The 72,089-nt window shown below is 45.4% G+C and overlaps 1 protein-coding gene and 1 long non-coding RNA gene across 2 annotated transcripts; both read left to right on the plus strand.

Annotated features, from left to right (window-relative positions):
- The first annotated feature begins 7,091 nt into the window (after nt 1-7,091).
- Nucleotides 7,092-59,606, plus strand: LOC306937024. Its single transcript, XR_013791581.1, has 3 exons — nt 7,092-7,506; nt 7,647-7,899; nt 59,566-59,606. It is a non-coding gene; the product is annotated as an uncharacterized lncRNA (long non-coding RNA).
- LOC306943014 (alanine--tRNA ligase, cytoplasmic-like) lies at nt 16,538-19,585 on the plus strand (the record flags this gene model as incomplete). The annotated part of the gene is made up of 1 exon (XM_079529219.1): nt 16,538-19,585. One exon carries the CDS (start codon nt 16,538-16,540, stop codon nt 19,583-19,585), a length of 3,048 nt encoding a protein of 1,015 aa, XP_079385345.1.
- Nucleotides 59,607-72,089: the final 12,483 nt, after the last annotated feature.

Consider the following 72,089-nt stretch of genomic DNA (forward strand, 5'->3'; position numbering starts at 1 on the left):
GAATGAACCTTCACCTCCCAATGTATGAATGAATGAACCTTCACCTCCCAATGTATGAATGACTGAACCTTCACCTCCCAATGTATGAATGACTGAACCTTCACCTCCCAATGTATGAATGAATGGACCTTCACCTCCCAATGTATGAATGACTGAACCTTCACCTCCCAATGTATGAATGAATGGACCTTCACCTCCCAATGTATGAATGACTGAACCTTCACCTCCCAATGTATGAATGAATGAACCTTCACCTCCCAATGTATGAATGAATGAACCTTCACCTCCCAATGTATGAATGAATGAACCTTCACCTCCCAATGTATGAATGACTGAACCTTCACCTCCCAATGTATGAATGAATGAACCTTCACCTCCCAATGTATGAATGAATGAACCTTCACCTCCCAATGTATGAATGAATGGACCTTCACCTCCCAATGTATGAATGAATGAACCTTCACCTCCCAATGTATGAATGAATGAACCTTCACCTCCCAATGTATGAATGAATGGACCTTCACCTCCCAATGTATGAATGAATGAACCTTCACCTCCCAATGTATGAATGAATGAACCTTCACCTCCCAATGTATGGATGAATGAACCTTCACCTCCCAATGTATGGATGAATGAACCTTCACCTCCCAATGTATGAATGAATGAACCTTCACCTCCCAATGTATGAATGAATGAACCTTCACCTCCCAATGTATGGATGAATGAACCTTCACCTCCCAATGTATGGATGAATGAACCTTCACCTCCCAATGTATGAATGAATGAACCTTCACCTCCCAATGTATGAATGAATGAACCTTCACCTCCCAATGTATGAATGAATGAACCTTCACCTCCCAATGTATGAATGAATGAACCTTCACCTCCCAATGTATGAATGAATGAACCTTCACCTCCCAATGTATGAATGAATGGACCTTCACCTCCCAATGTATGAATGAATGGACCTTCACCTCCCAATGTATGAATGAATGAACCTTCACCTCCCAATGTATGAATGAATGAACCTTCACCTCCCAATGTATGAATGAATGAACCTTCACCTCCCAATGTATGAATGAATGAACCTTCACCTCCCAATGTATGAATGAATGGACCTTCACCTCCCAATGTATGAATGAATGGACCTTCACCTCCCAATGTATGAATGAATGAACCTTCACCTCCCAATGTATGAATGAATGAACCTTCACCTCCCAATGTATGAATGAATGAACCTTCACCTCCCAATGTATGAATGAATGAACCTTCACCTCCCAATGTATGAATGAATGAACCTTCACCTCCCAATGTATGAATGAATGAACCTTCACCTCCCAATGTATGAATGAATGAACCTTCACCTCCCAATGTATGAATGAATGAACCTTCACCTCCCAATGTATGAATGAATGAACCTTCACCTCCCAATGTATGAATGAATGAACCTTCACCTCCCAATGTATGAATGAATGAACCTTCACCTCCCAATGTATGAATGAATGAACCTTCACCTCCCAATGTATGAATGAATGAACCTTCACCTCCCAATGTATGAATGAATGGACCTTCACCTCCCAATGTATGGATGAATGAACCTTCACCTCCCAATGTATGAATGAATGGACCTTCACCTCCCAATGTATGGATGAATGAACCTTCACCTCCCAATGTATGAATGAATGGACCTTCACCTCCCAATGTATGAATGAATGAACCTTCACCTCCCAATGTATGGATGAATGAACCTTCACCTCCCAATGTATGAATGAATGAACCTTCACCTCCCAATGTATGAATGAATGGACCTTCACCTCCCAATGTATGGATGAATGGACCTTCACCTCCCAATGTATGAATGAATGAACCTTCACCTCCCAATGTATGAATGAATGAACCTTCACCTCCCAATGTATGGATGAATGGACCTTCACCTCCCAATGTATGAATGAATGGACCTTCACCTCCCAATGTATGAATGAATGAACCTTCACCTCCCAATGTATGAATGAATGGACCTTCACCTCCCAATGTATGAATGAATGGACCTTCACCTCCCAATGTATGAATGAATGGACCTTCACCTCCCAATGTATGAATGAATGAACCTTCACCTCCCAATGTATGAATGAATGGACCTTCACCTCCCAATGTATGAATGAATGAACCTTCACCTCCCAATGTATGAATGACTGAACCTTCACCTCCCAATGTATGAATGAATGAACCTTCACCTCCCAATGTATGAATGAATGGACCTTCACCTCCCAATGTATGAATGAATGAACCTTCACCTCCCAATGTATGAATGAATGAACCTTCACCTCCCAATGTATGAATGAATGAACCTTCACCTCCCAATGTATGAATGAATGAACCTTCACCTCCCAATGTATGAATGAATGAACCTTCACCTCCCAATGTATGAATGAATGGACCTTCACCTCCCAATGTATGAATGAATGGACCTTCACCTCCCAATGTATGAATGAATGAACCTTCACCTCCCAATGTATGAATGAATGAACCTTCACCTCCCAATGTATGAATGAATGGACCTTCACCTCCCAATGTATGAATGAATGAACCTTCACCTCCCAATGTATGAATGAATGAACCTTCACCTCCCAATGTATGAATGAATGAACCTTCACCTCCCAATGTATGAATGAATGGACCTTCACCTCCCAATGTATGAATGAATGGACCTTCACCTCCCAATGTATGAATGAATGAACCTTCACCTCCCAATGTATGAATGAATGAACCTTCACCTCCCAATGTATGAATGAATGAACCTTCACCTCCCAATGTATGAATGAATGAACCTTCACCTCCCAATGTATGAATGAATGAACCTTCACCTCCCAATGTATGAATGAATGAACCTTCACCTCCCAATGAATGAATGAACCTTCACCTCCCAACGTATGAATGAATGAACCGTTGTAAAGCGCTTTGAGCACTATAAAAGCGCTATAAAAATGCAATTCATTATTATTATTAACCCATTCAGGCCTGACGTCATAATTTAAAAAAAAAAGTTTTCTAAATCATGACAATTTTCGGAAAGATTTGAGGCACATTTTAACGACTTTTCAAAAATAGCAGACCTACAAGCTCATAGCGCGCCACTCGGTGGCGCGCTATGAGCTTGTAGATCTGCTATTTTTCAATAGCTAAATTATAACATAATGTTTAAAACACCAAAAGGGGTTCCCGCCCAAAATGGGTTAATGGTTAATGTGGTTAAACGCTAACGTGACATGGATGTGTTCCAGGTCTCAATGGATTAAAACTATTTTACTGCCACCATTGAACTCCGACAGGATCCACGGGGCCTTTTATTTTTAAAACCCAGAAATTCACCCCAAATGAACCGGAAGCAAAGTCACCTTTAACTAATCCGTCTCACGAAACCTTAAAAGTCATCAGAAGCGTTAGAGAATAATGTTAGAAATAAGTTCAGGGTTAGGCATAGTTTTACTGGGGTCAAGTTTAGGAATGGCGTTTTGGCACCGTCTCACTGAGGTCATAGCCTGCCCCAGCCTGTGTGATTTGTGGCCTAGAGGGGCGGGTTCAATATGCCGGGCCAAAACAGCCGGTGGATCCTATTGGTGTGCGTCTCCCCCCCTCCTCCTGCCCTCCCCTAAGTTTAGGAATAAGGTTATAGCCTAAGGTTATAACCTACGTATTTATAAATACTAAATAGTGTCATTGCAAGTGAAGTGGGAGGTGTATTATAAATGCTGTGTCATTGCAGGTGAAGTGGGATGCCGAGGGGATGACCTGGGAGGAGTATTATAAATGCTGTGTCTGGGAGGTGTATTATAAATGCTGTGTCTGGGACGTGTATTATAAATGCTGTGTCTGGGAGGTGTATTATAAATGCTGTGTCTGGGAGGTGTATTATAAATGCTGTATCTGGGAGGTGTATTTATAAATGCTGTATCTGGGAGGTGTATTTATAAATGCTGTGTCTGGGAGGTGTATTATAAATGCTGTGTCTGGGAGGTGTATTATAAATGCTGTGTCTGGGAGGTGTATTATAAATGCTGTGTCTGGGAGGTGTATTATAAATGCTGTGTCTGGGAGGTGTATTATAAATGCTGTGTCTGGGAGGTGTATTATAAATGCTGTGTCTGGGAGGTGTATTATAAATGCTGTGTCTGGGAGGTGTATTATAAATGCTGTGTCATTGCAGGTGAAGTGGGAGGTGTATTATAAATGCTGTGTCTGGGAAGGTGTATTATAAATGCTGTGTCTGGGAGGTGTATTATAAATGCTGTGTCTGGGAGGTGTATTATAAATGCTGTGTCTGGGAGGTGTATTATAAATGCTGTGTCTGGGAGGTGTATTATAAATGCTGTGTCTGGGAGGTGTATTATAAATGCTGTGTCTGGGAGGTGTATTATAAATGCTGTGTCTGGGAGGTGTATTATAAATGCTGTGTCATTGCAGGTGAAGTGGGAGGTGTATTATAAATGCTGTGTCTGGGAGGTGTATTATAAATGCTGTGTCTGGGAGGTGTATTATAAATGCTGTGTCTGGGAGGTGTATTATAAATGCAGTGTCATTGCAGGTGAAGTGGGATGCAGAGGGGATGACCTGGGAGGTGTACGGGGCGTCCGTAGACCCTGAGGAGCTGGGCCTGGCCATCCAGAAGCACCTGGAGCTGCAGATCAAAGAGACAGCGGGGCGCGCCGCCAAGCTCTGCCGGCAGGACACCAGCACATCCAGGTTTACTGTGTTTCATTATTCCTGACCCGTTCGGGGATAATGGCTATGTTTGAATATTAAATTATAAAATCTAAAATGATGTACTATAGAGCACCGAAGTCCTGACGTAACTCGTTCATCCCTTCGGTGGTTCGTGGAAGTCATTTCCCCATGGAGAATAACATGGGCTCATCTTAATATCGTCTCATATAAGCGTTGTGGTCCAAAAATAAACAAGCTGTCTCGGCGTTATTGTCGGGGAGGTGTCTCTGTATCGTTTGCGACAGTCAGTCACTCATATATGATACAGTCTGTTTCTAGCGAAAATGTAACTAATTCAGTAGCAGTAACGATAGCGTTTTCTCTCAGTCAGTTGATTCTTCATATCCATATGAGTGAAGCGGCCGGGATGACATGTTTATTTTTCAAACACAGTTCTTATATGAGGCGATCTAAAACCCCCCCTATGGGGATTACAATGCAAATAAAAAGTACATGAACCCGTGGATTTGCGCCCTCTACCGATATTGACGTCAGACTTCGGTGCTCTATGCGTTCACGGTGGGATAATGTCAGTTTAGTTTTGAATTGAAGTGGGCGGCTGTGGCTCAGGAGGTAGAGCAGGTCGTTCAATGATCCCTGGGCTGTGGCTCAGGAGGTAGAGCAGGTCGTCCAATGATCCCTGGGTCGGCGGTTCGAATCCCGGCTCCTCCTCCTGTCCGCATGTCGAGGTGTCCTTGGGGCAAGACACTGAACCCTACATCGCCTCCAATGAGTCGGTCTGTGTGAGCTCGCCACCGTCGGTGAATGTGGGAAGTGTTCGCCGCTTCACCTCCCAATGTATGAATGAATGAACCATTGAAAAGCGCTTTGAGCACTTGGAAAAGCGCTATAAAAATGCAATTCATTATACAAATACAATTCATTAGTTCTCAAAGTGGGCTTGCTAATTTCGTTTCGTTTTCTTTTCTTTTTTAATCGTGATGCCGTGAAAAATCACAAATCAGATCCGAGCCTCGCATGGATGATCAACACCACGGACAGCGACGTAGTTTCCGAGAAGACGGCGAGAGAAGATCGTCATTTAAACAGGACTCTATGGAGTGCATGTTTCGTGGGGGCGGGGTTAGAGCAAAGCGATATAAAACGTATACGTCAGCAGCAGACAATAGATGGCTAATACAAAACGTACTGTATATATTCGTTAGCAGCAGACAATGTGTTAACACCCCGAACTCCCGGGGTTATTTAATCCATTAAATCAGAGCCCAGTGATTTATAGCAGTGAAGCACATTTAGCGACGGACCAGGCGCTATCCCGGATGTAGCTGAAGCAGCTACATCCGGGATGTTCCTACGCGCACGCAGCCCTTCCAACCAGAAGAGGGGCGTGCTGGTAGTGCTTTTTGATTGGTGCCCAGACCTACAACCCGTCCTGCCCCCCACCCAAGATCATTTGTGCCCACACGATACAATGCAACTGTAATGTAATGTGATGTGATGTATTCTCCCTCCCCCCCTCCCTCTCTGTCCACTCCCCCCCCCCCCCCTCCCTCTCTGTCCACTATCCTTCTATTTTTTCTGATGTAAAGAGAAGTCAGTGGCGGCGCGACTCATGTTGCAGCGGCTCAGTACTCTTTGTACACCTTCCATTTCGCTGTCTAAGTATTTGTATACTCTGTACAGTGACAATAAATTGAATCTATCTATCTATCTATCTATGTAGCCAAAACACTCCCAAGGCGATCGACAACAACGGGAGGTATGATTAATTATAACACGACTAGCGACGGGACCGCGGTGGGCCGTCTGACACATAATCTTTGCTTAGAATTGGATGGAATGATTTAGATTATTATTCACGTTTTAAGATTTTCGATCGCATCCGCTAAAATGGTTATGGGGGGAACATTTTCGATGACGTCCCACCGGAAAATCGAATGTTGCGCAACAGACGCTCCCAGTCTGTGGAGCGATGCGATCGGTTTTGATATCAATAATCTCCGTCTCTCTTTTTATCAATCTCCGTCCTGAGCGCTGGGCGTTACTGATTGATTGAACGGAGAACTCCGTCCTTGCCGCTCAGGGTGTTAACTATGATAACGTTTTAACCCCGCCCCCAGGCAGAGCGTCCCGCCGGCAGACAGCCGTCGTAGGAAGAGGAGCAGGATGATGATCGGCTCCATCCGAACCCCCGCCTGCTGCGCCCGCTCCTCCACCACTGTGGACTGAACTACAACTCCCATGATCCTCCACTGATGTGGACTGAACTACAACTCCCATGATCCTCCACTGCTGTGGACTGAACTACAACTCCCATGATCCTCCACCGCTGTGGACTGAACTACAACTCCCATGATCCTCCACTGCTGTGGACTGAACTACAACTCCCATGATCCTCCACCGCTGTGGACTGAACTACAACTCCCATGATCCTCCACCGATGTGGACTGAACTACAACTCTTGTGATCCTCCTCCGCTGTTGAATTGACTACAATTATCATGATCCTCCACCGCTGTGGACTCAACTACAACTCCCATGATCCTCCACCGCTGTGGACTCAAGGAATCTCTGAGAAGGAAGTGAAGTCACGTGACTGGGCTGCGCCATGACACTTTCATGGGAGCCAAACTACCCGGAAGTTTGGCAGAATGCACTGGAGTCAATGAGAGCTCAGTGACCAGCTCATGAACAAACATTATTTATGAACAATTGAGACCTTTTGTAAAGTAATCACTTCTGGAAAACAACAGAAGACATGTAACACATTATTGTCTGCTGTGTTGTTATTCGATGTGTACACTGTGTAATTTTTGGTATGGTATCTAAAGAGCACAAAGTACCTTTCTGAACGTACCAAGTATCGCGAGACTTCCCACACCGTTTCCTGTCTGGCAGACAAATCTTGCGATACTTCGGAGCCAGAAACGATACCTGCTGCTGTTTAGATCCTCAGATAAAATTATATACTGTGCACTCTGTGCACATCGAAAAGTAAGTGATTAGAAAACAACCTGTGATATGTCTTCTGTTATTTTCCAGAAGTGATTACTTTACAAAAGGTCTCAATTGTTCATAAATAATGTTTGTCATGAGCTGGTCCAGCCGGCTCCATTCACTGCCATGTATTCATTGCACTTCCGGTGTGAGTTTGGCTCCCATGAAAGTGTCCATGAAAGTGTCATGGCCGCAGCCCAGTCACGTGACCACTTCCCTTCCTTCTCAGAGCCAAGGACTGTCTAAGAAGGACGAGACGCGAAGACCGTAAGGGCGACGTCATGTTGCTCACATCATAGATATTATAAGAAATAGATGCCTCATTTGCCGCTGCAGTTCATTGGAGCGACGTGTATCCCAATGAAGGCGGAAGTGCAGTGCTGAAGGCTTTTTTTTTTTTTAACAAATCTTTATAACAGTCATGACAATATACATTACAATACAAAACAAGACAAACAAACAAACACAAACAACAAAGTTATTAACAATACAACATCAGAGCCAGGGGGATTAGATTACTAACAGAAAACATTAAAGAGTGAACACAAAGCAACAGTTCTCCGCAGCTTTCTTATTTAGAAGTGCTGAAGGCATTTGCTGAAGGCGACTGCGTCGCTGCCCAAGTGACGTCACTCATGCGACTCCTCCATGTCTCTCGCTGTCACTCAAGTGACTACTGGCCAATCACAGCGCGTCTTTTCCGGGACTTATGTTACGCACGCGGAAGCTTGACAAGCTTCCGCCTTGCTTCCGCTAATGCTTCCGCCTTCAATTGGTGACACGCGCCTCAGAGCCGGAAAGGGCGTCTATGTATATATGTCTATGGCTCACATGGTGCTCCATGGAAGGAAATAAACAGGCGCCGTTGAGACCAGGAAGTTGGATATGACAAATCATAGATATGGCACAAATGGCCCAGCAGATGGCGTGATGCCACTGACAGGAGATATGCTTGTACATATCATGTCACGTCATTGCATTTTACCTTTTATATTAACGTTTTAACAGCAAATGGATAAGTAAGTCCCAGCATGGATCATCACACAGACAGTAATGTTGGTCGGACGTGACATACAAGCATCTCTCCTTTCATTGGCATCACGCCATCTGCTGGGCCATTTGTGCCATATCTATGATTTGTCATATCCAACTTCCTGGTCTCAACTGTGCATGTTTCTTTCCTTCCATGGAGCACCATGTGAGCAACATGGCGTCGCCCTTACGGTCCTCGCGTCTCGTCCTTAGACAGTCCTTGCTCAGAGCTTCCTTGTGTGGACTGAACTACAACTCTTGTGATCCTCCTCCGCTGTTGAATTGACTACAATTACCATGATCCTCCACCACTGTGGACTGAACTACAATTACCATGATCCTTCACCACTGTGGACTGAACTACAGCCCCCATCCACCTCTGCTGTGGACTGAACTACGACTACCGTGATCCACCACCACTGTGGACTCGACTAAAACTCCCATGATCCTTCAATGGTGTTGACTGGACTACAACTCCCACTCACCAAAACTGTGGACTGAACTACAACTCCCATCCACCACTGCTGTGGACTGGACTACAACTCCCATGATCCTCCACCGACGTGGACTGAACTAGCCTACACATTGCCATGATCCACTACTGCTGTGGACTGAACTACAACTCCCATCCACCACTGCCGTAGATTGAACTACAGCCCGACCCATATTTCAGTTTGGCTGAACATTTTTAAGAAAATAAACTGCCATTAATTAACTTTTTAAATGACTTTTTTTTAAATGATATCATTATTGGCAAGTATTACAGCCGATGTGTCCCGATTTGTCTGTTGTGAATAAGTTTTGGGTCATGTAATTTTAGGAGAACATTTTCAAAAGTTTTCAAAGATTAAAACAAAATGATATAGTGTGATCTACGAGGCCCGACACGTGGCAAAGAGATTACGAGCTTGTAGATCGTTTGTTTTTGATCATTTTCCAACAGGGCTAGATTGAATGAAATAAAAAAGTTAAATGTTTAGCATCAACTTTAATCAAAAGTTTGCACTTTTTGAATACGAAAAAATAAATAAATGTCAGAACGTCGGGTAATTAGTGGAGGACTCTCCAAAATCTGAGTCGTCATCGGTCCCAAACATCTGGCTGTGGACTGAATGTCGTTAGACCCCCAGACGGGACCCCCCAGACGGGACGGGACCCCCCAGCTCAACCTGACCCAACACGCACACAATATGTATGCTCCAAGTCAGTATATGTTGATGAATTCACGTGATTTTCTAGTCTTCAGTGTGCGTAAACTAGAGCACAGTGTATACGCAGAGAGGTACATGATTGAACACATGAACTGTGATGGAATGTAAACCCTGTTAAAATGTCACATCACACGTCGAGTCCACTGTGAGATCAGCAGTCATAAATATTAATAAACAGGGAATGAGATGGTAGTTATTATGTGTGTCACACCGTAGATTACAACCTTTACATACTTACTGGTGTCACTGTTTGAGAAGGTGTTATTTTTTTTTTAAAGATATTTTTTTGCGGCTTACGCCTTTTATTGGTTTTTGAAGGGACAGACAGTAGGCTGACAGGAAACGGGAGAGAGATGGGGGAAGACATGCAGTAAAGGCCGTGTCGGGCTCGGGAGTCGAACGCGCGGCACACTGCGACTGGATTACCAGTCGGGTGCCCAGACGGTTACGCCACCGCCTGGGCGAGAAGGTGTTATTGTTCTACATTTGTATTGTCGGTTTTATACCTGATACCTGCTTTTGTAACAAGCAATTCATGTAGTCCTTCCTGTCTGTCTGTCTGTCTGTCTGTCTGTCTGTCTGTCTCATATCACATCAGAGGTCTCTACTAAAGAAAAAAGTTATTCCACCAAAATTGTTGGTACAAAAAATAGATGATTACAGTGTTTAGGTCTAATGCCTGTACATTACTACTAAATGTATACATGCATCTAATGTAGCTTGTATTGCAGCTCTCAAGTATAGGCTATAGAGCGTCGCAGTCCCGCCCCCTTTCGTGACGACGCCAGGAAATGAATCCCAATGCATTTTCCCCATAGACATTTCAACAAGTATTTATTTAAAGACCTTTTAAGCGTCGTACAAAGCCAACTCGAGTCGTGACAAATCATGACAACAAACACAATATTTTGGACCAAACAAATAATTACAAAGAAGAAAAACAACAAGAAAAGTGTTGTAACCTGCCGTTTTTTTCTACTTTCTAATTCTTTGTTTGGCCCAAAACATTGTGTTTATTGTCATGATTTGTCACAACAAGAGTTGGCTTTGTCTGCGGTGTAAACGTCTTTAAATAAATACTTTCTGAAAAGTCTATGAGACATGGCCAAAGCATTTCCGGGGGGTCCCAGTTGAGAACCCCTGGTCTATACTATGTTACTTTACCTGTACGTGGGTATTGTCGTGTGGTGAATTTGGTTGATGCAGAGAACGTACATGCTGTGGATCGTCCAATTATTAAAAAAAATCACAGCCGGTCACAATGTCGTCAATATTATGGTAATATTTCATCCCCTGTAGGTCTCAACCAGTGGCCCGGGGACCACCAGTGGTCCTTGAGGGGGTTCCAGAGGGGGTTCCAGGTGGTCCGGGGACCACCAGTGGTCCTTGAGGGGGTTCCAGGTGGTCCAGGGACCACAAGTGGACGTTGAGGGGGTTCCAGGTGGTCCGGGGACCACCAGTGGTCCGGGGACCACCAGTGGTCCTTGAGGGGGTTCCAGGTGGTCCGGGACCACAAGTGGACCTTGAGGGGGTTCCAGGTGGTCCGGGGACCACCAGTGGTCCGGGGACTGCCGGTGGTCCTTGAGGGGGTTCCAGGTGGTCCAGGGACCACAAGTGGACGTTGAGGGGGTTCCAGGTGGTCCGGGGACCACCAGTGGTCCGGGGACCACCGGTGGTCCTTGAGGGGGTTCCAGGTGGTCCAGGGACCACAAGTGGACCTTGAGGGGGTTCCAGGTGGTCCTTGAGGGGGTTCCAGGTGGTCCGGGGACCGCCCGTGGTCCTTGAGGGGGTTCCAGGTGGTCCAGGGACCACAAGTGGACCTTGATGGGGTTCCAGGTGGTCCGGGGACCACCAGTGGTCCGGGGACCGCCGGTGGTCCTTGAGGGGGTTCCAGGTGGTCCTTGAGGGGGTTCCAGGTGGTCCGGGGACCACCAGCGGTCCTTGAGGGGCCACCAGCGGTCCTTGAGGGGGTTCCAGGTGGTCCGGGGACCACCAGTGGTCCTTGAGGGGGTTCCAGGTGGTCCGGGGACCACCAGTGGTCCTTGAGGGGGTTCCAGGTGGTCCCCAGATAAATGGAGAGTTGGTGACCATCGCTGGGTGACCCTTGTAGATCTTTAAACTCTTGAGTTTGAGAACGACTGATTTAGAAACACAGGATTTTCAGAAAACTGTCATGATTTAGATGACATTTAGTAGAATCGACCTCGGGTCTAAATGGGTTAAATTATCTGAAAATACTTTTTTTGTTTGTCGTTTTTTAAGTTAATAGTAATCATTGGTATAAACGTGTTTGTTCAGTAACCTGAACAAACACGTTTATACCAATGAGTACTATTAGAATATAGTGACGTAGCCCTTTATTTAACCCATCATTTAAAACATCATTTTTGGGAAAAAAAACTAAAAACAAACATGACCTGCCCTGCAGTCACCGTGCTGCCCCTGTGATGTTCCTTCTTACTGACACCAAGTTTAAAATAAGAATTGAACTCACAGAATATCAATATGAAGCAACTGAAAAACACCTTATTTCAATATGGTAGTGGATGGAGAGAGAGAGAGGATTTTTGTCCAACCACGAAACGGCAACCAATGGGTGCGAAGAGGGCCACAACCATGGGCGGGACTTGACAAAGGGTGAATTAGAGCAGGGGTTCTCAACGTTTTTGGCCGGGGACCCCCGGAAATGCTTTGGCAATGTCTCGGGACCCCCGCCCCGCCCGACTCCCGAAATTGACTGCTACAATAACCTTAAACCATTTTGGGCGGGAACCCCTTTTGGTGTTTTAAGCATTGTTATAATTTAGCTATTGAAAAATAGCAGATCTACAAGCTCATAGCTCATAGCTTGTAGGTCTGCTATTTTTTTTTTATTTGGGGACCCCCTAAACTAATTTGGCGACCCCCCGAGGGGTCGCGACCCACGGGTTGAGAACCCCCTGAATTAGAGAATGGAACAGAGCCTTTAATTACCACCTGCGCCCAATTTAATTTGTTGTTGTGAAATGTGCCAATTAACCTCCAAGCTGTTTAGGAAGGAGTCGGTTATCACTGGCAGGTAAACTTATGTTCTGTGTCTGACAAACAATGAAAAGCGTATAGGCTATGTTTTGACTGAAAAATATATATATATATATATATATTTATATATATTTCCTGTCATGATTGTGTACAGGCAACAACAACACAGGCTAGAGTGTTTCGGTTAGATAACACATTAAAAATAGCCGTCGGACACGAGGTGTAGAAGAAACAGGTTTTACAAAATGCTTGTAAACAACATCACCCGAAATAATGACACAATTATACATGATGTGGTTTAGAGGTGCTGTGAGTCATAATGATGGCTTTAAACAAGTGGTAATAGCTCTATAATCTGACACTAATCATAGTTGTTTACATAGTGCTAGTATTTTCCTCCCCAGTAAACAGGAGTCTCTCTATTCCTACAGCTCTTTAACCCTTTTCGGGCAGGAACCCCTCTTGGTGTTTTAAGCATAGCTATTGAAAAATAGCAGATATACAAGCTCATAGCGCGGCACCGAGCCGCGCTACGAGCTTGTAGGTCTGCTATTTTTGAAAAATCGTGAAAATGTGGCACAAATCTTTGAATATATATTCTTTCAGAGCGAACGGGGGGGGGGGGGGGGGGGGGTCCCTGGAACAACATATTTTCAGATGGCGGTCGGCGGCCAAATACATATAATCTTGGGCGTCCTTGACATGAAAATGTTTGAGAACCACTGACATAGAAACATAGGTTTTTCAGAAAACTGTCATGATTTAGAAGACATTTTGTAGAATCGTTCCCAGGTCTAAATGGGCGTTTGTTCAGTAACCTGAACAAACACTCTTATACCAATGATTACTATTAGAATATAGTGATTTAACCCTTTATTTAACCAAAACATATCACTTACCCTATACCGTTAAAGGTAGGCTATAAGGGATATTTTCCTCCATCCTGATTGGATAAAATTGGTATCCTGGCCTGAAAATACATTTTGTGTGTAATAAAAGGCTGGACAGACATGGAGACTCCTGTTTACTGAACAAACATTCAAGTTTTATTTATTCTCTAAATTACACTGAGTAATCAAACTCATTGTCAGTGTCGTCGAGTAATACAATCACATAATAATAATAATAATAATAAACTTTATTTATAGAGCGCTTTTCAGAACAAAATTCACAAAGTGCTTTACATTACATATAAAATACAGTACAATAGAGGTAGTTTATGGGATAAATCAACAACAAAACATCGTTAAATCATTGAACGGACAATAAATAAAATAACAACACCACATAATAAACAATAGACTGTGTAAAAAGAAAGGTTTTTAAAAGTTAGAGATATATATATATCTCTATACATAGAGAAACATCACAATGTATCGGAGGATCAGGACAAGAAAAACAAAAGGTATACTGTATGTGAATTACATACAGTAGGGTTACACATAAAAAGATAAGACAAATTTCAAAACGATCTAAAAACAGTTACACATTGTGGGGGTCTGTATGCTCACCAAGGTTTTAAAACGACTCAAGGTACCAGTGTGGTCAATGTTAATGTCGTTTGTAGGTCGTTGCATGTTGTTTTAGGGGCACAGAAGCTAAAGGAAGATCTACCAAGTTCAAAGTTAACTTTTGGTCCCTTGAATTTGGGGAAATTACTTGACCGGGTGTGGTAGCTAGGGTTCAGAGTCCTTGACCGGGTGTGGTAGCTAGGGTTCAGAGTCCTTGACCGGGTGTGGTAGCTAGGGTTCAGAGTCCTTGACCGGGTGTGGTAGCTAGGGTTCAGAGTCCTTGACCGGGTGTGGTAGCTAGGGTTCAGAGTCCTTGACCGGGTGTGGTAGCTAGGGTTCAGAGTCCTTGACCGGGTGTGGTAGGTAGGGTTCAGAGTCTTTGACCGGGTGTGGTAGCTAGGGTTCAGAGTCCTTGACCGGGTGTGGTAGCTAGGGTTCAGAGTCCTTGACCGGGTGTGGTAGCTAGGGTTCAGAGTCCTTGACCGGGTGTGGTAGCTAGGGTTCAGAGTCCTTGACCGGGTGTGGTAGCTAGGGTTCAGAGTCCTTGACCGGGTGTGGTAGCTAGGGTTCAGAGTCCTTGACCGGGTGTGGTAGCTAGGGTTCAGAGTCCTTGACCGGGTGTGGTAGCTAGGGTTCAGAGTCCTTGACCGGGTGTGGTAGCTAGGGTTCAGAGTCCTTGACCGGGTGTGGTAGCTAAGGTTCAGAGTCCTTGACCGGGTGTGGTAGCTAGGGTTCAGAGTCCTTGACCTGGTGTGGTAGCTAGGGTTCAGAGTCCTTGACCGGGTGTGGTAGCTAGGGTTCAGAGTCCTTGACCGGGTGTGGTAGCTAGGGTTCAGAGTCCTTGACCGGGTGTGGTAGCTAGGGTTCAGAGTCCTTGACCGGGTGTGGTAGCTAGGGTTCAGAGTCCTTGACCGGGTGTGGTAGCTAGGGTTCAGAGTCCTTGACCGGGTGTGGTAGCTAGGGTTCAGAGTCCTTGACCGGGTGTGGTAGCTAGGGTTCAGAGTCCTTGACCGGGTGTGGTAGCTAGGGTTCAGAGTCCTTGACCGGGTGTGGTAGCTAGGGTTCAGAGTCCTTGACCGGGTGTGGTAGCTAGGGTTCAGAGTCCTTGACCGGGTGTGGTAGCTAGGGTTCAGAGTCCTTGACCGGGTGTGGTAGCTAGGGTTCAGAGTCCTTGACCGGGTGTGGTAGCGAGGGTTCAGAGTCCCACTTCAGGAAAGATGGGATGTATTTAGGACAATCTCCAAGCATAGCTTGATACAAGAAGAGGTGCCAATAATGCAGTTCTCGTCTCTCTGTCACTCTATACGCAATGAGTACTATCACGATATAGAGCTTTTGAACACGTATTTTAACCACCTACCTTTACGATTCTTCTTTGTCTGAATAATGTATTCTAGTGTACGTGTTTTGAATCTGACGAGACGACTTCCATAAACACCTTTCTTCACAGAAACAAAAAGAGGTTTACAGGATTCTGCTCTACTGCCACAGTCCTTTCTAAAGGCCAATGTATGTCCACTCCTTTTTTTCACGGACAAAAACTAACCTTGGGCATGCATGCAGCGTGCGCACCAGCGTGACATCACAGTGATGTCACTGTGATGACGTGGTGCCTTTAAAGGTTGCACGCGATGTCGCTGTGATGTCACAGTGACGCCTTTGAAAGGCAGGTCGCAGCCATGCTGCTGCCATTTTGGAAAGGGCGGTGTGCGACTGACAGCGGCGCAACTGACAACTGACACTACGTGACTTCACTCTCACGCAACTGACCACTGACACTACGTGACTTCACTCTCACGCAACTGACAACTGACACTACGTGACTTCACTCTCAACCACATCCACGCTCAGCATTAGCTGGGACGGACAGCCCCCTCATTCCATCACCGCCACTAGTGGTTCGGTAGCAGCCCGGCCTTACGACCCATCGGGGATCTAGAGACACCTGTGAAGTTCTCACCACTGCGGCGGATCCTAAACTCGGACAACCGCTCACCGATCCGAGTAGTGTATTTCACGTGAGACGTATTAGCAGCTACTAACGATGGACGGTGTGCTAAGCGGCGCTGAGGTCCGCCAGAAGTTCATCGACTACTTCCGCGACCGCGACCACGACCACGTCCCCTCGTCCTCGGTGGTCCCGCTGGACGACCCCACGCTGCCGTTCGCCAACGCCGGCATGAACCAGTTCAAGCCCCTCCTCCTGGGCACGGCGGGCCCCTCCCACCCCATGGCGCGGCTGAGCCGCGCCGCCAACTCCCAGAAGTGCATCCGCGCCGGCGGCAAGCACAACGACCTGGACGACGTGGGCAAGGACGTCTACCACCACACCTTCTTCGAGATGCTGGGCTCCTGGTCCTTTGGCGACTACTTCAAGCGCCGCGCCTGCCAGATGGCCCTGGAGCTGCTGACGCGGGAGTTCGGGCTCCCCGCCGAGCGCCTCTACGTCACCTACTTCGGGGGCCACGCCGAGCTGGGCCTGGAGCCCGACCTGGAGTGCCGGCAGATCTGGCTGGTGCTGGGCGTGGACGAAGCCCGCGTCCTGCCCGGAAGCATGAGGGACAACTTCTGGGAGATGGGCGACACGGGCCCGTGCGGCCCCTGCAGCGAGATCCACTACGACCGCGTGGGGAACCGGGACGCCTCCGGCCTGGTCAACGCGGACGACCCCGACGTCCTGGAGATCTGGAACCTGGTGTTCGTCCAGTTTGACAGGGAGTCTGCGACGGAGCTCCGGCCACTTCCCAAGAAGAGCATCGACACGGGCATGGGTCTGGAGCGCCTGGTGTCCATTCTGCAGGGCAAGACGTCCAACTATGACACCGACCTCTTCCGGCCGTACTTCGAGGCCATCCAGGAGTTCTCGGGCGCCAGGCCTTACTCGGGTAAGGTGGGTGCCGAGGATGTGGACGGCGTCGACATGGCGTACCGCGTGCTGGCCGACCACGCTCGGACCCTCACCGTGGCCCTCTCGGACGGAGGGCGGCCGCACAACACGGGACGGGGCTACGTGCTGAGGAGGATCCTGCGCCGTGCCGTGCTGTACTCGGCTAAGCTAAAGAGTGCTAAGGTAACGAGTAAAGCACAGGAGGAGGATGAGGAGGAAGAAACCTTCGCCTCTGTGGTGAAGATGTTGGAAGATCGGAGGGGGTCCTTCGCCTCCCTGGTGGACGTGGTGGTGGAATCCCTGGGCGACGCCTTCCCGGAGCTGAGGAAGGACCCGGCCGCCGTGAAGGACATCATCGACGACGAGGAGAAGCAGTTCCTGGAGACGCTCAACCGAGGCTGCGTCATCCTGGACAGGAAGATGGAGAGCCTGGTGGCGGGCGGCACCGGCAACGGGACCATCCCGGGCGAGGCGGCGTGGCTGCTGTACTCCACCTACGGCCTCCCGCTGGACCTGATCGTCCTCATCGGCGAGAAGCGACGCCTGGCCGTGGACATGGACGCCTTCGAGGAGGAGAGGAGAGCGGCGCAGCTGCGGTCCCACGGCGTTAAGGCCGCCGGCGACCGGGAGGAGCACGCCATGCTGGACGTTCACGCCATCGAGGAGCTGCGGAGCGCCGACGTGCCGGCCACCGACGATGGCCCCAAGCACGCGTACGACGCCGACGCCGACGGCAACTACGACTTCGAGCGGCCGTCGGCCTGCGTCGTCCTGGCGCTGCGGCGCGAGCGGACCTTCTGCGAGCGCGTGGCCACGGGCCAGGAGTGCGGCGTGGTGCTGGACCGCACATGCTTCTATGCCGAGCAGGGAGGGCAGACCTTCGACGAGGGCTACATGTTCAGGGAGGGCGGCGGCGGCGACAACCGGGCCGAGTTCATCGTGAGGAACGTCCAGGCGAGGGGAGGTTACGTGGTCCACGTAGGGACAGTCCACGCCGGCTCGCTGAGCGTCGGGGACCGTGTCGCCCTGCGCCTGGACGAGGCTCGCCGCACACGTGTCATGAGCAACCATACCGCCACGCACGTGCTCAACTTCGCCCTGCGCGACGTCCTGGGCGCCGAGAGCGGGACGGAGCAGCGGGGCTCCCTGGTCGCCCCCGACCTCCTGCGCTTCGACTTCTCCTCCAAGGGGGGCGCGCTGAGCGACGACCAGGTCCGTCGCGTGGAAGAGGTGGCATGCGCCGAGATCCGCGCCGCCCGGCCAGTGTACGCCCTGGACGTGCACCTGGCCGAGGCCAAGGCCGTCCGGGGGCTGCGTGCCGTCTTCGACGAGGCCTACCCTGACCCGGTGCGCGTGGTGTCCTTCGGCGTGCCCGTCCGGGACCTGCTGGCGGACCTTGGCGGCGATGCCGGGTCGCGCGCCTCCGTGGAGCTCTGCGGAGGAACCCACCTGCGCAACTCCAGCCACGCCGGCTCGCTGGTCGTGGTGTCGGAGGAGGCCGTGGCGAAGGGCACGCGGCGCATCGTGGCCGTGACTGGGGCCGAGGCCCGGGAGGCCCGCGGGAGGGCCGACGCCCTGCGCCGCTCCCTGGCGGAGCTGGCCGACAGGGTGAGGGACGTGGTGAGGGATCGGACCGGAGGAGGGGCCGGAGCCGCGCCGCCCGACCTCCGGGACGTCCAGCGAGAGATCGCCAGCATGACGGAGGCCCTCGCCGTTGCGACCATCTCCCGCTGGGAGAAGGACGAGATGAGGGACGCCCTGAGGGCCTCCAAGAGGACGATGGACGACCTGGACCGCGCCAGCAAGGGCCGCGTGCTCTCCCGGGTCCTGGAGCGGACCCGGGAGGCCATCGACCGCAGCCCCAACCAGCCGCTGCTCGTCATGGAGGTGGAGGACGGGGCCTCGGCCAAGGCCCTGAACGAGTCGCTGAAGCTGCTGCGGACGCGCTCGCCGCAGACTGCCGCCTTGCTCCTGGCGGCCGACCGCGAGGCCGGCACGGTGGTCTGCCTGTGCCAGGTGCCGCGGGGCGCGGCCGACCGCGGCCTGAAGGCCAGCGAGTGGGCGCAGGAGGTCTGCCTGCTGCTGGGAGGCAAGTCGGGCGGCATGGACCTGTCGGCCCAGGGCACCGGCAGGAACACGCAGCGCCTGCAGGAGGCGCTGAAGGTGGCCGACGAGTTTGCACGGCTCAAGCTGGGAGAGCGGTAAGGAGAGCCGCTTCTCACCGTTGGGTCCCCGGGGACCGACCACGGGTCCGGTTGGCCTTTTATAGACGATACAGATGGAACCGTTTTCATGGGCTTGTGAGTAAACTATACGGGATATATCTTGCGCCACCCCTTAACCCTTATCCTTAAACGTATTTTGCCATTTTTTACTATTTAAAAAAAACCTTTTTAAAATAGTTCAAATAGCCGATCTACAAGCTCACAACGTGTAGATGTAGATCGGCTAGTTGAACTATTTTAAAACTAGAACTGCACTCTGTCGAGTGCCTACTTGCTTGTTGCACACAAGTAGGCCATAAATGGCCTACTAGTGCGCAAGCAGAGCGCGCAAGTACTGTCGACCGCTACAAACTGTCAAATCTATGTCTATGTATCGTAGCACCATATGACATCATGGTATAACTGGTATAACTAGCTCTCAATGATGACGTAATAAAGATGTGGATTAAAGGACCCAATGCCAGGGTGTAATTGGTTTTCGATGGTGACGTAATGACAATATGTTTTAGTGTCGGGAGGATTAAAGGTAATGCCCCCATGTATACATGTATGTAATCTGACACCACTGCCATATCAAGCACAAGTTTACGTCATACGCTGGCACGGCACGGACACATCAAACGGCGACATACGCATCGAAGCGCTGGACGAAAACTATTACTTGCGCGCTCTGCTTGCGCAAGTAATGATTTTCAAAAAAGTAAAAAATGTCAAATATGTTTAGGGATAAGGGATAAGGGGAGGTTCACGCACTCAAATCCAGCTTAAAAAAATCACACCCCTGTGAAGTGAGGGTGCGCTCTTATCAGCATACACCATAAAAACACCACATCCCGTGCTCAGCCAATCAAAGTGTAACAATCGCCCTCTTCACAGCAAGGCAAATTATTAACTAAGGAATAAATAAGCGGGACCGTAGGGTTAACTCTTAACACTTTATAGGGATACTCATGGTTGTATTATCACAGGTAAACAGTGCACATCACCATGACGTCTTTCCCTGTCTCTGTCCCTACTAAATAAAATAAACAAACAAGAAAACAAACTCAAACCAACAATCAATGATTACATTCAAACCCCCCTCCCACTCCAAACCAGTCCCAAAGTCAGCGGAACGCAACTGCGCTTCGAACTAAACAATTAATAAAGACCGCATCCGTCCTCCTCTTCCAACGAGGCGCGTGCACGCGAGAGCCTGTATAATAGTTCAATCCAACGCAATGAACGACACGCGTGGGGTACCCCTTAGTATTTATAATCCTTCAAGAACACTTTGGAATGATCTCACCGGTCACAGCAGCTCTGTTAGCCTCCAACCGCCGGCAGATATAGATTCCAACGTCGACCCCCGACGGCAGCAACAAGCGCGTCACTTTTCCGGATGGGTCCGACTGTTCTTATAGTATTGGCTGCAGATAAATGCGTTTAAACTTTAATTACGGTTCGAACGTTATCTGGCGCCTGGAGCTCCTCTTCTCCTCCGTGTTGGCCTACACCCTGTTTGTTTGGGAGATTCCTCCCGTGTGTCACTTCCTACCTAAGTAAACTTGGGTGGTGGCATCAATCACTGACACCTGTCAATCACCCTTGTACCAGCCCCGTTACCTTTCATATATGAATAAGAAAGAATAAGACTCTCACAACCCACATGTTACATAGCTCTCGACAATAAATAACATGTACAGAAAATAAAGCAGAACAACGTTAATAATGTGCTTTTGTCACAGTCCCCCCCCCCCCCAGCTGGAAGCTAATTCTCCAAGTCCTCCCAAAGGAGGGTTTGAGGTTGACCACATTAAACAGTTCCGCTTTAACAATCTTTCCGTTCCATTAGGTAAATTCAAGGGCCTATTTGACTCGTCTTATAACTGAACCTGACCACTTCGGGGGCACTAGCTTTGACGAGTATGCAGATGCTTTTGGGAGTGGAGAAGTTCTCGCCCAGTCCAAAGTGTCTGGCTGGAACTGCGCATTGTTCCGCCAGGTTTCATACTTGGCTTTTCTGGCCTGAGATCCCCCCACCCCTCGTTGAACTTCTCTGACCATGGCCCACCTGGTGCTGTAGTCAATGGTGACCTGCAGCATCGTGTTTCTTCTCCCGCATCTCGAGACCGGCCCCGTCGGGTCGATCACAAGGACAGGTGGTGCCTGGTCTCCTTGAGTGGGCTGCAACCTACCGGTTGGCTCGCTGTTCTCTGGCCTGCCCCGCTGACACACGTGACATCTGGCGATGTACTCCCACACGTCTCTGCGGATCGTTGGCCACCAGGACACCTCAAGGATCCGGAGAAGAGTCCTCAGCCGACCAGGATGACCACTAGTCCGACAGTCATGGAACTGTTCCAGGAAAGGATGGGTCAGGTCTTCCGGTACCACCACCTGGTACTTCCGTCTAGAGCCGTTGGTCGACCGCCTACGATACAGGATTCCCTGGATCTCCTCATAGCCCATGCGGCCCGTTCGCTGGTCGGACGGGTCCAGATCTTCCTGTAGACGGATGAGTTTAGGATCCGCACGTTGAACCTCCTTTAGGCCTTCCAGGGTTAACCCTGACGGCCACCTCTGGATCAGGCATTCCACCTCAGGTGGGACACCTCGACCCCGGGACCCTGGAGTGGCACCACCACCACCTCTCGATGGCGGAAACTCACCCTTGACCTGCTGCACCAGTTTGACGTCCGCGTGTGCCAACTGAGCCCCCTTCCTCGTCTCCTTTTTGAGTCCTTTGTTACCGCCTTGTCTATTAGCCTTCTTGGTGCTGGAGGGACGGCCATGGGAGTCCAGATGGTAGGGAGCGCTGGTGGGACAACCGTGAGGGTTAGGCAGAGTGTTGGACCCTAGGTGCGATGCACTGGCTCTTTTTATTTTCAACGCTTCACTGTTCCATTTCTCGTCAATCCTCATAAAACAGTTTTTCTGTACCTGCTCTACTGAGTTCTTGACGAGAATCTCCATTTCTGCCATTCCGCGATCCACGTACCCTCTTAGGACTTCTTCCCTATTAAAAGTACTCTCCATGGACATCTCAAACTCACCCTGCACACACTGCACCTGGTTTTTGAGGATTTGCAGCTCCTTCCTAATTAAGGCCAGCTCCACAGTAATAGTAGTGCCCTCACTTCTCTCCATGTTTTTTTTGTTGTTTTTTGCAGTGTATATTTCTTGTGTGATCTTGGCTTTTTTTTTTACAGTGTACTATTTTACCCTTTTTACAACAATTACCAAATCAAGCTATCCCCCTATTGTTTTAACCCGCAGTTCCCCGTATGGGCCACCACCTGTAACAATCGCCCTCTTCACAGCAAGGCAAATTATTAACTAAGGAATAAATAAGCGGGACCGTAGGGTTAACTCTTAACACTTTATAGGGATACTCATGGTTGTATTATCACAGGTAAACAGTGCACATCACCATGACGTCTTTCCCTGTCTCTGTCCCTACTAAATAAAATAAACAAACAAGAAAACAAACTCAAACCAACAATCAATGATTACATTCAAACCCCCCTCCCACTCCAAACCAGTCCCAAAGTCAGCGGAACGCAACTGCGCTTCGAACTAAACAATTAATAAAGACCGCATCCGTCCTCCTCTTCCAACGAGGCGCGTGCACGCGAGAGCCTGTATAATAGTTCAATCCAACGCAATGAACGACACGCGTGGGGTACCCCTTAGTATTTATAATCCTTCAAGAACACTTTGGAATGATCTCACCGGTCACAGCAGCTCTGTTAGCCTCCAACCGCCGGCAGATATAGATTCCAACGTCGACCCCCGACGGCAGCAACAAGCGCGTCACTTTTCCGGATGGGTCCGACTGTTCTTATAGTATTGGCTGCAGATAAATGCGTTTAAACTTTAATTACGGTTCGAACGTTATCTGGCGCCTGGAGCTCCTCTTCTCCTCCGTGTTGGCCTACACCCTGTTTGTTTGGGAGATTCCTCCCGTGTGTCACTTCCTACCTAAGTAAACTTGGGTGGTGGCATCAATCACTGACACCTGTCAATCACCCTTGTACCAGCCCCGTTACCTTTCATATATGAATAAGAAAGAATAAGACTCTCACAACCCACATGTTACATAGCTCTCGACAATAAATAACATGTACAGAAAATAAAGCAGAACAACGTTAATAATGTGCTTTTGTCACAAAAGCATCACAAATGTAATTCTGGCCAATCACTTTTGGCGTCTTTTCACAGACCCCAGAAGCTGGGCGTACGATAGGAGGGGCTAGCACCCCTCAACTAATAATAAATCACACCAGTGTGAAGTGAGGGGCACTCTTATCACCATACATCACATTCCGACCAATCACTTTTGGCATCTTCACTTGTCTGTCCTCGCTTTTTATCCTCAATACGTACGTTGCTCAGCCAATCAAATCATCACTATGGGGTGCTCAGCCAATCAAATCATCACTATGGGGTGCTCAGCCAATCAAATCATCACTATGGGGTGCTCAGCCAATCAAATCATCACTATGGGGTGCTCAGCCAATCAAATCATCACTATGGGGTGCTCAGCCAATCAAATAATTGCTATGGGGTGCTCAGCCAATCAAATCATTGCTATGGGATACACACGCACACACAAAGCTGGCCATAGGAGGGGCTATAGCGCCCCTAAAAAGAGGAATGAATAAATTAATTCATAAATACTCGGCTTCCCATCATGCACCTGTGACCCAGCATGCCTTGCACTGCGCCGACGCGTGTCACGTGATCGGCCGTATAGCCAATCGGAGTCGACGCACGTGTCACGTGATCGGCCGTAGCCAATCGGAGTCGACGCGCGTGTCACGTGATCGGCCGTAGCCAATCGGAGTCGACGCGTGTGTCACGTGATCGGCCGTAGCCAATCGGAGTCGACGCGTGTGTCACGTGATTGGTTAGATTGGTGTCCGGTTAGAACTTAAACCAGGATGCTTTGACTTCTGCCTTCTCCCTGAAGCCTACCCTTTATATATGCTCCGACGACCAGGCTTGTCATAATGACTAAGCCAGTTAGATCTATCCATATATGGTTCTACCGCATCTATCTGATATCAGCTCTAGGTCGGCTCGGGCGGCCCAAATATAGGGATTGTCATACTAGACATGCTATATATCATATAGCCCTGGCGTCCTAGTCGGATATCCCCATATATGGAGACTGTATATCCAACGAACACTCTCCCAGTTAAGCTAAGATGAATGTAAGTGAGAGTCTTCGTTACAGCCTCCCCAGATTTCCCGTTGAAATCTATACCGTATCCAGAAGACTTGAACAATTTTTATTCATTTTCTATTTTCTTTATCGTTTTAGTATTTTTCTTTCTTTTTAATTTTCAATCTGTTTTTTCACAATCCTTCCGACTCGTCGTCATTGCCCGGTATCTCTTATCTGATGTAGCCCCAGTCGCTATGCTATCCCCAGCAGCTACACCGGTGATGTGGGCCCAAGCCATTCAATTTAGTCAGTTGAAGGCAGCAAGACTGATTACTCGAGCCACTGGTCGCAGGTAGGTCCGATCTCCAACCTTCACTTCTACCGTTCGAATCCTATCGTCCGCACCAGAAATAGTCTGGGAAATCCTTCCAATAGGCCAAAGGGCCCGAGGTAGCTGTGGATCCACGATCATCACCGGAACTCCAATCTGAATATTCGTCGTCTCCTTTTGCCACTTCTGCCGTACCTGAAGGTTAGGTAGGTAATACCTCAAGAAATGTTTCCAGAAGTGATCCGCCAGTATTTGACTATGTCTCCATCTTTTCCTTCCCAACATGTCTGACTCATCATATTGAACTTGCGGTAATGACGCATCTCGCCTCCCCATGAGGAGGATGTTGGGTGTCACAGGGTCGGGATCAGCTACATCCGATGAGGTATAACCTAAAGGTTTGGAGTTCAGAATCCCTTCCACCTCAACCAGAACTGTACGCAGAACCTCTTCTGACACTGTTTGAGCACCCAATGTTACTTGCAAGGCCTGCTTGAGAGATCGGATTTCCCTCTCCCAACAACCTCCGAAATGAGGTGCGCTGGGCGGATTGAATACAAATTTAATTTGCTGCTTGGCCAACTGTGCCTTAATTTCAGGTTGAAGGGTCATAAATGTTTCCTCCAGCTCACGCACCCCTCCTTTAAAGTTCGTTCCTTGATCGGACAATATTTCGAATGGTTTTCCTCGACGCGCAATGAAACGTCTTAATGCCATCAGATAAGAATCCGTGTCCAGACTGCAGAGAAGATCAATGTGGACTGCACGAGTCGTCATGCATTTGAAGATGATCCCCCAGCGTCGTTCCCTCCTGCGTCCTACTTTAACGAAGTATGGCCCGAAACAATCTACTCCTGTAGAGTAAAATGCTGGTTTGTGGATACGTAATCTTGCAGGAGGTAAATCAGCCATCCTGGGGATGTTTGGAGTCCCTCGCCAAGTGCGACACCCAGTACAACCTCGCTGATATCGTTTAACGGCCTCTCTTCCTCTCAGTATCCAATACTTTCGTCTGATTTCAGCAAACACTCGCTCTGGTCCTGCATGACGCAGTTTCTCGTCGTAGTCCTTGATAATCAACTTGGTAATCGCATGCTTGGGGTCAAGTACGATGGGATGTATCGCGTCTGGGTCCAAAAGTTCACTATGGCGAAGTCGTCCCCCTACCCGAATGAGCTGGGTAGTACTGTCGAACTCCGGACAGAGCGTGATTAGTTTGCTATTCTTAGCTAATGCCTTTCCCGAAACCAGTTGGGTAGTCTCACTGGCGAAACAGTCATCCTGGATCTGCTTAACCAGGGCCAACTCAGCTTTCTGATACTCGTCGGCTGTAGGCTCGGGGGAGGGTGACCCAACTTGTTGCGTCACAGTATCCTTAACAAGATCCGCCAAGGTAGTATAGGATGAAGCATCTAACCTTCCCACCCTAAGTGTAGATAGGGTAGTCAATTGGCAGGTGACCTCTTTCTTGAACTCTGCTTCGTCGATATGCGGGATTGGTATGGCTCTTGGCCATTTCTCTGATGTCTGGTAGAGAAACGGAGGCCCACGAAACCATCGGCTTGTTGGTCCCAATTCCGCAAGAGTCTTTCCTCGAGTGATGTCATCTGCTGGATTGTTACCCGTGTCCACATAGTGCCAAGATTTCCCTTCAGTCAGTTCCTGGATTTCAGCTACACGTGTCCCTACAAAGACTTTAAAGCGACAAGATTCTGAAGTGATCCAAGTAAGAACCGTGGTTGAATCAGTCCAAAGAAAGGTCTGACGAATAGGCAGGGTGAGTTCTTTATCCAACACCACCGATATTTGCGCTCCCGTCAAAGCTGCACACAACTCCAGTCTAGGGATTGTCTGTTGTTTCTTAGGAGCTACTCTAGACCTTGCCGTCACGAAGGCCACCTCCACTTTACCATCTGGGGATTCAGTCCTTATATAAGCAACTGAACCATAAGCCTTCTCTGACGCGTCACAGAATATATGAAGATCCCGTTGGCTAGTCAGGGCATCCAACTCTTGACTGCTATAGCATCTGGGTAATATAATATGTTGGAGCTCTGGTAACTCTCTTTCCCATTCCTCCCATGTTTGGATAAGTTCTTCAGGCAGGTTTGGATCATCCCAATCTTTCCTCTTGGCCCACAACTGCTGAACCAGCATCTTAGCCCGGGTGGTGAAGGGCATTATGAACCCAAGCGGATCATACTGACTTGCCAGTGTCTTGTAAATGTTACGCATTGTAACTGGTGAATTGCCGGGTTCTCTGAGTTTGTAGGATAACGTATCGGTCTGACAATGCCACAGGAGTCCAAGTGCAGACTCCTGTCCATCCGACTGCCCATGAGCTATCCAATGCTCAGCACTATCTGATCTAGCAGAAGGCGGAAGATGACTGATAACTTCTGGTTTGTTACTAGCCCATTGACGCAACTCGAATCCTCCCTCAGCCAGGAGAACTCGCAATTTCTCCACCAGTGGTTTAGCTTCATTGACTGAGGGCAAACTCTGCAGGCAGTTGTCCACATAGAATGATCTGAGGACAGATTCACGGACATCCTCCCCCTGTTGGCTGTGGTCCAGGACATGTTTCTGAAGTGCGAAGGTGGCACAACATGGGCTGCTCGTAGTGCCAAAGGGTAATACTCTCCATTCATAAATCCTAACAGGCTCATCTGACTTCAGGTCGCGCCACAGGAATCGTAGGAGGGGCCAATCCTTCGGTAATAGCCGTATCTGATGAAACATTCCTTTAATGTCACTACTAATTGCCACAGAATGCTCTCGGAACCGCAATAACACAGCCAAGAGAGAGCAACTCAGGGTTGGGCCAGGTAGTAGACGTTCGTTGAGATTATTTCCTTGAAACTGGAACGAGCAGTTGAAAACCACCCGATTTTTGCCATTATGATGCACCATATGATGAGGTATATACCAGCTGGTGGGGGTGTCTTCTGCCCCACGCTCCAGCTTAACTACGTATCCCAAGGACTCTAGTCGTTCTATCTCGGACCTGTAGGCTACTGCCTGCTCCGGTGACTTAGCCAGTCTTCTCTCTGTACTTTTCAACTGCGAGAGTGCGGCATCACTGGTCGCACATAGGGAAAGAGCGTCAGTCTTCCGCAGTAGTGGTGTTGCATAGCGATATACTCCATCGATGTTTACTCGTATGGTCTCGGCTTCCAGTAGCTCAACCGCCCTCTGATCCTCTCGTGAACGCGTACTAAGCCTTTCGCTACGCCAGGGTAATACCTCCATCATCCAAAGCTGTTCCACATGCCTGAATTCATTATCTGGTTGAATCGGTGCTGACCCAAAGTAACATTGTAATTCCTGAGAACTTCTCCGCAATTCTTGGATTGGACCCTGTACAGTCCAACCTAGTCGAGTCTTGATGGCCACCGGACCACCAGCTGGGCTCCATCTCACCGGTTCTATGGGTGTTATAAGGTGAGGGTGATCTGAACCTATCAGGAGGACAGGCCGTGCCCGATATAAGTCCGGCAAAGGAAGTCCTCGTAGATGTTGATGTCTCTCCCTCTTGGCAGTGAGTAGCCCACATGCAACGACTCTCCAACTGTGGTCAATATTGCAGAAGCTGACTGCGTTGCAAAAGCTGACTGCGATGTTCCCTCTTGCGGATCCTGTCCCCTCTCGATCTTAGGGGTCCGAGAATCCCGCCAAGGTCCAGCTGTTTGCTGGTTAGATCGGGCCCTTCTCGAATTGGGACCGTGAAGAACCAAGAGGTGCTTTCCGCCACATTGCTCACATTTCGTCGGTAGGGTACACTCTCTTGCCTGATGACGACGTCCACAGAGATAGCACAGCTTCATCTTTCGTATCCACTCTCGTTTCTCCATTGAACTCATTCGTTTGAACCTGCCGCATACCCCAAGATGGTGTGTACCGCTATTACAGTAATGACAATACTGCTTCCTGCCATCTTGCTGGTTACTCGGTGTACTTTCGGCAGGGTTGGGTGCTACTACCGTACCATGCATGATGACCGTTCGTCTCCGGTTATGCTCATGGTCATTTCTGCGAGAGTGACCGTCCAGCCTCCTTGCTGGACTACTTCGATCCTTGTGACCCTGGACTTCTGGTCTAACAGCTTGCACTTTCATCTCGATATCCATCCATTCCGCTAGGTCCAAGAGTGACGGTATCTCTACCCGTTTAGAGAAAAGGAAACGCCGAAACATGGACTCCATCTGGGGCGTTAGTCTCTGCATGAGTTGGGTAACGTGAGACCCACATTTCAGTTCCACCTCTCCTTCCCTTCCCAGTTCTGTTAACAGGCTCACCAACGATCGTATTTTCAAGGCAAACATTCTGAACGCCTCTGTATCACCTCGGATGCTGGGCCCAGTCATCAGCTCGCCGATACGCTGAAAGGCCACTCGATGAGGCTTCCCGAATCTGTCCTCCAGGGCCGCCATGGTATCCGAGAAGGGATGAGCTGAACTGCGGTATCCCTCGGTGATCAGCCAAGCTTCTTCCAATTTGATGTGGTCGCGCAGTATCCTGTACTTGAAGTGTTCTGTTGTGTTTGGAGGGAATATCCCCTCCAATGCTGTTTTCAGCCTATCGAACTCCCTAGGATCTGGTGCTGAGAGGACAGGGACCATGGGTGCCGGTCCCCGGTAGGCTTGACTGGTACCGTAATACGTCTCAGCCTGCTGGTGACTCTCCGCAGGATAAGGCGGATAAACATTCACCCGATGGCTATTATCAGGGAGGGGACCACGTGCCCTCCCACCAATGGTACGTTCTCCTGGCGAACGAGATCTTCGTCGTCCTACGGCTGTTCCATTTTTCGTGGAAGTAATGAAGGAATCCCAATATTCTCGTTCCTCATTCCGTCTGGATAATCTGCTCTCACGGTGCTCACCAGCACCTTCTGACTCTAAGGGCCGGGGAGGTCTCACGGCTCCGAGATTCTGGCATCCAGATTCTGGCAACAGGGTGGGTCTCACAGCTTCGAGACGCTGCTGCTCACCTATGGAGCAGCCAGGACCGCCAGAGCGTTCATGCTCTGGCGGCAACAGGGTGGGTCTCACAGCTTCGAGACACTGCTGCTCACCTAAGGAGCAGCCAGGACCGCCAGAGCGTTCATGCTCTGGCGGCAACAGAGTGCATCTCACCGCTTCGAGATGCTGCTGCTCACCTGCGAAGCAGCCAGGACTGCCAGAGTGTTCAGACTCTGGCAGCGACTGGGTTACCATCTGGTTAGAATCTTGCCACTGAGTCAGGGGTTGGCCAGGGTCACTATAACTTCCAAGGCCTGATGACGATATCAGATTAGTCAAGCGAGTCTGCTCGGCTAGTAAATCTTTCACTTGCCGCTGGAGCTTCCGAAATCGACTGTCCCGCGGCTGTCCGGCCATCACTTTCCAGGCCCCAATTCTCCGATTGACTGCTCGTGCCAGCCCCATTCTCCGAGGAGCTGGCCTGCTGCCGTCTCTGGAAGACTTTGGCATCCCGTTACTGCGATAAGCCCTAATCCGTACTCAAGAAGGACCATATAAAATAGCTCAAGGCTGTATTGCTGATTACTTAGCTTAGGACCCCCGCAGTGGTGTCCGGTTAGAACTTAAACCAGGATGCTTTGACTTCTGCCTTCTCCCTGAAGCCTACCCTTTATATATGCTCCGACGACCAGGCTTGTCATAATGACTAAGCCAGTTAGATCTATCCATATATGGTTCTACCGCATCTATCTGATATCAGCTCTAGGTCGGCTCGGGCGGCCCAAATATAGGGATTGTCATACTAGACATGCTATATATCATATAGCCCTGGCGTCCTAGTCGGATATCCCCATATATGGAGACTGTATATCCAACGAACACTCTCCCAGTTAAGCTAAGATGAATGTAAGTGAGAGTCTTCGTTACAATAATGATAAACAAGGCAAACAAGGATAAACATATATACAGTGGATCAGTGCGTCATAATTAAGCAATATTACACGAGAGGGTGTGGCTTAACGTGATTATTGCCACGACAGTGATGTGGTCAGGAACGAGACGTAGTCGAGTTCCGCAAGCAAGCATCACTGAAGTTGCCCTGTAACCCTTGTTTGTCCTGTTTATCATTATTTTATCATTATTATCGTTTCTTTCTTTTCCTTCTGCAGCCTTGTTTCTTCTGTATGAACTGAGTGGTGTAAGGTCATCTGGAGTGAGTGTGGTACTATAGTGGCCCTCTGGAGTGAGTGTGGAACTATATAGTGGCCCTCTGGAGTGAGTGTGGAACTATAGTGCCCCTCTGGAGTGAGTGTGGAACTATAGTGGCCCTCTGGAGTGAGTGTGGAACTATAGTGGCCCTCTGGAGTGAGTGTGGAACTATAGTGGCCCTCTGGAGTGAGTGTGGAACTATAGTGGCCCTCTGGAGTGAGTGTAGAACTATAGTGGCCCTCTGGAGTGAGTGTGGAACTATAGTGGCCTTCTGGAGTGAGTGTGGAACTATAGTGGCCCTCTGGAGTGAGTGTGGGACTATAGTGGCCCTCTGGAGTGAGTGTGGAACTATAGTGGCCCTCTGGAGTGAGTGTGGGACTATAGTGGCCTTCTGGAGTGAGTGTGGAACTCTGGAGTGAGTGTGGAGACTCTAATGGGACAGACAGAAATGGGTGGAATCCTGATGCTGTTCCTCTTGTTGTGGCGTTCAGGTAGGATTGAGATTTAATGATTGATGGTTTTAAATGGTTGACGATTTTTATCACTCTGTGGTTTTGTGTCAAAATGTTTCTTTGACTTGTTCCATTCTGAGCTGAGCTGTCAGGTTGTCCACAACCTGCTCACAGACCAATAATGACCTGGCATTAGACACTATTATGCAATTTGGCCCTTTGGAGTGACTGTGGAACTATAGTGGTCATCTGGAGTGAGTGTGGTACTATAGTGGCCCTCTGGAGTGAGTGTGGAACTATATAGTGGCCCTCTGGAGTGAGTGTGTAACTATAGTGGCCCTCTGGAGTGAGTGTGGAACTATAGTGGTCATCTGGAGTGAGTGTGGTACTATAGTGGCCCTCTGGAGTGAGTGTTGAACTATAGTGGTCATCTGGAGTGAGTGTGGTACTATAGTGGCCCTCTGGAGTGAGTGTGGAACTATAGTGGCCCTCTGGAGTGAGTGTGGAACTATAGTGGCCCTCTGGAGTGAGTGTGGACCTATAGTGGTCCTTTGGAGTGAGTGTGGAACTATAGTGCCCCTCTGGAGTGAGTGTGTAACTATAGTGGCCCTCTGGAGTGAGTGTGGAACTATAGTGGCCCTCTGGAGTGAGTGTGGAACTATAGTGGCCCTCTGGAGTGAGTGTGGAACTATAGTGGCCCTCTGGAGTGAGTGTGGAACTATAGTGGCCCTCTGGAGTGAGTGTGGAACTATAGTGGCCCTCTGGAGTGAGTGTGGAACTATAGTGGCCCTCTGGAGTGAGTGTGGAACTATAGTGGTCATCTGGAGTGAGTGTGGTACTATAGTGGCCCTCTGGAGTGAGTGTGGAACTATATAGTGGCCCTCTGGAGTGAGTGTGGAACTATAGTGCCCCTCTGGAGTGAGTGTGGAACTATAGTGGCCCTCTGGAGTGAGTGTGGAACTATAGTGGCCCTCTGGAGTGAGTGTGGAACTATAGTGCCCCTCTGGAGTGAGTGTGGAACTATAGTGGCCCTCTGGAGTGAGTGTGGAACTATAGTGGCCCTCTGGAGTGAGTGTGGAACTATAGTGGCCCTCTGGAGTGAGTGTGGAACTATAGTGGCCCTCTGGAGTGAGTGTGGAACTATAGTGGTCATCTGGAGTGAGTGTGGTACTATAGTGGCCCTCTGGAGTGAGTGTGGAACTATATAGTGGCCCTCTGGAGTGAGTGTGGAACTATAGTGCCCCTCTGGAGTGAGTGTGGAACTATAGTGGCCCTCTGGAGTGAGTGTGGAACTATAGTGGCCCTCTGGAGTGAGTGTGGAACTATAGTGGCCCTCTGGAGTGAGTGTGGAACTATAGTGGCCCTCTGGAGTGAGTGTAGAACTATAGTGGCCCTCTGGAGTGAGTGTGGAACTATAGTGGCCTTCTGGAGTGAGTGTGGAACTATAGTGGCCCTCTGGAGTGAGTGTGGGACTATAGTGGCCCTCTGGAGTGAGTGTGGAACTATAGTGGCCCTCTGGAGTGAGTGTGGGACTATAGTGGCCTTCTGGAGTGAGTGTGGAACTATAGTGGCCCTCCGGAGTGAGTGTGGAACTATAGTGGCCCTCTGGAGTGAGTGTGGAACTATAGTGGCCCTCTGGAGTGAGTGTGGAACTATAGTGGCCCTCTGGAGTGAGTGTGTAAATATGGCGGCGGTGGCTCAGGGGTAGAGTGGCTGGATGGCAACCGCAAGGTTGCCAGTCCGAACCCGGGCAAGACAGACCAGTTTGATAACAAATGATAATATTCACAACATTCTCTTAATTTAATTGTATTTAATTACATTTTTCCAAAAAATATTTGTATTGATAATAAAAAAATATATATTTGTTTTAAATGGAGGAGGGGCTGTTTTCACTGTGTTGAATTCAGGCATGTTAACCACACAGGGAGAGTTTGAAGGGTTGCTATGGTGATGAGCTGACTATACACACACACACACACACACACACACACACACACACACACACACACACACACACACAGTCACACAGACACACAGTCACACACACTACTTATTTTCTATCAATTACACAGCAATTCAAAATCACACCCGTGTGAAGTGAGGGGCGCTCTTGTCATCGTACATCAATTGTCAATGGAATTTAATGTTTGTGTTGAGCACACATTGGCGTCATACTTGGCGGTCCATTCATGGACACTTTGTTTTTGTCACATCAACCGAGTCTCCTACCAGAGACTCCAGTAGGAGTTACAATGATCAAATATAGCCGATCTATACAAGCTCAGACATGGTCACGCTGTGACACGCAGTGAGCTTGTAGATCAGATATTTCCGTGTGAGGAGATGCTATAGTGTTCCTTACAACATCCGTTGGACAGGGGAGACTATTTCCATTGATCTATTAATAAATATCTTTTTTATCTTTTATGCCTTCAGTAAGTAAAGCACTTTCTGTATTTGTGTAGTCTATACAATGTGTTACAATGTTTAAAAGTACATTTACTAACCGATGCATTTGACTCCACTTTGTGTGTGTGTGTGTGTGTGTGTGTGTGTGTGTGTGTGTGTGTGTGTGTGTGTGTGTGTGTGTGTGTGTGTGTGTGTGTGTGTGTGTGTGTGTGTGTGTGTGTGTGTGTGTGATTATGTTCTTAGATTATGTTCTTCGTATGTCTATCAACGATAAGGGTTACCAACCAAACCCTAAAAGTCATCCTGCTAAATACCAAACCGACACTGACTTGACTGATAACGTCACACTTATCAGTCAATCATTGGAACACGCTCAGGCTCTGCTTCAGTCTCTCGAGCAGGCCTGTGCTGGTCTTTATCTCAACGAGACCAAAGCTGAATACGTAAAGAAATATATGCAAATCCAACAATAACCACGTTATCAAAACACTTATCAACACTCCTTTGAAACAGGTTGATGACTACGAGTGTTTGGGTTCATCTTCTACCCAAAAGGACGTGTGCGTGCGATGTCAGCTCATCGCCATAGCAACCATTCTAACGCTTCCTCTGTGGCATTCTATACCGTGCTGAACGCACGCACGCACGCACGCACGCACGCACGCACGCACGCACGCACGCACGCACGCAGGCACGCACGCACGCACGCACGCACGCACGCACGCACGCACGCACGCACGCACGCACGCACGCACGCACGCACGCACGCACGCACGCACGCACGCACGCACGCACGCACGCACGCATTTGCTATCCGTGCACTCTGCCCGGTGGGGTTACACCACATGTTGTCATTAATAATATTATGTGACCAACACTGTGCAGTCAGTGGAGTTTAACGTTAGGTCACATAACGTGACGGGTAACAACACGTGGTGTAACACCACGAGAGGCCCCTTCTCATATTTGGTATTTGGTCTGTCTGTGACACGCACGCACGCACGCACGCACGCACGCACGCACTGGTAGACCTATGCCTTCATCTTGTGCAACGGCACAATTTCAATTGACTTTAATTAAACTTAAAGCTCAACTGCATTAGATTAACGTTTCTGATCAATATGATCAGTCAAACAATCTAAAAAATTATAGATTTTCACCATGGCTTTATTTGCACATTATATCAAGAATAGAGTAATAGAGAATAAATGCAGTATTAATTTACATCAAATAATCTATCTTTTTGCATATCATTATATGTGGATAACCCAGAGCCTGCAGGAGATGATAATTATCAAATCTAATTTAGTTCAAACAACTCTTTGGAAATATCAGTTGAGTATGATTTGATATTTGGATATAGTTTGATTAATTTAGCTGAGTCATGGTGTGTAGGTCTACTATGTAAATACACTGAACTGTTATTTCAGTTTGATTAGAAGTATCATTAAACGGAGTATGAAAAATAAATCTCACATTGAATGGGTTTTTGGATAGTATTGAAATGTAAGCAGTTTGCAGAATGTGTGAATCCAGCAGCAATTTGTTACACGCAACAGAAAGTGCTTCTCGAAACTAACTTAACACTTAATGTAGTGCGATGATAACCTGCTGTATTACTATCTATCTACTTAACACAATCAGCGCCGGGATTTCTTTCAAAAATAACAGCTCGGGGTGCCGCGCAGATATGGCTGCTTTTACTCTGAAAGCCCCCCCTCCCCCCTTCCGTTCCGGACAAAAAACGGGAGAAATAATGTTGCTTGCTTACCTCGCTATGATTACGATAAAGTCGCTGAATAATCCCCCGGTTCATATTGTGAACGAGAGGCGTGTTGGAAGTCAGAAATGAAGAGCTTAGTATATCCATCTGGTCAAAACCATGGAGAGCTCCCTATAGATATGGATATACGAGCCTTTCTTTGTGAGCGGTAAACAGGGAAGTGAACGCCAACGCGCACGCACGAAGAGCATGCACGTTGGCAATATATTTTTATCTCGTTTGATATCAATGAAAAATGCTGGTCAGTGTCCATTAATAGTTCAATCATTTATCCTCAGTGTGATAAGCATTATGACAGTATTATTATAATGTAACACTTTAGCTATTATTTATGTGTTTTAGGTCCTTCTACTCCAGCTGAGTCCGACCCAGATCCACAACCTGCATCACATCCACTGGTGGATCCTCAGACTAGTGGTGAGACTGGTGAGATGTTTAATAATACTAACTTTATCCTCATAGTGGTGAAACTAGTGGTGAGATGTTTAATAATACTAACTTTATCCTCAATGTGTTTTATTACTAACTTTATCCTCATAGTGGTGAGACTAGTGGTGACACTAGTGGTGACACTAGTGGTGAGACTGGTGAGATGTTTAATAATACTATCTTTATCCTCAATGTGTTTTATTACTAACTTTATCCTCATAGTGGTGAGACTAGTGGTGACACTAGTGAGAGATGTTTTAATAATACTAACTTTATCCTCATAGTGGTGAGACTAGTGGTGACACTAGTGGTGAGACTGGTGAGATGTTTAATAATACTAACTTTATCCTCAATGTGTTTTATTACTAACTTTATCCTCATAGTGGTGAGACTAGTGGTGACACTAGTGAGAGATGTTTTAATAATACTAACTTTATCCTCATAGTGGTGAGACTAGTGGTGACACTAGTGGTGAGACTGGTGAGATGTTTAATAATACTAACTTTATCCTCAATGTGTTTTATTACTAACTTTATCCTCATAGTGGTGAGACTAGTGGTGACACTAGTGAGAGATGTTTTAATAATACTAACTTTATCCTAAAATGGCCAGTCTACAAGCTCACAATGTGTCAATGTAGGTTGGCTAGTTGAACTATTCAAAAATGTTTTTCAAAATAGTAAAAAAAGTCAAAGAAGTTTAGGGATAAGGGGTTTAGGGATAAGGGGTTTAGGGATAAGGGGTTTTAGCGGTGACGAAAATGGAGCCCTAAGTCTACACTACCATGGCCTGGCGGAACATCTCCATTATGTATTATTACTTTTCTCCTGCTAACTCTTGTCTCTTTAAGTTGTAACCTTAACTGCTGTGCTGCCTCTGGGCGACTGATTGTCCTCCCGGGATAATAAAGGCATTTGTCTGTCTGTCTGTCCGTCCGTCCGTCCGTCCGTCCGTCTGTCTGTCTCTGTCTGTCCATCCAGAAGCTGATGTCAGGTTGGTGGGAGGAGCCTCGAAGTGTACTGGTAAACTGGAGATGCAACGCCAGGGATACTGGAGAAGTGTGGATGGTGACGACTGGAACCTGAAGTCAGCATCTGTAGTGTGTCGACAACTGGACTGCGGCTCTGCCGTTTCAACAGAGCGTATAGATGGCTTTTGGGGTTTTTTGGGGCTTACAGATTCATTCGTATGGAAGATGACATCTTCTGGCTGTGCTGGTTCTGAGTCTTCACTGAGGGAGTGTGGAACAATGCAGCCTGCAAGTTCTACTGGCACAATGGAGGTGATCTGTTCAGGTAACTAACTGTCTGTCTGTCTGTCTGTCTGTCTGTCTGTCTGTCACACCTGTGTGAAGTGAGTGGTCAACTCTGTGTGGGGGTCCCCGGGGGGTCCCCGGAAGTTCCAGACCCACAAGAACGTGGTCAGGGTGCCGGTCCGGTTCCGGAGAGCTGCCGTGTGTTATGACGCTAGGGTCAAAAGGTCCTTATATAGAAAGAAGGGCTGCCAGTGCCAGGGTCCTTAGATGGAGTCAGTGGACTGAGTGCTGCCAGGGTCCTTAGATGGAGTCAGTGGACTGAGTACTGCCAGGGTCCTTAGAGGGAGTCAGTGGACTGAGTACTGCCTGGGTCCTTAGATGGAGTCAGTGGACTGAGTACGGAGGTTCAACAAAGAAGAGCTGCCTGGGTCCTTAGATGGAGTCAGTGGACTGAGTACGGAGGTTCAACAAAGAAGAGCTGCCTGGGTCCTTAGATGGAGTCAGTGGACTGAGTACTGCCAGGGTCCTTAGATGGAGTCAGTGGACTGAGTACGGAGGTTCAACAAAGAAGAGCTGCCTGGGTCCTTAGATGGAGTCAGTGGACTGAGTACGGAGGTTCAACAAAGAAGACCTGCCAGGGTCCTTAGATGGAGTCAGTGGACTGAGTACTGCCTGGGTCCTTAGATGGAGTCAGGGGACTGAGTACTGCCAGGGTCCTTAGATGGAGTCAGTGGACTGAGTACTGCCAGGGTCCTTAGAGGGAGTCAGTGGACTGAGTACTGCCAGGGTCCTTAGATGGAGTCAGGGGACTGAGTACTGCCAGGGTCCTTAGATGGAGTCAGTGGACTGAGTACTGCCAGGGTCCTTAGATGGAGTCAGTGGACTGAGTACTGCCAGGGTCCTTAGATGGAGTCAGTGGACTGAGTACTGCCAGGGTCCTTAGATGGAGTCAGTGGACTGAGTACTGCCAGGGTCCTTAGATGGAGTCAGTGGACTGAGTACTGCCAGGGTCCTTAGAGGGAGTCAGTGGACTGAGTACTGCCTGGGTCCTTAGATGGAGTCAGTGGACTGAGTACTGCCAGGGTCCTTAGATGGAGTCAGTGGACTGAGTACTGCCAGGGTCCTTAGATGGAGTCAGTGGACTGAGTACTGCCAGGGTCCTTAGATGGAGTCAGTGGACTGAGTACTGCCAGGGTCCTTAGATGGAGTCAGTGGACTGAGTACTGCCAGGGTCCTTAGATGGAGTCAGTGGACTGAGTGCTGCCAGGGTCCTTAGATGGAGTCAGTGGACTGAGTACTGCCAGGGTCCTTAGATGGAGTCAGTGGACTGAGTACTGCCAGGGTCCTTAGATGGAGTCAGTGGACTGAGTACTGCCAGGGTCCTTAGATGGAGTCAGTGGACTGAGTACTGCCAGGGTCCTTAGATGGAGTCAGTGGACTGAGTACTGCCAGGGTCCTTAGATGGGGTCAGTGGACTGAGTACTGCCAGGGTCCTTAGATGGAGTCAGTGGACTGAGTACTGCCAGGGTCCTTAGATGGAGTCAGTGGACTGAGTGCTGCCTGGGTCCTTAGATGGAGTCAGTGGACTGAGTACTGCCAGGGTCCTTAGATGGAGTCAGTGGACTGAGTACTGCCAGGGTCCTTAGATGGAGTCAGTGGACTGAGTACTGCCAGGGTCCTTAGATGGAGTCAGTGGACTGAGTACTGCCAGGGTCCTTAGATGGAGTCAGTGGACTGAGTACTGCCAGGGTCCTTAGATGGAGTCAGTGGACTGAGTACTGCCAGGGTCCTTAGATGGAGTCAGTGGACTGAGTACTGCCAGGGTCCTTAGATGGAGTCAGTGGACTGAGTGCTGCCTGGGTCCTTAGATGGAGTCAGTGGACTGAGTACTGCCAGGGTCCTTAGATGGAGTCAGTGGACTGAGTGCTGCCAGGGTCCTTAGATGGAGTCAGTGGACTGAGTACTGCCAGGGTCCTTAGATGGAGTCAGTGGACTGAGTACTGCCAGGGTCCTTAGATGGAGTCAGTGGACTGAGTACTGCCAGGGTCCTTAGATGGAGTCAGTGGACTGAGTACTGCCAGGGTCCTTAGATGGAGTCAGTGGACTGAGTGCTGCCAGGGTCCTTAGATGGAGTCAGTGGACTGAGTGCTGCCAGGGTCCTTAGATGGAGTCAGTGGACTGAGTACTGCCAGGGTCCTTAGATGGAGTCAGTGGACTGAGTACTGCCAGGGTCCTTAGATGGAGTCAGTGGACTGAGTACTGCCAGGGTCCTTAGATGGAGTCAGTGGACTGAGTACTGCCAGGGTCCTTAGATGGAGTCAGTGGACTGAGTACTGCCAGGGTCCTTAGATGGAGTCAGTGGACTGAGTGCTGCCTGGGTCCTTAGATGGAGTCAGTGGACTGAGTGCTGCCAGGGTCCTTAGATGGAGTCAGTGGACTGAGTACTGCCAGGGTCCTTAGATGGAGTCAGTGGACTGAGTACTGCCAGGGTCCTTAGATGGAGTCAGTGGACTGAGTACTGCCAGGGTCCTTAGATGGAGTCAGTGGACTGAGTACTGCCAGGGTCCTTAGATGGAGTCAGTGGACTGAGTACTGCCAGGGTCCTTAGATGGAGTCAGTGGACTGAGTACTGCCAGGGTCCTTAGATGGAGTCAGTGGACTGAGTACTGCCAGGGTCCTTAGATGGAGTCAGTGGACTGAGTGCTGCCTGGGTCCTTAGATGGAGTCAGTGGACTGAGTACTGCCAGGGTCCTTAGATGGAGTCAGTGGACTGAGTGCTGCCAGGGTCCTTAGATGGAGTCAGTGGACTGAGTGCTGCCAGGGTCCTTAGATGGAGTCAGTGGACTGAGTACTGCCAGGGTCCTTAGATGGAGTCAGTGGACTGAGTACTGCCAGGGTCCTTAGATGGAGTCAGTGGACTGAGTACTGCCAGGGTCCTTAGATGGAGTCAGTGGACTGAGTGCTGCCAGGGTCCTTAGATGGAGTCAGTGGACTGAGTGCTGCCAGGGTCCTTAGATGGAGTCAGTGGACTGAGTACTGCCAGGGTCCTTAGATGGAGTCAGTGGACTGAGTACTGCCAGGGTCCTTAGATGGAGTCAGTGGACTGAGTACTGCCAGGGTCCTTAGATGGAGTCAGTGGACTGAGTACTGCCAGGGTCCTTAGATGGAGTCAGTGGACTGAGTACTGCCAGGGTCCTTAGATGGAGTCAGTGGACTGAGTGCTGCCTGGGTCCTTAGATGGAGTCAGTGGACTGAGTGCTGCCAGGGTCCTTAGATGGAGTCAGTGGACTGAGTACTGCCAGGGTCCTTAGATGGAGTCAGTGGACTGAGTACTGCCAGGGTCCTTAGATGGAGTCAGTGGACTGAGTACTGCCAGTGTCCTTAGATGGAGTCAGTGGACTGAGTACGGAGGTTCAACAAAGAAGAGCTGCCTGGGTCCTTAGATGGAGTCAGTGGACTGAGTACTGCCAGGGTCCTTAGATGGAGTCAGTGGACTGAGTACTGCCAGGGTCCTTAGATGGAGTCAGTGGACTGAGTACTGCCAGGGTCCTTAGATGGAGTCAGTGGACTGAGTACTGCCAGGGTCCTTAGATGGAGTCAGTGGACTGAGTACTGCCAGGGTCCTTAGATGGAGTCAGTGGACTGAGTACTGCCAGTGTCCTTAGATGGAGTCAGTGGACTGAGTGCTGCCAGGGTCCTTAGATGGAGTCAGTGGACTGAGTACTGCCTGGGTCCTTAGATGGAGTCAGTGGACTGAGTACTGCCAGGGTCCTTAGATGGAGTCAGTGGACTGAGTACTGCCAGGGTCCTTAGATGGAGTCAGTGGACTGAGTACGGAGGTTCAACAAAGTCCAAATATGAATTATTTCAAGAAGGCATACAACATGATCATATTTAATAGTCTAAATGAGAACCTGTACTACTATCTATCTATAGTTAATAGTCTAAATGAGAACCTGTATTACTATCTATCTATAGTTAATAGTCTAAATGAGAACCTGTATTACTATCTATCTATAGTTAATAGTCTAAATGAGAACCTGTATTACTATACACACATTACTATATAATTGCTCGAGCCAAAATGCTACTCACGTTAGCCGGTTAGCTAGCTGTGTTGTTAGCACAGCACTGGATCGCCCATCTTAGATCGTCGTCGCCATAATAATCCATTCTATCCATTTCTTTCAATCGCCTGTATCTCCTATTCCTTGTCCCAGATGGCATTTTGGTCAAAACAGCGTTAATTTGATTAAAAGAATGCTGGCGTGAATTAGATCCTAATTCTAATAGCGCTGAAAGGGTTAATAGTCTAAATGAGAACCTGCTATCTTCTCCTATATACCACTGCTGGTCAGTGTCCATTAATAGTTCAATCATTTATACTCAGTGTGATAAGCATTATCACAGTATTATTATAATGTAACACTTTAGCTATTATTTATTGTACTTCTATGTGTGTTTTAGGTCCTTCTACTCCAGCTGAGCCTGACCCAGATCCACAACCTGCATCACATCCACTGGTGGATCCTCAGACTAGTGAGACTACTAGTGAAGCTAGTGGTGAAACTAGTGAGAGATGTTTTTACTTTACTTTTCTTTATCCTCATAGTGGTGAGAGAACATGTCCTAATAATATTATCTTTATCCTCATAGTGGTGAGAGAACATGTCTTAATAATATTATCTTTATCCTCATAGTGGTGAGAGAACATGTCCTAATAATATTATCTTTATCCTCATAGTGGTGAGAGAAAATGTTTTAATAATATTATCATTATCCTCATAGTGGTGAGAGAACATGTTTTAATAATACTAACTATCCTCATAGTGGTGAGAGAAAATGTTTTAATAATACTAACTTTATCCTCATAGTGGTGAGAGAAAATGTTGTAATAATATTATCATTATCCTCATAGTGGTCAGAGAACATGTTTTAATAATACTAACTATCCTCATAGTGGTGAGAAAACATGTCTTATTAATATTATCTTTATCCTCATAGTGGTGAGAGAAAATGTTTTAATAATATTATCATTATCCTCATAGTGGTGAGAGAACATGTTTTAATAATACTAACTATCCTCATAGTGGTCAGAGAACATGTCTTATTAATATTATCTTTATCCTCATAGTGGTGAGAGAACATGTTTTAATAATATTATCTTTATCCTCATAGTGGTGAGAGAACATGTTTTAATAATATTATCTTTATCCTCATAGTGGTGAGAGAACATGTCTTATTAATATTATCTTTATCCTCATAGTGGTGAGAGAACATGTTTTAATAATATTATCTTTATCCTCATAGTGGTGAGAGAACATGTTTTAATAATATTATCTTTATCCTCATAGTGGTGAGAGAACATGTTTTAATAATATTATCTTTATCCTCATAGTGGTGAGAGAACATGTTTTAATAATACTAACTATCCTCATAGTGGTGAGAAAACATGTCTTATTAATATTATCTTTATCCTCATAGTGGTGAGAGAAAATGTTTTAATAATATTATCATTATCCTCATAGTGGTGAGAGAACATGTTTTAATAATACTAACTATCCTCATAGTGGTCAGAGAACATGTCTTATTAATATTATCTTTATCCTCATAGTGGTGAGAGAACATGTTTTAATAATATTATCTTTATCCTCATAGTGGTGAGAGAACATGTTTTAATAATATTATCTTTATCCTCATAGTGGTGAGAGAACATGTCTTATTAATATTATCTTTATCCTCATAGTGGTGAGAGAACATGTTTTAATAATATTATCTTTATCCTCATAGTGGTGAGAGAACATGTTTTAATAATATTATCTTTATCCTCATAGTGGTGAGAGAACATGTTTTATTAATACTAACTTTATCCTCATAGTGGTGAGAGAACATGTCTTAATAATATTATCTTTATCCTCATAGTGGTGAGAGAACATGTTTTATTAATATTAACTTTATCCTCATAGTGGTGAGAGAACATGTTTTATTAATACTATCTTTATCCTCATAGTGGTGAGAGAACATGTTTTAATAATACTATCTTTATCCTCATAGTGGTGAGAGAACATGTCTTAATAATATTATCTTTATCCTCATAGTGGTGAGAGAACATGTTTTATTAATATTATCTTTATCCTCATAGTGGTGAGAGAACATGTTTTATTAATACTAACTTTATCCTCATAGTGGTGAGAGAACATGTCTTAATAATATTATCTTTATCCTCATAGTGGTGAGAGAACATGTTTTATTAATATTAACTTTATCCTCATAGTGGTGAGAGAACATGTTTTATTAATACTATCTTTATCCTCATAGTGGTGAGAGAACATGTTTTAATAATACTATCTTTATCCTCATAGTGGTGAGAGAACATGTTTTAATAATATTAACTTTATCCTCATAGTGGTGAGAGAACATGTTTTAATAATACTATCTTTATCCTCATAGTGGTGAGAGATGTTTTATTAATACTATCTTTATCCTCATAGTGGTGAGAGAACATGTTTTAATAATACTATCTTTATCCTCATAGTGGTGAGAGAACATGTTTTAATAATATTAACTTTATCCTCATAGTGGTGAGAGAACATGTTTTAATAATACTATCTTTATCCTCATAGTGGTGAGAGATGTTTTATTAATACTATCTTCATCCTCATAGTGGTGAGAGATGTTTTATTAATATTATCTTTATCCTCATAGTGGTGAGAGAACATGTTTTAATAATACTATCTTTATCCTCATAGTGGTGAGAGAACATGTTTTAATATTACTAACTTTATCCTCATAGTGGTGAGAGATGTTTTATTAATATTATCTTTATCCTCATAGTGGTGAGAGAACATGTTTTATTAATACTAACTTTATCCTCATAGTGGTGAGAGAACATGTTTTAATATTACTAACTTTATCCTCATAGAGGTGAGAGATGTTTTATTAATACTATCTTTATCCTCATAGTGGTGAGAGATGTTTTATTAATACTATCTTTATCCTCATAGTGGTGAGAGAACATGTTTTATTAATACTATCTTTATCCTCATAGTGGTGAGAGAACATGTCTTATTAATACTATCTTTATCCTCATAGTGGTGAGAGAACATGTCTTATTAATACTATCTTTATCCTCATAGTGGTGAGAGAACATGTCTTATTAATACTATCTTTATCCTCATAGTGGTGAGAGAACATGTTTTATTAATACTATCTTTATCCTCATAGTGGTGAGAGAACATGTCTTATTAATACTATCTTTATCCTCATAGTGGTGAGAGAACATGTCTTATTAATACTATCTTTATCCTCATAGTGGTGAGAGAACATGTCTTATTAATACTATCTTTATCCTCATAGTGGTGAGAGAACATGTCTTATTAATACTATCTTTATCCTCATAGTGGTGAGAGAACATGTTTTATTTCTTGCACAAGCAGAGCGCGCAAGTACGTACTGTGGTCGGCTGGATCAAAAGTGTTATGCATGGTATGCGTGGTTATAATTGGCTGTTGATGGTGACGTATAAGTAAGATATGTTTCAATGTTGGGTGGAAGGTAACATACATGTATACATGTATATATGTATGTATGTCGGTAAGAATGGTGGTCCCTTATTGGCTGTTGACTATACAGTACGCTTCAAGGTAGGTATAAGGTCAAGAATAAGTGGTATATGTAGGTATGGTACACATAATCCCTAATTGGCTATTGACGGTGCCGTCTCCAGGCACTAATCAGCAGGGGGGCATACTCCCCCCCCCCCCCCCCCCCCTTTGTATAATTTTTTTTCGCCTATTAACAAAGTGATGCTTGAAAAAGGCTACAAGTAGGCTACAATTATGCAGCAGCACCAACAACAAACAAAGAAATACAAATATGTTGAGCATTATAATGTCTTCTGCGTGCATATATTACCTTATTTTCTACAATTAATTTGAACATGTATATAGGTAGGCCTACTACTGGCCAATCTGGACTGGAGGTAGCCTGGATCCAGCCCAAAGACCCTAGCTACAGTCTGATAATCAGGCTGGACTGGAGGGGCACCAAATCCAAGCTGGGGGGGGGGGGGGGGGCAATGCCCCCCAATGCCCCCCTGTAGAGACGGCACTGACTATTGATGGTGACGTAAAGCAAAGCAAAGCAAAGTTCTCTGTTTACCCAGGGTGAATGGACTAAGCACGAGATGCTTGTTTACAGCCAGACCCTGCTCATAGAACATTTCATGGTAGGGGTTCAATGCCTTGCTCAAGGGCACTTCAACGGTGGTAATTTTAACGTGCCGGTCCGGGGATTCGAACTGGCGACCTTCCGATAACAAGACCGCTCCGCAAACCGTTCGGCCACCGCTGCCAAAAATAACGAAGGTATAACTAACGTAACTAAGATATGTCTCAGCGTTGGGCGAGTAATAATAATATAATGTCATAATGTTTTTATGTTGCAGCAAATATATGAAATATATATATATATTTAATATATTAATGTCGGATTTCTTTAAACGTTTATTTATTGTTTTAGTGTTTATTTTTTATTTTTTTTATAGAGGGGCTGATCGTAAGTTCGTAGAGTTGGCACCATGACAGAGAGTGCATTTCTAGTTTACTACTAAACTAAAGTTTTATTATTATGGATATAACAAAGTAAATACAGTGATTCTCTGGCAAATAGATGGATCATGGACATTGTATTTGAACACATATGGACAAACCCACACCTTGACATGAACACAGAATACACACAAATAGATGGATCATGGACATTGTATTTGAACACATATGGACAAACCCACACCTTGACATGAACACAGAATACACACAAATAGATGGATCATGGACATTGTATTTGAACACATGGACAAACCCACGCCTTGACATGAACACAGAATACACACATTGTTCGATGGACCAATTGTAGCGATATGGAATGGAAAAGTAATTAAACCCATCTTTTTATTTATTTTTCTTAAAATTGCTAAATACAATGCAGTGCTTAGTATTGATTAAATGTATTTTTTCTATTTCAAAACGATACGATATGTTCTAGGAGATTCATAAATCGACATTCATGAGGTTATGTATGAATCTACATTATATTGTATATATTATTATTATTACATTGTATATATACCGGTGTATATATGTATATGTATATATGTATGTATGTATATATATATATATATATATATATATATATATATATATATATATATATATAAGCAGATAGTCCTTTGCAGGGTGTGTGCATGTTTTTGTAAACTAACTCAGATGTAATGTCTCACTTTCACCAGAGGTGGAGCCATTCCTCATCGTAGCTGACTGGCTCGACCTATTGAAGATCAGCTTGGACGGCTCCATCTACACAGAGCTCAGACAGGTGAAAACCATTAGACACAACAACACATCCTAATCAAACAGGTGAAAACCATTAGACACAACAACACATCCTAATCAAACAGGTGAAAACCATTAGACATAACAACACATCCTAATCAAACAGGTGAAAACCATTAGACACAACAACACATCCTAATCAAACAGGTGAAAACCATTAGACATAACAACACATCCTAATCAAACAGGTGAAAACCATTAGACATAACAACACATCCTAACCAAACAGGTGAAAACCATTAGACATAACAACACATCCTAATCAAACAGGTGAAAACCATTAGACATAAAAACACATCCTAACCAAACAGGTGAAAACCATTAGACATAACAACACATCCTAATCAAACAGGTGAAAACCATTAGACATAACAACACATCCTAACCAAACAGGTGAAAACCATTAGACATAACAACACATCCTAATCAAACAGGTGAAAACCATTAGACATAACAACACATCCTAACCAAACAGGTGAAAACCATTAGACATAACAACACATCCTAATCAAACAGGTGAAAACCATTAGACATAACAACACATCCTAACCAAACAGGTGAAAACCATTAGACATAACAACACATCCTAACCAAACAGGTGAAAACCATTAGACACAACAACACATCCTAATCAAACAGGTGAAAACCATTAGACATAACATAACAACACATCCTAATCAAACAGGTGAAAACCATTAGACATAACAACACATCCTAATCAAACAGGTGAAAACCATTAGACACAACAACACATCCTAACCAAACAGGTGAAAACCATTAGACATAACAACACATCCTAATCAAACAGGTGAAAACCATTAGACATAACAACACATCCTAACCAAACAGGTGAAAACCATTAGACATAACAACACATCCTAATCAAACAGGTGAAAACCATTAGACATAACAACACATCCTAATCAAACAGGTGAAAACCATTAGACACAACAACACATCCTAATCAAACAGGTGAAAACCATTAGACATAACAACACATCCTAATCAAACAGGTGAAAACCATTAGACATAACATAACAACACATCCTAATCAAACAGGTGAAAACCATTAGACATAACAACACATCCTAATCAAACAGGTGAAAACCATTAGACAAACAACACATCCTAATCAAACAGGTGAAAACCATTAGACATAACAACACATCCTAATCAAACAGGTGAAAACCATTAGACATAACAACACATCCTAATCAAACAGGTGAAAACCATTAGACACAACAACACATCCTAATCAAACAGGTGAAAACCATTAGACAAAACAACACATCCTAATCAAACAGGTGAAAACCATTAGACATAACATAACAACACATCCTAATCAAACAGGTGAAAACCATTAGACATAACAACACATCCTAATCAAACAGGTGAAAACCATTAGACATAACAACACATCCTAATCAAACAGGTGAAAACCATTAGACATAACAACACATCCTAATCAAACAGGTGAAAACCATTAGTCATAACAACACATCCTAATCAAACAGGTGAAAACCATTAGACACAACAACACATCCTAATCAAACAGGTGAAAACCATTAGACATAACAACACATCCTAATCAAACAGGTGAAAACCATTAGTCATAACAACACATCCTAATCAAACAGGTGAAAACCATTAGACATAACAACTAGGGCCGGGACTTTAACGTGTTAATTGAGATTAATTAACTACATAAAAATTAACGCGTTCAAAAAATTAACGCATTTAATCGCACCTTTTTTTCCACGGCGGAACGTTTCTCACTGGGCTCATTTCTAGTACTGAATAGGCTCAAGGCTGCTGCATGCCTTGCACGGCTTGCAGGGGGAGGAGCAGCCCCCCCCCCTCCCCTCGCAGCAGCAGCAGTCCAGTTCACTCTACACTACAGCTCCGTCAGACAACAACAACAACACCCAAACGAATCGAATGAAGAAGCCGCTTATATCGCTTTTGCTCCGTGGATGGGACATTTAGATTTAAAAGCTATCGGATGGACGCGTGGATAGCAGCATGGTTGTGTGCAATGTCAGAGGGAAAGGATCCATAAGCCATATGACCAACGCTAGCTTCCATGCTAGCTGCTTCAGCTTAGCATGTCTCGCAGTCGCAGAGTAGAGGCTTGCAGAGGCTCGCGGAGATTTCACCACAGCACGAAGCTGTCAAGCTGTCCTCGATGCGAAACATACTGAAGCAGCAAGTGTGAAAGTCCGTGGTCAGACAATGGTCTGCCCCATGCAACCCCATGTGAAATGCACTCCCCAGCTAGTTCATTCCACGTTTTTTTATTTTATGGATCGCATCGTCGCGTTTTGGCATTTCTAGCGATGAAAAACGCGCATCGTCGCGTTTTGGCATTTCTAGCGATGAAAAACGCGCATCGCCGCGTTTTGGCAATTCTAGCGATGAAAAACGCGCATCGCCGCGTTTTGGCAATTCTAGCGATGAAAAACGCGCATCGTGGCGTTTTGACCTTTCTAGCGATGAAACAAGCGCATCGTGGCGTTTTGACCTTTCTAGCGATGAAACAAGCGCATCGTGGCGTTTTGACCTTTCTAGCGATGAAAAAATAGCATCGTGGCGTTTTGACCTTTCTAGTGATGAAAAAAGCGCATCGTGGCGTTTTGACCTTTCTAGCGATGAAAAAAGCGCATCGTGGCGTTTTGACCTTTCTAGCGATGAAAAAAGCGCATCGTGGCGTTTTGACCTTTCTAGCGATGAAAAAAGCGCATCGTGGCGTTTTGACCTTTCTAGCGATGAAAAAAGCGCATCGTGGCGTTTTGACCTTTCTAATATAATATAGCCTACAATTGAAACCTGCTACTGCAGTGATTTCATCCTGTGTTCAATGTGTTTCTGCGTTTGGGTGTGGACTCAGATATCTCTGTCGTATCCGTTTTGCAAAAGATCCAGAGTAGTGTGGCCTGGGCCTTAGTCTAGTTTCAGTCGGCATAGCTTACTTTTCATTTCGTTTTTATTTGGTTTTCGCCGGTGAAAAAACGTAGTCGATCAACAGGTTTCATCTTTGCTTTAGTCAACGAAATCAACACTGACGCACACAGTGCTTTTGCCATGCTGGAATGTTTTCCTGTCTGACAACTAAAACTAACACAAACTGCTGTGGTGTGACAGACCGATGTAGGTACAGAGGCTCTGGACTTTGACTATCAGCAGCAGATGATCTACTGGATAGAAGGAATGCCCTACAGCATCCAACGCATGCACATCAGTGGCAGCGACGTCCAGGTCAGTGTGACATGCACATCAGTGGCAGCGACGTCCAGGTCAGTGTGACATGCACATCAGTGGCAGCGACGTCCAGGTCAGTGTGACATGCACATCAGTGACAGCGACGTCCAGGTCAGTGTGACATGCACATCAGTGACAGCAACGTCCAGGTCAGTGTGACATGCACATCAGTGGCAGCGACGTCCAGGTCAGTGTGACATGCACATCAGTGGCAGAGACGTCCAGGTCAGTGTGACATGCACATCAGTGACAGCGACGTCCAGGTCAGTGTGACATGCACATCAGTGACAGCGACGTCCAGGTCAGTGTGACATGCACATCAGTGACAGCGACGTCCAGGTCAGTGTGACATGCACATCAGTGGCAGCGACGTCCAGGTCAGTGTGACATGCACATCAGTGACATCCAGGTCAGTTTGACATGCACATCAGTGGCAGCGACGTCCAGGTCAGTGTGACATGCACATCAGTGGCAGCGACGTCCAGGTCAGTGTGACATGCACATCAGTGGCAGCGACGTCCAGGTCAGTGTGACATGCACATCAGTGGCAGCGACGTCCAGGTCAGTGTGACATACACATCAGTGGCAGCGACGTCCAGGTCAGTGTGACATGCACATCAGTGACATCCAGGTCAGTGTGACATGCACATCAGTGACATCCAGGTCAGTGTGACATGCACATCAGTGACAGCGACGTCCAGGTCAGTGTGACATGCACATCAGTGACAGCGACGTCCAGGTCAGTGTAGAAGTAAAAGTACCGAAAATTGGAAATATTCCAGTAAAGTTTAAAACAAAACAAAAAATCAAAACTGTACTTAAAGGACCACTTCACCACTTTTAAAGCTAATGGAAACTGCAGGATTTCTAGTCCTGAAAAGTTGCAATGCGAAAATGGAAGCCATCGTTCTCACGATGATACAAATCTAAACATTTTTGTAAAAAAGAAATCTTGTTAAAAAAAAATCTGCCTAATGATGATGTCACTGGAGGACGGGTTTCTGAACTGCCCACAGCCCTCCTATGAGACACAGACTGAGTAGAAAAAAATGGTGGCATTGTATCATGATTATTAGTGAGGACCTATTATATGAAGATAGGTTGAAAAGTGGTGAAGTGGTCCTTTACGTATAGTAGCCTACTTAAGTAAATGTACCTAGTTACTTTACACCACACTTTCAACACATGGAAGTGTTGTCATTATTTGAACTTTGCGTCAGTCAAAGATATAGACACTTTCAACCTTAGTCTGTGAAGATTTCAACTGACTAAAAGCTGACTCTAAAGACACATTTGCCTGAGTGAAAATAGACGATCAACAAGCTAACAACGCATCGCAGACGTTACACATTGTGAGCTTGTACATCTGTTGTATCTAACAAGCAGCAACAGCAGGTTTGAGAGGCTTCAATGTGTTTAGTTCTGACGTTTGCTTTATTTTGGACTCCTCCTGTATGTTTATTGTCCCAATAATATGTAATATAATGTATGTAAGTCATACAAATGTTGAAAGAGTTGTATAAAAATAAAACATGTTGATTATATTCAGAGTGCATGTGTGGTTGATTGACAGGTCCTTCACAAGTCACTCGGAAGTGTTCCATCCGGTCTGGCTGTTGATTGGGTGGGAGGAAACCTGTACTGGGGTACTGGGAGTCACACCATAGAGGTGTCCAAACTAGACGGGTCGTACAGAACAGTCCTGGTCAACACCGGTCTGGACCGGCCAAACTCCATGGCTGTGGATGTACGCTACGGGTAAGAGTACTGCATCATATTCTGCTCCTCTTGCACATCTACGTTTAACTATTTCATATACGTTGTGCTTTCTGGAGCTCCTATGAGGTCATCTCCAAACATATGACACCTAAGTAGACTAAAACTAAACCGACTAAAACTAGACTAAAACTAATCATAAAAACATGTCAATACTTGTACCATGACTAAAACTAAACAGACTAAAACTAGACTAAAACTTATCATAAAACATGTCAATACTTGTTGTACCATGACTAAAACTAAACCGACTAAAACTAGACTAAAACTAATCATAAAAACATGTCAATGCTTGTTGTACCATGACTAAAACTAAAACTAGACTAAAACTAATCATACAAACATGTCAATGCTTGTTGTACCATGACTAAAACTAAACCGACTAAAACTAATCATAAAAACATGTCAATGCTTGTTGTACCATGACTAAAACTAAACCGACTAAAACTAGACTAAAACGAATCATAAAAACATGTCAATACTTGTTGTACCATGACTAAAACGAAACCGACTAAAACTAGACTAAAACGAATCATAAAAACATGTCAATACTTGTTGTACCATGACTAAAACTAAACAGACTAAAACTAGACTAAAACTTATCATAAAACATGTCAATACTTGTTGTACCATGACTAAAACTAAACCGACTAAAACTAGACTAAAACTAATCATACAAACATGTCAATGCTTGTTGTACCATGACTAAAACTAGACTAAAACTAATCATACAAACATGTCAATGCTTGTTGTACCATGACTAAAACTAAACCGACTAAAACTAGACTAAAACTAATCATAAAAACATGTCAATGCTTGTTGTACCATGACTAAAACTAAACCGACTAAAACTAGACTAAAACGAATCATAAAAACATGTCAATACTTGTTGTACCATGACTAAAACGAAACCGACTAAAACTAGACTAAAACGAATCATAAAAACATGTCAATACTTGTTGTACCATGACTAAAACTAAACCGACTAAAACTAGACTAAAACGAATCATAAAAACATGTCAATACTTGTTGTACCATGACTAAAACTAAAACTAGACTAAAACGAATCATAAAAACATGTCAATACTTGTTGTACCATGACTAAAACTAAAACTAGACTAAAACTAATCATAAAAACATGCATATTGTACTATGTATGAACCAAGGTCATTGTTTTTTTTCTCATTGTAATATTGAATTGAAAGTGAAAACCAAAAAAGCTCAGAATGTTTTTGAAAATAGCCAATCTACAAGCTCACAACGTGTCAAGGTGCGATGTTGTTGACAGAGCTTGACCCTGACAGATACTTGTACTGGTCAGACAGAAGTGACAATGACATGGTGTCTCCCTGACAGATACTTGTACTGGTCAGACAGAGGTGACAATGACATGGTGTCTCCCTGACAGATATTTGTACTGGTCAGACAGAAGTGACAATGACATGGTGTCTCCCTGACATGTACTTGTACTGGTCAGACAGAGGTGACAATGACATTGATTGATTGATTGAAGAATTTATTAACAGTTTGCAGAATTACAGTACATTTCAAGCACAAACTCAATACAAAGGCTGTTAACTGTGAGTGGACGACCCAATTAAGCATTACACATGTTGTCTCCCTGACACATACTTGTACTGGTCAGACAGAGGTGACAATGACATGGTGTCTCCCTGACAGATACTTGTACTGGTCAGACAGAGGTGACAATGACATGGTGTCTCCCTGACACATACTTGTACTGGTCAGACAGAGGTGACAATGACATGGTGTCTCCCTGACAGATACTTGTACTGGTCAGACAGAGGTGACAATGACATGGTGTCTCCCTGACAGATACTTGTACTGGTCAGACAGAAGTGACAAGGACATGGTGTCTCCCTGACACATACTTGTACTGGTCAGACAAAAGTGACAAGGACATGGCGTCTCCCTGACAGATACTTGTACTGGTCAGACGGAAGTGGCAACAACACCTACATAGAGAGGATGGGGATGGACGGCACCAACAGGAGAGTCATCGTGAAGCATAAGATGTCTCACGTTAGACTCAGAGGTCTGACGTTAGACTACAACAACGATCACATCTACTGGACCAACAACAGCACATACATTGAGTTTGCCAACCTGGATGGAACCAACAGACAAACGGGTAACACGCACACACGCACACGCACACGCACACACACACACACACACACACACACACACACACACACACACACACACACACACACACACACACACACACACAGCAATGGGGACATTTACTATATTGTCATTCTTATTAATTTCAACTTAACTGTTATATTACTCTTTATAATACTGTGTTGATTTATTGTATAATATTGTGACTTTTGTGTCCATAGTTGTGAGTCAGGACAACATCAGGACTATGACTCTGTTTGAGGATCACATCTACTGGACAGACTGGAAGACCAACTCCATCTACAGAGCCGACAAGACTCAGGGAACCAACAAGATCACAGTCATCAGTTACCTGACCACTCCATCTGACATCCACGTGTACCACCCTGACCGCCAAGCTGAGGGTCTGTACCACCTACTGTATATGATATATCTATCCAGGACGTTTTTATTTGATTTTTCCTCAACAAGTAGCCAAAATAGCTGATCTACAAGTTCACAACGTGAAGCGACGTGTTGTTGTGAAAAGTAGATAATCTATTTTTGTATTAATACAGTTGTGCTTTATGATTTAGACTTTGAGGAGGGATTCATTTCACACTGAGTCCGTTTGATTCAAACTGTTCTCGAATACGATTGCCTGGTCCTCGCTGGCCATGATTCACATTGGCCTTGATTTTTCCGTACACTTAATTCAACTGTATTCAGTGCTTTCACATTGCATCGATCTGTATCCCAGTACACTTCATTCAACTGTATTCAATGCTTTCACATTGCATCGATCCGTATCCCAGTACACTTCATTCAACTGTATTCAATGCTTTCACATTGCATCGATCCGTATCCCAGTACACTTCATTACAACTGTATTCAGTGCTTTCACATTGCATCGATCCGTATCCCAGTACACTTCATTCAACTGTATTCAATGCTTTCACATTGCATCGATCCGTATCCCAGTACACTTCATTCAACTGTATTCAATGCTTTCACATTGCATCGATCCGTATCCCAGTACACTTCATTCAACTGTATTCAATGCTTTCACATTGCATCGATCCGTATCCCAGTACACTTCATTCAACTGTATTCAATGCTTTCACATTGCATCGATCCGTATCCCAGTACACTTCATTCAACTGTATTCAATGCTTTCACATTGCATCGATCCGTATCCCAGTACACTTCATTCAACTGTATTCAATGCTTTCACATTGCATCGATCTGTATCCCAGTACACTTCATTCAACTGTATTCAATGCTTTCACATTGCATCGATCCGTATCCCAGTACACTTCATTCAACTGTATTCAATGCTTTCACATTGCATCGATCCGTATCCCAGTACACTTCAATCGGTCCCGAGACTACACCTCCATGTGGTCCCGGGAACGGTTGGGTGATCCACTCAGGGGGAACGGTTGGGTGATCCGCTCAGGGGGAACGGTTGGGTGATCCACTCAGGGGGAACGGTTGGGTGATCCGCTCAGGGGGAACGGTTGGGTGATCCACTCAGGTGGAACGGTTGGGTGATCCGCTCAGGGGGAACGGTTGGGTGATCCGCTCAGGGGGAACGGTTGGGTGATCCACTCAGGGGGAACGGTTGGGTGATCCGCTCAGGGGGAACGGTTAGGTGATCCACTCAGGGGGAACGGTTGGGTGATCCACTCAGGGGGAACGGTTGGGTGATCCGCTCAGGGGGAACGGTTGGGTGATCCACTCAGGGGGAACGGTACGCAGCTTCACAATAACCACAACATCTGCCAAGTGGTCCCAAGTGCTCATCCAGGACCGTAGTGTGAATCCCCCCTGAGATATTGATGTGCCTTGGCTACAAAATTATGTATAAAGCACTGCAGTGACATAATTAGCTTCTCATATTCATTGCATGTGTTCTTTATAATAGTCTAGTAGCCAAAAAGTGAACCCGGACATGTTGAGTACACCAACGTTTTATGTTAGAAATGTTTAGTATGGGTCCCCAGCATGTAGAAACTGCCGGATGCTAACTTGCATATGTTGAGCAATTTTCATAATTGGCATAATATGTGACCATACCATTAACAACCTATAGAAGGCAAAATATTCAAAATGTCATCATGCTTTATCTAGCATGTGACATGTCAAAACTAGGGGGTTTTCATGATGCTGAATCCATTCCAAGCATTAGTTTTGCAAAAAAACACTCATTGGGCTTAAAACGGCCATGCCCACTTGCCCAAATGTGCTGACATCATCAATTTGTGATGACGGCATTGGCCGCTTTTAGCCCAATGAGTGTTTTTTTGCAAAACTAATGTTTGGAATGGATTCAGCATCATGAAAACCCCCTAGTTTGACATGTCACATGCTACATAAAGCATGATGACATTTTGAATATTTTGCCTTCTATAGGTTGTAATTGGTATGGTCACATATGAAAATTGCTCAACATATGCAAGTTAGCATCCGGCAGTTTCTACATGCTGGGGACCCATACTAAACATTTCTAACATCAGTTTCTACATGCTGGGGACCCATACTAAACATTTCTAACATCAGTTTCTACATGCTGGGGACCCATACTAAACATTTCTAACATCAGTTTCTACATGCTGGGGACCCATACTAAACATTTCTAACATCAGTTTCTACATGCTGGGGACCCATACTAAACATGTCTAACATAAAACCTTGGTGTACTCAACATGTCCGGGTTCACAATGGGGCTCGATGGGCTGGCTACTAGACTATAAAGGTTTATAAAACACTGCAGTAACATATAGGTGTGTCTTCTGTTCTCATATTCCTGACATGTGTTGCATGTTTTCTCCACCCTGCAGTGTCTGGTCATCCGTGTCAGACCAACAATGGAGGCTGCAGTCACCTGTGTCTGCTCTCACCTGGAGGAGGCTACAGGTGTGCCTGTCCCACAAACTCCTACCGGTCAAGTGACAACAAGCAGTGCATGTCCAGCTGCACTGCCAGCCAGGTGATTCACCTCAGCTTCACTTGTGTTACTCTCTATGACTTTACTATGTCTCAGGTCTGCTTTTGATACATTAGTGATTCTAAACGTAATCCTCTGTCTCCCCCTTCAGTTGGTTTGTCAGAATGACACGTGCCTTCCGTTGTCGTGGAAATGTGACCCAGTGGATGACTGTGGTGACCGGTCAGGTGAACCTGCAGACTGCTGTGAGTAGACACTGAAATATTACCTCAATATTAATGCTTCATTATTACTGTTTACAGTGACTACAATTAAGTATTCCAAAAAACACATAATACTCGCTTTATAACAATAACGACACAGTATGAAGCATTTCATAATGAGTTGAGAATCAGTGTGAATGCAATTTAATAGTTATGTAATCAATATGAGAACACAGACTTTTAACTGCTGTCTGTCTGTCTGTCTGTCTGTCTGTCTCAGACAGACAGACAGACAGACAGACAGACAGACAGACAGACATACAGACAGACAGACAGACAGACAGACAGACCTCTGTTACAGTGAAACCAGTTTATTTTATTATTTTTATTTTCTCCTCAGCTTTCCAACCAACACACAACTCAACAGGTAAACAAATGTGAAATAATTCAAACTGATTATATTCTTGTACATTCTTGTATAGTCTTGTACATACAGTTACACATTGTTACTGCTTATTGCTCCCTGTACAGATTCTGGTGACGTCAGGTTGGTGGGAGGAACCAGTAACTGCAACGGTGCACTGGAGATGCAACACCAGGGAGACTTTAGACCGGTGTTGGCTTGGTTTGACTGGAACAGGATGTCATCATCTGTAGTGTGTCGACAGTTAGACTGTGGCTCTGCCGTTTCAACAGAATTCACTTCTAGTTCTACGCGTGTTCCTGGATGGATGATTCCATCTTCCTGTGTTGGCTCCGAGTCTTCACTGGTGGAGTGTGGCGCAGTGAAGTCTCATCATGGCAATGTTACACTGAAGGTCACCTGTTCAGGTACAGCGATGTGAACATGAAAATGTCAACAGTGAAATACAGCATAGCCTTAAACAATAAGAATTAAACATTAAGCATTAAACATAAAATCATCCAACATTAAACAAGGACATTCAGAGCTACAAAAGGCTGCGCTTTGGCCTTACCTTCCATGAGAGGGAGAGACTAGGAAAATTAAAGAGGAATGTGCACGGGGGCGTGGCCCGGTCTCCTGCGGGAGGTTTGCACATGCTCAGTGTAAACAGGAACTGCGACGATGGAGTGTTCCAGCAGAGGTGCTAGATAGAAAGCTCATAACTTGTAAATAATGAGATCCAGAAAAGTTGAGAATTTAACAGCAGTCATCCTTCCCTTTTCAAATGTTTTATATCATCCACAGCACTTGAATGATTTCCATGTTCCTTTGTCATTTCACGAAAATAAAAGTTTAACACATGTAGGCTACTACGATCAAAGCGAGCATCAAAAGAACATGGAAAATATCCACAAAAGAAAAATATACAAAAACAGTAGTAAATGTAAATGTACTACTCTCATGCACCTCTAGCACCTCTGCTGGAACACTCCATCATCGCAGTTCCTGTTTACACTGAGCATGTGCAAACCTCCCGCAGGAGACCGGGCCACGCCCCCGTGCACATTCCTCTTTAATGTTCCTAGGGGAGAGAGAGGATGTTATAACTTCCTGATCATGTGACTAGGTCAGGTTATTTCATAACTTCCTGATCATGAGACTAGGTCAGGTTATTTCATAACTTCCTGATCATGTGACTAGGTCAGGTTATTTCATAACTTCCTGATCATGTGCAAGGAAGTTTAGAGAAGGAAAGGAAATGGTCACATGACTGGGCTGCGCCATGACACTTCCATGGGAGCCAAAACTCACACCGGAAGTTCAATGAATACATGGCAGTGAATGGAGCCGGCTAGACCAGCTCAGTGAATACATGGCAGTGAATGGAGCCGGCTGGACCAGCTCATAACAACAAGGAATATAAAAGAAGACATATCACAGGTTGTCTAATCACTTGCTTTTCGATGTGCACAGAGTGCACAGTATATCATTTTATCTGAGGATCTAAACAGCAGCAGGTATCGTTCCTGGCTCGGAGGTATCGCGATATTTGACTGACAGACAGGAAACGGTGGGAAGTCTCGCGAAACTTGGTACGTTCAGAAAGGTACTTTGTGCTCTTTAGATACCTCTATAAAATTACACAGTGTACACATCGAAAAGCAACACAGCAGACAATAATGTGTTATATGTCTTCTGTCATTTTTCAGAAGCAATTAAAAATAGTGTTTGTTCATGAGCTGGTCACTGAGCTCTCATTGACTACAGTTTATTTTATATATAAATAGAGCTGGTCACTGAGCTCTCATTGACTCCAGTGCATTCTGCCAAACTTCCGGGTGTAGTTTGGCTCCCATGAAAGCATCCATGAAAGTGTCATGGCGCAGCCCAGTCACGTGACCATGTCCTTTCCTTCTCTAAGCCAAGGAACCTTCACATTACAATTGTTACTCTCTCACAATATCATGAGATGGGAGACATGTTGTTTTAATACTCTCTCTCTCTCTCTCTCTCTCTCTCTCTCTCTCTCTCTCTCTCTCTCTCTCTCTCTCTCTCTCTCTCTCTCTCTCTCTCCAGGGTCAGTGAGGTTGGTGAATGGGTCTAGTCAGTGTTCAGGAAGAGTGGAGGTGAAGTCTGACCAGTCGTGGGTCTCAGTGTGTGAAGGTGACTTTGACCAGCAGGATGCAGAGGTGGTCTGTAGGGAGCTAGGGTGTGGGACTCCTTCAGTCCTCCAGGAGGCGCTCGATGGAGAAAGCAAGGCTCCGATGTGGACCGAAGAGTTCCAGTGTGAAGGCAACGAGTCTGTTCTCCTGGACTGTGGAACCACACATTCGAATAGAAACACAAGCTCACCTGGCAAGACTGTTGGACTCACCTGCTCAGGTAAAAGACAAACTATACTTTTTTGGTTTAGATTCATATTTTATTATAATGAAAATGTTTTCTCTCTTTACAGTGGTCGATGCTGTCAGGTTGGTGGGAGGAACCAGCAACTGTAATGGAACACTGGAGATGCAACACCAGGGAGACTGGAGACCAGCAGATGGTGGGTTTCACTGGAACCTGAAGGCATCATCTGTAGTGTGTCGACAGCTAGACTGCGGCTCTGCTGTTTCAACAGAAAGGAGGGCTTGGTTTACACGTGAACCTGTATGGAGGATTACACCTTACTGCGCTGGCTCCGAGTCTTCACTGAGCGACTGTGTCGTAATGGAGACTTCTCACATCGCACGGGAAGGTTTGATCGCAGGCAGACCCACTGTGATATGTTCAGGTAACTCAACAATGACTTGAACAATGACACCAATCTGTTCAGTCTCTCATTTAGTCTGCCTGCCTTCTTTGTGTCTTCCTGTACATCCATCACTCTAATGATGATGATGATTAGCATTGTGCTCAGTTTGTTCTGTTGTCACTCTTTAGTTTATAAACTACCAATCTTTGTTTAGGCATTACAGGCAGTACGACAACTTATTACATTTGCATCCATAATGCACTCATGTACTCTCTCTCTCTCTCTCTCTCTCTCTCTCTCTCTCTCTCTCTCTCTCTCTCTCTCTCTCTCTCTCTCTCTCTCTCTCTCTCTCTCTCTCTCTAGGGTCAGTGAGGTTGGTGAATGGCTCTAGTCAGTGTTCAGGCAGAGTGGAGGTGAAGTCTGATCAGTCGTGGGTCTCAGTGTGTGAAGGTGACTTTGACCAGCAGGAGGCAGAGGTGGTCTGTAGGCAGCTTGGCTGTGGGGCTCCTTCAGTCCTCCAGGGGGCGCTCTATGGAGAGGGCAATGTTTCAACGTGGACCAAAGAGTTCCAGTGTGAAGGCAGTGAGTCTGCTCTCCTGGACTGTAGAACCACAGATTCAACTAGAAACACCAGCTCACCTTACATAACTGTTGGACTCTCCTGCTCAGGTAAAAGACAAAATATACTTTTGGTTTGGATTATTATTTCATAATGAAATAATATTAATGTTACCGTTTATTCTCTTGTCTCTGTACAGAGTCTGATGATGTCAGGTTGGTGGGAGGAACCAGTCAGTGTTCTGGCATACTGGAGATGCAACACCAGAGAGAGTGGAGACCAGCGGATGGTTGGTCCGACTGGAACCGGAACTCAGCAGCTGTAGTGTGTCGACAGCTGAACTGTGGCTCTGCCGTTTCCACAGAAAGGAGTTCTAGTGTTACACATAAACCGTCCTGGAGGCTGACAGCTTCCTGTGTCGGGTCCGAGTCTTCACTGAAGGAGTGTGGAACAAAGATGTCCTCTACTTCCTTCTACGTACTGGAGGTGATCTGTTCAGGTAACAACCTACTTCCTTCTACGTACTGGAGGTGATCTTTTCAGGTAACAACCTACTTCCTTCTACGTACTGGAGGTGATCTGTTCAGGTAACAACCTACTTCCTTCTACGTACTGGAGGTGATCTGTTCAGGTAACAACCTACTTCCTTCTACGTACTGGAGGTGATCTGTTCAGGTAACAACCTACTTCCTTCTACGTACCGGAGGTGATCTGTTCAGGTAACAACCTACTTCCTTCTACGTACCGGAGGTGATCTGTTCAGGTAACAACCTACTTCCTTCTACGTACCGGAGGTGATCTGTTCAGGTAACAACCTACTTCCTTCTACGTACTGGAGGTGATCTGTTCAGGAAACAACCTACTTCCTTCTACGTACTGGAGGTGATCTGTTCAGGTAACAACCTACTTCCTTCTACGTACCGGAGGTGATCTGTTCAGGTAACAACCTACTTCCTTCTACGTACCGGAGGTGATCTGTTCAGGTAACAACCTACTTCCTTCTACGTACCGGAGGTGATCTGTTCAGGTAACAACCTACTTCCTTCTACGTACCGGAGGTGATCTGTTCAGGTAACAACCTACTTCCTTCTACGTACCGGAGGTGATCTGTTCAGGTAACAACCTACTTCCTTCTACGTACCGGAGGTGATCTGTTCAGGTAACAACCTACTTCCTTCTACGTACCGGAGGTGATCTGTTCAGGTAACAACCTACTTCCTTCTACGTACCGGAGGTGATCTGTTCAGGTAACAACCTACTTCCTTCTACGTACTGGAGGTGATCTGTTCAGGTAACAACCTACTTCCTTCTACGTACTGGAGGTGATCTGTTCAGGTAACAACATCGTCTTCACTGGTTTTGTGTGGAACTGCTGCATAATGTATCTGTCTATGATATCTTATATTGAATTGTCTCTCATATATATATATATATATATATATATATATATATATATATATATGTAATATATTACATATATATATATATTACATTATTTTCTTTCTTCTCATACTTCATATTTTATAATCTTTCTCTCTCTCTCTCTCTCTCTCTCTCTCTCTCTCTCTCTCTCTCTCTCTCTCTCTCTCTCTCTCTCTCTCTCTCTCTCTCTCTCTCTCTCCAGGGTCAGTGAGGTTGGTGAATGGCTCTAGTCAGTGTTCAGGCAGAGTGGAGGTGAAGTCTGACCAGTCGTGGGTCTCAGTGTGTGAAGGTGACTTTGACCAGCAGGATGCAGAGGTGGTCTGTAGGGAGCTAGGCTGTGGTGCTCCTTCAGTCCTCCAGGGGGCGCTCTATGGAGAGGGCAATGTTTCAACGTGGACCGAAGAGTTCCAGTGTGAAGGCAGTGAGTCTGCTCTCCTGGACTGTGGAACCACAGATTCAACTAGAAACACCAGCTTACCTTACAAGACGGTTGGACTCTCCTGCTCAGGTAAAAGACAAGTCACACTTTTGGTTTGGCTTATTATTTCATAATGAAAGTAATATTAATTACTGTTTATTCTCTTGTCTCTGGACAGAGTCTGATGATGTCAGGTTGGTGGGAGGCAGCACTAGGTGTATTGGTATAGTAGAGATGCAACACCAGGGAGAGTGGAGACCAGCGGATGGTTGGTCTGACTGGAACTGGAAGTCATCATCTGTAGTGTGTCGACAGCTGCACTGCGGCTCTGCCGTTTCAACAGAAAGGACTTCTGGTTCTACATATGAACGTGTTTGGTGGATTTCATCGTCCTGTGTTTGTTCTGAGTCTTCACTGAAGGAGTGTGGAACGAAGGAGGCTGGCAGTTCCACTGGCAGACTGGAGGTGGTATGTTCAGGTAAAACCATGAGCTCAACAATGACATGTGCATTCTCTTATTGTCCTTCTGTCTCTCATTGTCCTTCTGTCTCTCATTGTCCTTCTGTCTCTCATTGTCCTTCTGTCTCTCATTGTCCTTCTGTCCGTTCGTCCATCCGTTCATTTGTAGCCTGGTTGCCAGAGAAATTGTATATTTCTGGTAATGGCATTAGATAGTTTGCTTCGTTTGCAAATATCCAGTTTTAGGATAAAATTAATGAGAACCTAAGTAATAATTTGTGTCTACATAGTTAATTTGGACCCAAAGGTTCTGGGTTCTATCCTGGGCATTGCCATATCAGCATACGAGTATCACATGATACAACATGCTATCTAAATAACATTTGTGTTGGTAAGATCTTTGGTTGGAGTCATTTTTGTGATTTACAATGAATCTCTTTTCCCTCTGTGTTGATACATCTGTTGTTTCAGCCCAATTACCTGTCTTGTTTCAGATATGTTGTTTAAACCAAGCATCGCCTTCATAAACTCCGTAAAGGGGGTTTCTGAGGGCCAGCAGCAGGTGATGGAGGGTTCTATCTTCACCATCAGCTGCTCCATCCGGCCACAGTACCCAGGAGGCTTCTTCCAGCTGATCTTCACTGGACCCGACACCACGCACACCTTCACCCAGCCATCTGTCAATCCCTCTGACCACACCCAGCCATCTGTCAATCCCTCTGACCACACCCAGCCATCTGTCAATCCCTCTGACCACACCCAGCCATCTGTCAATCCCTCTGACCACACCCAGCCAGCTGTCAATCCCTCTGACCACACCCAGCCAGCTGTCAATCACTCTGACCACACCCAGCCAGCTGTTGATCCCTCTGACCACACCCAGACAGCTGTCAATCCCTCTGACCACACCCAGACAGCTGTCAATCACTCTGACAACATCATGTCTCCTGTAGCAGACCCCACTGAACCCAATACAACTTTCAACTTCACCGCATCCAAAACAACTTTAAACTTCACGTCATCCAACACCACACAGAACTACACCCAACCAGCTGTCAACCACAACTTCCGGTTTTCTAAGGCAGACCACGCCCACCAGGGAAACTACAGCTGCTCTTACCACATCTATGTTTTTAACCGTAACTTCTCCTCTGAGAGCGATGTCGTCTCTCTCACTGTCACAGGTATGTGCTTTTCAAGTCACAATATGAAACTCACACTTAAGGTGGTTGCACACCGGCCGCGTTTTTCGGAAAACCGATGGAGAAACGCCGCTAAAAATCCGAATTCGCATCCGATTCGCACCCGGTGTGTGGAGACCTTTACCGCCCGGTGTGTGGAGACCTTTACCGCCCGGTGTGTGGAGACCTTTACCGTCCGTAAATATGGCATGAATTGTGTTGTTCCGAAATGTCTATCATATGAACATTATCTAATTAGAGCTGTTCTTTGCATCTTTCTCTCACAGCTTCTCATCAGACATCCAACATCATCATCATATGTACAGTCACAGTGCTGCTGATAATCTGTGGCCTCTATTGTCTCTGGAAGGTAATTATTCATCCCTCATTCGATACAAGACTGGAATGTAAAAGTAGTACTCACACTGTACTCACCGGTTGGTTCCCAATGGGATCCAGTTCAGTTCTTTTTGGTTCTTAGTCCATGAGCCAGAGCTCCAAAATTGGTGGGAAAAAATAGACATATATTAAATTGTTTATAGGATCAATACAAGTAAATGTATACATGATAACCCTTCCAAAGTAGTAGCTTTTTCATATTTTCTATTATTTTGCTTATTTTCCTACATAAAACCTAACAAAAATAATCAATTGGGGAAGTGTTATGGTGATAACAATCTAATATAGGTATGGTTTTGCCACTCAATTCATAATTAACGTTCAAATGTTGGAGCTCTGGCTCATGGGCTAAGAACCAAAAAGAACTGAACCGGTTCCCATTGGGAACCAACCGGTGGAAAAGAACTGAACCGGTTCCCATTGGGAACCAACCGGTGGAAAAGAACTGAACCGGTTCCCATTGGGAACCAACCGGTGGAAAAGAACTGAACCGGTTCCCATTGGGAACCAACCGGTGGAAAAGAACTGAACCGGTTCCCATTGGGAACCAACCGGTGGAAAAGAACTGAACCGGTTCCCATTGGGAACCAACCGGTGGAAAAGAACTGAACCGGTTTCCATTGGGAACCAACCGGTGGAAAAGGGGCCTGTTTGTATTTAAGAGAGACACATCATCTGATCCAGTAAATTAAAGTCTTGTGTTGCCTTGTTTCTCCAGGTCACCAGAGGGCGCCGTGCACGAGCGCAGAACACCGATGCTGTTTATTACAATGCGAGGCGGGAGAACGTGGAGCTAGTATATCAGAGTTTAAGGCAGGAGAACGTGGAGCTGGCTTTGTATAGCCGCATTGGTTCTGATGCTGAAGCTGCCGGGCCCGGTGGACAACAAGACGACCAACACCTGTACGAGGAGATAGGTCTAGAAAGAGTCGCTGAAGCCGGACCTAGTAGTGAATACCAGAATACACAATACCAGAGGATAGATGTACAAGATATGGCTGTTTATAACCGTGTTGAAAAGCAGAATACACAATACCAGAGGATAGATGTACAAGATATGGCTGTTTATAACCGTGTTGCTTCTGAAGAGACAGAGTACCACCAGTATGATGACGTAGGGCGACCAGTTGGACCCACAGTAGACCCAGAATATGACGACGTGGGTCTACCAGATGGAGCCAGAGTTGGACCTAGTAGTGAATACCAGAATACACAATACCAGAGGATAGATGTACAAGATGTCGCTGTTTATAACCGTGTTGCTTCTGAAGAGACAGAGTACCACCAGTATGATGACGTAGGGCGACCAGTTGGACCCCCAGTAGACCCAGAATATGATGACGTAGGCCTGCCAGTTGGACCCAGAGCAGAGACAGACCACCAGGAGGACATAGACCTACACAGAGGTGCTAAACGGAGAGGCAGGACTGGAGACCACGTGTATGAGGTGGATCTCTGAAAGCAGCGTTGATGCTCGGAGGGACACGCAATCTACACGTCACACTGTGTGTCTGTCGACGTTCTGACTTGTATAAAACAATAATTATAATCCGTATTGTCCCGAAGGATATTCATCTTCACAGGTCTGTTCAACCACCCACAACAATTAAAACAACGCATAGAACAGAAAACATTACACCAAGACAATACAAAAACATGTGGTCCCCACTGTCAGGGTGTTAATATATGCTACTGTAGATATATATTTTTTCCAATACAAATTTCTTATATTTATAGTTTTTTAGGCATTTTAAGTATTGCATTGGGGTTGGCCATTACAGTCATAATGTTTTGCCTGACTTTGTAAATTTAAAAGCTCCATCAGTGTGATTTAGTTTTCCTCTTCATATGTTTTAAACAAGCTTGTTATGAGAAGTGAACCTTATTGTTCAACCATGTTCCATTTTTTTATGAATTGAACATGGTGGACCCTGTTGTAAACAAGTGTAATGCTTAATTGGGTCGTCCACTCACAGTTAACAGCCTTTGTATTGAGTTTGTGCTTGAAATGTACTGTAATTCTGCAAACTGTTAATAAAATTTTCAATCAATCAATCAATCAATTGTATATAATAGTATAGATGTATTAATGTTAGTATGGATTTATTGTTACATTTTGGATGATTTATGGTGTCTAATAGTATTTTCTTATTCCCATGTTTTATGTACTGTCAGTGATTCTCAACCTTTTTATTTTATTTCAAGCACCACAGTTTGCACTGTAAAATCCTCAGTGTGTATTTAACTGAGAGTGCACGAATGGAACTAAATGGACCCGCAAGGGTAAAAACAAAAACACACAGATGGAGAACCTGATTTGGATAGGGGGACACGTGGTCTGATGCAGGGCAATGTCACTATGACAGAAAGAGAAATTAAATGATTACTATATTTACCCAGGGTATCTGGGCTAAGCTCAAGAAGTTGTTTCCAGCCAGGCCCTGCTCATAGAACACATTTCATCGTAGTGGTTCAATGCCTCGTCCAAGGGCACTTCAGCGGTGGTCATTTTAACGTGTCGGACCGCTGATTCGAACTGGCGACCTTCCGGTATCAAGACCGCTCCGCTATCCGTTCGGCCACCGCTGCCACTTACAAGATGGAGACGTGTAAGGTCCATCCAACCATTTAAAGAACAATGGGCCTCATGCGCCAACCATTCTTAAGAAGTTCTTAAGAGGAAATTTGTTCTTAGACCCACTTAGGAAGTTTTTAAGAAGGTTTTGGGATCCCTCAATCTTTTCTTAGCTGTGATTTGTTCGTAGGTAAGAACAGAATCTACGCACACTGTGGAGCACTCTTAGGGTGCCTTTTTCGTTCTTAAGTGCAATCTGAAAACATAAAGGGAAAACAGCACCATCTGCATGATGCTCAAAGTTTGGTCTGAGGACCTCAAGGGGTCCTTGAGGAAGTTCCAGGCAGTCCACAGCAAAATATGGAATATTTTACCACTTTAATCCCATTTTATACTTTGAAAATAGCCAATATACAAGCTCACAAACGCGTCCCATTACTGCCCATTTTGAGCTTGTAGATCGGCTATTTTCAAAACATTTTGATAAATCTTCAAAACATTACCCTAGCAGAAAATATTTTCATATGGGGGTCTGCAGAATGCATGTCAATTTGGGGGTCCTTGACATGAAAATGTTTGAGAACCACTGGTTTAGAGTTCACAACCCAACCCAAACAAACGCACCATACCCACCACATAACCCCCCCCCCCCCCCCCCCCATCACCCCCCCCCCTCCCCCACCAGTTGACTATTGTGAGATAAATAATAAAATACATTCATGAATATTGAAAATATTAAAATATTGAAATATTGAAAATTTCTGTTCACTTCAGTACCTCCACAGTATTATAGATTTTTAATGTTTGGAGTCTGGTGTTCCACCATATTTAGACTTTAGTTTAGGTATTCTTGACTTCACTCAACTTTATTTCTATGTGTGAGGTCCTGTGAGCTGCAATCACACACAGGTGTGACTGCAGGCAAGGCCATGGAGTCATGCAAAACTACACCCACCTGGGTGAACACAGGTAGGAAAGTGAATTCCCAATGCCTTATATGGGATTGGTGGGGCGGTTCCCTATGGTAATTAGGATGCTAATTAGGATATGTGGGGCGTCTACCTATGATAATTTGAATGAACTGGCACACCCCTTCAAGTTACGAGGATTTGGATTCATCATCATAAGAACATGCTTACGAACAATTCTGCCTACTTAAGAACGTTTCATGAATCTGACTGGACTTCTCTTAGGAATTCACTTAGGAAGAAATGTAAGAGGAAAAGTTAGGAACTTATTGGCGCATGAGGCCCATTGTTTTCTAAATGGACCTGAATGCTTCTTAATGATTTAAATGTTGACTTGTCTTCTGACAGCAGAGTTCAACACTTACATTCATACAACATAATGTTTCTTACCTTATTAAATAATATAATGTTTGTTGTTACCTTGTTTAAAAATAAATAAAGATTAAGATCCTTGAGTAAAACAAAGTGTTGTCTGAGTCCTCCTACATGTGTTAGTGTGTAGAACAGGATGTCGTCATGGGTTATGCTTTAGGCTACATTAGATTGTGCATTACGTTCACCCACACATTATTTTATTTTTAACCACTTAAACCACATTTCTCTGCTGTCGGGAGGAAACCTCATAACTCCAAAATATACATTTTTCAGGAAATGAAAAATATACATTTTTCAGGAAATTAAGAATATTTTTAGCCTCATCAAAGTTGGTGTTGTAACTTTATATATTGTCAATTACTTCCATGAGAGGGGTGGAGTTAGTTGCTTTAGCAGACATTCTGAGGGTCCAATGGAGAAGAGGTTTTGTCCAATGTTTTTTACTACTTTCCATTGGTTCAATATTTTCGAAACAACACACAGAAGTAAAGGGTGTTCAATAGCACTGATTTATGCCAAAAAAAATCTAAAACTTCAAAAATGGAGTTATGAGGTTTCCTGCCGACAGTAACGATATGCTTCCAGATAGGGGTACCCCAGGTGTCAGCTCCCTGCTATTTGTCATCACATGCTCAGAATAGTGACGCTAGGGGGCAAGGTGGCACAGTTGGTAGTGCCGTCGCCTCACAGCTTGAAGGTCCTGGGTTCGATCCCCGCTGTGGGTGCTGGCGGCGTGTTTCCTCCTCCGCGTCATCAGTGCCCATACCCGAGGCGGGGTTGGTGAAAGGGCCTTTCTGTTTTGCGTTGTTCTCCCCGTGTCCCCTAGGGCAGGGGTTCTCAACCCGTGGGTCGCGACCCCTCGGGGGGTCGCCAAATTATTTTGGGGGGTCCCCAAAATATTTTCCAAAAAAAATAGCAGACCTACAAGTTCATAGCGCGCCACTCGGTGGCGCGCTATGAGCTTGTAGATCTGCTATTTTTCAATAGGTAAATTATAACAATGCTTAAAACACCAAAAGGGGTTCCCGCCCAAAATGGTTTAAGGTTATTGTAGCAGTCAATTTATATTGGGGGTCGGGAGGGGGCGGGGCGGGGGTCCCGAGACGTTGCCAAAGCATTTCCGGGGGTCCCCGGCCAAAAACGTTGAGAACCCCTGCCCTAGGGTAGGTACCCTCACAAAAAACATGCAGTAATCCTGGTCTCTAAACTGTCTCCCCCTGGCCAGCCGGGGCGCCTGATGGAGGGGAAAGGAACTGGTTGGAATAACGTGTTCCTTCCGCGCGCTACGTCCAACCAGGGAAACTCCCCCCTGTCAGGTGTAAAGGAGCAACTTGGACATTTATGCATGAAGGAAGCATGAGTTCAAGTCTGTTGCTCTCCCCAGGTTGGCGGAGGGTGTGTAGAGCCCAGGATCACATTAGATAATTGACACAGGGGTGAAAAAGGCGTTACAAAATCGTGGGATAAAAACATTATAAAAAAAAGAATAGTGACGCTAAGGGTTCATAAACAATCTGGTGCCTCAGAGAGAGAGGATTAGGCTACTCATAATACTTTATATAACTACAATCATAGCACTAATTAGGCCAAGTATTTTAATTATTATTCTAGTCACATTAACTCATCTATGATGAGGGAGGCCTTCTCAAGAAGCGCTGTGAATGATCATCATGCTGTAAAATGACGTGGCTTATTAGGGCAACTAATGTAATATTATGCCATTTCATAATTCCTGCAGACACTCACACTTTTATTATGTTCTCTCCAAAATACAAAACGTCTGAAAATCATGAACAATCCAGCTTCTTAGCTCATAGGTTTGCCTAAATGGTGAATTTATATAACGCTTTTTAACCAAAGCTTTACAGAGATTGCGCATAATTACATTCACCCATTCACCCACAGAGTCATACTGTAACTACACACCACGATGGCGGAGGATTTTCGAGGTTTGATTGATTGAAATATTTATTAACAGTTTGCAGAATTGCAGTACATTTCAAGCACAACTCAATACAAAGACTGTTAACTGTGAGTGGACGACACCAATAAAGCATTACACTTGTTTACAAGAGGGTCCACCTTGTTCAATTCATCAAAAAAGGTAACCATGCAAGGAAGGCACCAACCTGCACATCAGGAGCAACTAGGAGTTCAGTGTCTTTCTCAAGGACACTTCAAAACTATGACTCTTTCCCATCTGGCTGTTCTACCAAACACTCTACCCCTGAGCCACCGCCGCCCCCTAGTGGCCACTCTATCCCTGAGCCACCGACCATAGAATGACTTTCAACCAGTGTTGATTTCATCAACTAAAACTAAGACGGAAAATTATTCCTTTTTTCACTGAGGAAAACTAAATGGAAACTAAATTAAAACTATTCAAATAAATAAAAACAAATAAAAACTAAACTACAATGTGGACTATAGTGGACAAGAGATCCAGTCTAAGTCATCTTACACTTGGTTGCAACTTGTAGATCGGCTATTTTCAGCAAGTTTAAAAACAGTCATTACGACGGCATCAAGGCCCACCAAAATACATTTTAGTCGACTAAATCAACTGTAGATTTAGTCGACTAAAACTAGACTAACACTAAAACATTCCAGGTGACTAAAATGTGACTAAAACTAAATGAAAACTATTGAAGAGACTATGACTAAAACTAAATTCAAACTTTGCTGCCAAAAACAACACTGACTTCAAGCTCTGCAATTTGAGGAGAAACACTTGTTTCTAAATGATAATTAAACCAGATATCTTTCATAATATTGCTGCAGTTAAGACAACAACCAATCACGTTTTCCTCCACAGTAGGCTTTTTAAAATTAATTCCTTTTGATAGAGTTTAATACAGTAACATGAAACGTATGATAATATAAGGTGAGTGGGGAATTGGACCCAAACGCAGATGAGGACTTCAAGAGTACAAGGGCTTTATTGTGAAAATAGAAGTCAAATCAATCAAGCTTTATTTTTTATATAGCACAATTCAGTGTATAGTTCAGTATTATACAAGTAGTATCTAACATTTATGTATGTAGACATAGCATTGTATGCATAGTTTCATTATATAGATATTCCACTGTTAGGTTCTTATATAATTCATGATGACAATTATGTATTACCATGTGTTTTGTTCTTGCTTACTGTAAATCGCTCTGGATTAAGAGCATCTGCTAAATGTCTAAATTGTAAAGTGCTGCCTTCACAGGAAGAAGACAGAGGCCTAGTTACTTTTACTACACTATTTAACACTATAACATTTTAAAACAATTTGATACCATGATGTTG

Source organism: Electrona antarctica, assembly GCF_951216825.1.
Source record: "Electrona antarctica genome assembly, chromosome: 2".
NCBI lineage: Eukaryota > Metazoa > Chordata > Actinopteri > Myctophiformes > Myctophidae > Electrona > Electrona antarctica.